The 72,089-nt window shown below is 33.7% G+C and overlaps 3 protein-coding genes across 3 annotated transcripts; all 3 read left to right on the top strand.

The window, feature by feature from the left end:
- The first annotated feature begins 37,563 nt into the window (after positions 1 to 37,563).
- On the top strand, positions 37,564 to 39,030 carry LOC139863140 (3-ketoacyl-CoA synthase 5-like). Its single transcript, XM_071851789.1, has one exon. It carries the CDS (start codon positions 37,564 to 37,566, stop codon positions 39,028 to 39,030), a length of 1,467 nt encoding a protein of 488 aa, XP_071707890.1.
- A 713-nt stretch (positions 39,031 to 39,743) lies between these two features.
- Positions 39,744 to 43,497, top strand: LOC139863139 (uncharacterized). Its single transcript, XM_071851788.1, has 4 exons — positions 39,744 to 39,753; positions 41,295 to 42,402; positions 42,550 to 42,865; positions 43,426 to 43,497. The coding sequence occupies exons 1-4, from the start codon at positions 39,744 to 39,746 to the stop codon at positions 43,495 to 43,497; spliced, it is 1,506 nt and encodes a 501-aa protein (XP_071707889.1).
- Positions 43,498 to 45,644: 2,147 nt separating this feature from the next.
- Positions 45,645 to 48,101, top strand: LOC139863138 (subtilisin-like protease SBT1.3). The gene has a single exon (XM_071851787.1). The coding sequence runs from the start codon at positions 45,645 to 45,647 to the stop codon at positions 47,988 to 47,990; it is 2,346 nt and encodes a 781-aa protein (XP_071707888.1). The 3' UTR covers positions 47,991 to 48,101.
- The last annotated feature ends 23,988 nt before the right edge of the window (positions 48,102 to 72,089 follow it).

Below are 72,089 nucleotides of genomic sequence, written 5' to 3'. Positions count from 1 at the left end.
TATATTACATCAAAAATAAGTTTCTTGAATGCAGTTTTTACATAATATCATACAAGCATGGACTCCAAATCTTATCCTTATTTTAGTATGCAACAGCGGAAGCTCTTAATAATCACCTGAGAATAAACATGCTTAAAACGTCAACAAAAATGTTGGTGAGTTATAGGTTTAACCTATATATTATTAAATCATAATAATAGACCACAAGATTTCATATTTCAATATACTTCCCATACATAGAGATAAAATAATTCATATGGTGAACACCTGGTAACCGACATTAACAAAATGCATATAAGAATATCCCCTATCATTCCGGGAAATCCTTCGGACATGATAAAAACGAATTCGAAGTACTAAAGCATCCGGTAGTTTGGATGGGGTTCGTTAGGCCCAATAGATCTATCTTTAGGATTCGCGTTAATTAGTAGATCGGTTTACTAATTCTTAGGCTACCAAGCAAAAGGGGCATATTCGGCTTCGATCATTCACTCATATAATGTAGTTTCATTTATTTGTGTCTATTTCGTAAAACATTTATAAAACTGCATGTATTCTCATCCCAAAATATTAGATTTTAAAAGTGGGACTATAACTCACTTTCAAAGATTTTTACTTCGTCGGGAGTAAGACTTGGCCACTGGTCGATTCACGAAGCTATAACAAATATATACACACACACACACACACACACACACACACACACACACACACACATATATATATATATATATATATATATATATATATATATATATATATATATATATATATATATATATATATATATATATATATATATATAATAAAGTATATTCAAAATATATTTACAACATTTTTAATACATTTTGATGTTTTAAGTTTATTAAGTCAGCTGTCCTCGTTAGTAACCTACAACTAGTTGTCCATAGTTAGATGTACAGAAATAAACTGATATATATTATCTTGAATCAATCCACGACGCAGTGTATACACATCTCAGGCTAGATCACAACTCAAAGTATATATATTTTTGGAATTAACCTCAACCCTGTATAGCTAACTCAAACATTACTGCATATAGAGTGTCTATGGTTGTTCCAAATAATATATATACATGGGTCGATATGATATGTCAAAACATTTGCATACGTGTCTATGGTATCCTAAGATTACATAATATATTATAATACATGTATAATACAATATAAGTTAGCTAGGATATGATTTGTATAGAATTGTTACAATATTTCCCGTAGCTACAACAATCAAAAAATATCCAATCTTGTTTTACCCATAACTTCTTCGTTTTAAATCCGTTTTGAGTGAATCAAATTGCTATGGTTACATATTGAACTCTATTTTATGAATATAAACAGAAAAAGTATAGGTTTATAGTCGGAAATATAAGTTACAAGTCGTTTTTGTAAGAGGTAGTCATTTCAGTCGAAAGAACGACGTCTTGATGACCATTTTGAAAAACATACTTTCACTTTGAGTTTAACCATGATTTTTGGATATAGTTTCATGTTCATGAGAGAAATAATTTTCCCAGAAGAACAACTTTTAAATCAAAGTTTATCATAGTTTTTAATTATCAAACCCAAAACAGCCCGCGGTGTTACTACGACGGCGTATGTCCGGTTTTACGGTGTTTTTCGTGTTTCCAGGTTTTAAATCATTAAGTTAGCATATCATATAGATATAGAACATGTGTTTAGTTGATTTTAAATGTCAAGTTAGAAGGATTAACTTTTGTTTGCGAACAAGTTTAGAATTAACTAAACTATGTTCTAGTGATTTCAAGTTTAAACCTTCGAATAAGATAGTTTTATATATATGAATCGAATGATGTTATGAACATCATTACTACCTCAGGTTTTGTGGATAAACATACTGGAAATGAGAAAAATAGATCTAGCTTCAAAGGATCCTTGGATGGCTTGAAAGTTCTTGAAGCAGAATCATGACACGAAAACAAGTTCAAGTAAGATTTCCAGTAGAAATAAGATTGTTATAGTTATAGAAATTGAATCAAAGTTTAAATATGAGTATTACCTTGTATTAGAAAGATATTATACTGTAAATAAGAAAGATTTCTTGAGGTTAGATGATCACTTTACAAGATTGGAAGTAAGCTAGCAAACTTAGAAATATTCTTGATTTTATGAAACTAGAACTTATAGAATTTATGAAGAACACTTAGAACTTGAAGATAGAACTAGAGAGAGATCAATTAGATGAAGAAAATTGAAGAATGAAAGTGCTTGTAGGTGTTTTTGTTCGTTGGTATATGGATTAGATATAAAGGATGTGTAATTTTGTTTACATGTAAATAAGTCATGAATGATTACTAATATTTTCGTAATTTTATGAGATATTTCATGCTAGTTGCCAAATGATGGTTCCCATAGGTGTTAGGTGACTCACATGGGCTGTTAAGAGCTAATAATTGGAGTGTATATACCAATAGTACATACATCTAAAAGCTGTGTATTGTACGAGTACGAATACGGGTGCATACGAGTAGAATTGTTGATGAAACTGAACGAGGATGTAATTGTAAGCATTTTTGTTAAGTAGAAGTATTTTGATAAGTGTCTTGAAGTCTTTCAAAAGTGTATGAATACATATTAAAACACTACATGTATATACATTTTAACTGAGTCGTTAAGTCATCGTTAGTCGTTACATGTAAATGTTGTTTTGAAACCTTTAGGTTAACGATCTTGTTAAATGTTGTTAACCCATTATTTATTATATCTAAAGAGATGTTAAATTATTACATTATCATGATATTATGATATATTAATATATCTTAGTATGATATATATATACAGTTAAATGTTGTTACAACGATAATCGTTACATATATGTCTCGTTTCGAAATCATTAAGTTAGTAGTCTTGTTTTTACATATGTAGTTCATTGTTAATACACTTAATGACATGTTTACTTATCATTTATCATGATTAAACATAGTGTAACAATATCTTAATATGATTCATATGTATTTAGTAAGACGTTGTTATAACGATAATCGTTATATATATATCGTTTCGAGTTTCTTAATTCAATAAACTCAATTTTATGTATATAACTCATTGTTAAAATACCTAATGAGATACTTACTTATCATAATATCATGTTAACTATATATATAATCATATATATGTCATCATATAGTTTTTACAAGTTTTAACGTTCGTGAATCACCGGTCAACTTGGGTGGTCAATTGTCTATATGAAACCTATTTCAATTAATCAAGTCTTAACAAGTTTGATTGCTTAACATGTTGGAAACACTTAATCATGTAAATAAAAATTTCATTTAATATATATAAACATGGAAAATTTCGGGTCACTACAGTACCTACCCGTTAAATAAATTTTGTCCCGAAATTTTAAGCAGTTGGAGGTGTTGACGTATCTTCTGGAAATAAGTGCGGGTATTTCTTCTTCATCTGATCTTCTCATTCCCAGATGAACTCGGGTCCTCTACGAGCATTCCATCGAACTTTAACAATTGGTATCTTGTTTTGCTTAAGTCTTTTAACCTCACGATCCATTATTTCGACGGGTTCTTCGACGAATTGAAGTTTTTCGTTGATTTGGATTTCGTCCAACGGAATAGTGAGATCTTCTTTAGGAAAACATTTCTTCAAATTTGAGACGTGGAAAGTGTTATGTACAGCCGCGAGTTGTTGTGGTAATTCAAGTCGGTAAGCTACTGGTCTGACACGATCAATAATCTTGAATGGTCCTATATACCTTGGATTTAATTTCCCTCGTTTACCAAATCGAACAATGCCTTTCCAAGGTGCAACCTTAAGCATGACCATCTCTCCAATTTTAAATTCTATATCTTTTCTTTTAATGTCGGCGTAGCTCTTTTGTCAACTTTGGGCGGTTTTCAACCGTTGTTGAATTTGGATGATCTTCTCGGTAGTTTCTTGTATTATCTCCGGACCCGTAATCTGTCTATCCCCCAATTCACTCCAACAAATCAGAGACCTGCACTTTCTACCATAAAGTGCTTCAAACGGAGCCATCTCAATGCTTGAATGGTAGCTGTTGTTGTAAGAAAATTCTGCTAACGGTAGACGTCGATCCCAACTGTTTCCGAAATCAATAACACATGCTCGTAGCATGTCTTCAAGCGTTTGTATCGTCCTTTCACTCTACCCATCAGTTTGTGGATGATAGGCAGTACTCATGTCTAGACGAGTTCCTAATGCTTGCTGTAATGTCTGCCAGAATCTTGAAATAAATCGGCCATCCCTATCAGAGATAATAGAGATTGGTATTCCATGTCTGAAGACGACTTCCTTCAAATACAGTCGTGCTAACTTCTCCATCTTGTCATCTTCTCTTATTGGCAGGAAGTGTGCTGATTTGGTGAGACGATCAACTATTACCCAAATAGTATCAAAACCACTTGCAGTCCTGGCAATTTAGTGATGAAATCCATGGTAATATTTTCCCATTTCCATTCCGGGATTTCGGGTTGTTGAAGTAGACCTGATGGTTTCTGATGCTCAGCTTTGACCTTAGAACACGTCAAACATTCTCCTACGTATTTAGCAACATCGGCTTTCATACCCGGCCACCAAAAATGTTTCTTGAGATCCTTGTACATCTTCCCCGTTCCAGGATGTATTGAGTATCTGGTTTTATGAGCTTCTTTAAGTACCATTTCTCTCATATCTCCAAATTTTGGTACCCAAATCCTTTCAGCCCTATACCGGGTTCCGTCTTCCCGAATATTAAGATGCTTCTCCGATCCTTTGGGTATTTCATCCTTTAAATTTCCCTCTTTTAAAACTCCTTGTTGCGCCTCTTTTATTTGAGTAGTAAGGTTAGTGTGAATCATTATATTCATAGCTTTTACTCGAATGGGTTCTCTGTCCTTTCTGCTCAAGGCGTCGGCTACCACATTTGCCTTCTCCGGGTGATAACGAATCTCAAAGTCGTAATCATTCAACAATTCAATCCATCTGCACTGTCTCATGTTCAGTTGTTTCTGATTAAATATGTGTTGAAGACTTTTGTGGTCGGTATATATAATACTTTTGACCCCATATAAGTAGTGCCTCCAAGTCTTTAATGCAAAAACAACCGCGCCTAATTCCAAATCATGCGTCGTATAATTCTTCTCGTGAATCTTCAATTGTCTAGACGCATAAGCAATTACTTTTGTTCGTTGCATTAATACACAACCGAGACCTTGCTTTGAGGCGTCACAATATATCACAAAATCATCATTCCCTTCAGGTAATGACAATATAGGTGCCGTAGTTAACTTTTTCTTCAACAATTGAAACGCTTTTTCTTGTTCATCCTTCCATTCAAATTTCCTCCCTTTATGCATTAATGCAGTCAAGGGTTTTGCTATTTTGGAAAAATCTTGGATGAATCTCCTGTAATAACCAGCTAGCCCTAAAAATTGGCGTATGTGTTTCGGAGTTTTCGGGGTTTCCCATTTTTCAACGGTTTCAATCTTTGCTGGATCAACCTGAATACCTTCTTTGTTCACTATATGATCGAGGAATTGAACTTCTTCTAACCAAAATGCACACTTTGAATACTTAGCATACAATTTTTCTTTTCTCAGCAACTCTAGCACTTTTCTCAAATGTTCTTCGTGCTCTTGATCATTCTTCGAGTAAATAAGTATGTCATCGATGAAAACAATGACAAACTTGTCAAGATATGGCCCTACACACTCGGTTCATGAGGTCCATGAACACAGCTAGTGCGTTAGTCAATCCAAACGGCATAACCATAAACTCGTAATGACCGTAACGTGTCCTAAAAGCAGTCTTCGGAATGTCATCCTCTTTCACCCGCATTTGGTGATATCCAGAACGTAAATCGATCTTCGAATAAACTGACGAGCCTTGTAGTTGATCAAATAAGTCATCGATTCTCGGTAATGGGTAACGTTTCTTGATGGTAAGTTTGTTCAACTCTCGGTAGTCGATACACAACTTGAATGTACAATCTTTATTCTTGACAAACAGAACAGGAGCTCCCCATGGTGATGTACTTGGTCGAATGAAACCACGCTCTAAAAGTTCCTGTAACTGACTTTGTAATTCTTTCATTTCGCTGGGTGCGAGTCTGTATGGAGCACGAGCTATTGGTGCAGCTCCTGGTACAAGGTTTATTTGAAATTCAACGGATCGATGTGGGGGTAATCCCGGTAATTCTTTTGGAAATACATCGGAAAATTCTTTTGCGACGGGAACATCACTGATGTTCTTTTCTTCAGGTTTAACTTCCTCGATGTGTGCTAGAATGACGTAACAACCTTTTCTTATTAGTTTTTGCTCCTTCAAACTACTAATAAGATTTAACTTCGCGTTGTTCTTTTCTCCGTACACCATTAAAGGTTTTCCTTTTTCACGTATAATGCGAATCGCATTTTTGTAACAAACGACCTCTGCTCTTACCTTCTTCAACTAGTCCATGCCAATTATTACATCAAAACTCCCTAACTCGACTGGTATTAAATCAATCTTAAACGTTTCATCACCCAGTTTAATTTCTCTATCCCGACATATATTATCTGCTGAAATTAATTTACCATTTGCTAATTCGATTAAAAATTTATTATCCAAAGGCGTCAATGGGCAACTTAATTTAGCACAAAATTCTCTACTCATATAGCTTCTATCCGCACCCGAATCAAATAAAACATAAGCAGATTTATCGTCAATAAGAAACATACCCGTAACAAGCTTCGAGTCTTCTTGTGCTTCTGCCGCATTAATATTGAAAAATCTTCTACGGCCCTGCCCATTAGTATTCCCCTGATTCGGGCAATTTCTAATAATGTGGCCTGGTTTTCCACATTTATAACAAACAGCGTTGGTATTACTTGCTCCGACACTATTCGTTCCGGCATTACTTGTTTCGACACTATTTGTTCCTTTAGTTCTGTTAAACTTTGGTCCGTAGACCTCAAACTTTATCGCGCTATGACCATTTCTTTTACACCTGTTGCAAAATGTCGTGCAAAACCCCTGATGATTTTCTTCACACCTATAACATGGCTGTTTTTGGTTTTTGTTGCCATTATTGTTATTGAGGTTGTTGTTGGGATTGTTATTATTGTTGAAACGGTTATTGTAGTTGTTGTTGTTGGGATGTTTGTTGTAGTTATTGTTAGGATTGCGGCTATTGTTGCGATTGTTGTTGCGGTTGTTGGGATAGTTGTTGCGATTGTGGTTGTAATTGTTATTGTTGTTGTACTGGTGACTCTTGTCACCGTTTTCCTCCCACTTCCTCTTGAGTTGTTTCGTGTTGGATTCTTCAGCCACCTGCTCTTTAATTCTTCCCTCAATCTGATTTATGAGTTTATGAGCCATTCGACTTGCCTTTTGTATGGAAGCGGGCTCGTGTGAACTCACATCTTCTTTAATCCTTACTGGTAACCCTTTTACAAATGCGTCGATCTTCTCTTCTTCATCTTCGAACGCTCCCGGACATAATAGGCACAACTCTGTGAATCATCGTTCATACGTGGTAATGTCGAACCCTTGTGTTCGTAACTCTCTAAGCTCTACCTTGAGCTTATTGACTTCGTTTCTAGGACGGTACTGCTCGTTCATCAATTACTTGAATGCCGACCACGGTAGTGCGTAAGCAGCATTTTGTCCTACCTGTTCAAGATAGGTGTTCCACCACGTTAACATAGTACCTATGAAGGTATGCGTAGCGTACTTAACTTTGTCCTCTTCAGTACACTTACTTATGGCAAACACCGATTCGACTTTCTCGGTCCACCGTTTCAATCCAATTGGTCCTTCTGTTCCATCAAATTCCAAAGGTTTGTAGGCAGTGAATTCTTTATAGGAGCATCCTACACGATTTCTTACGCCGTTAGCTGCATTGCTAGATTCAGAGTTATTGTTGGTATGTAGCGCAGCCTGTACTGCGGCTATGTTTGCAGCAAGAAAGGTACGAAATTCCTCTTCGCTCATATTCATGGTGTGTCGAGTAGTCGGTGCCATTTCCTTCAAAATAGCCAACTGAATCGAGTTAATCATACAGAATATTAAGAGTAGTCAATAGTATTTCGTAGCATAATATGAACTCATTTATAAAAGTTTTTTCTTCATATTAGCGTTTTATAAGTTTAAATTCGGGTACTACCTACCTGTTAAGTTCATACTTAGTAGCTAATATACAATTCAACTACTACAATTCTATATGAAAAACTGATTATAATAATATATCACATAAAAATATTCTTCAAACTTACAACATCGCTATATTACATATAACATGAAATATAGTACACTTTGATGCATGACAGTTTTGAAGATAAATCTAGTTAATACGTAAGTTGTTCAGCTAATGAAATAAAGACACGTAATTCATAAGTCCATAAACAAGTCATGCATTCTGGTTTTACTAAGACGACTTCCCATCCTTGGTCTTGTGGAAAATAACCGTTATGACCATTGGCTAGGCAACATGTTGTAATGTCGTCAAAAGGACGAGGGTTTCGTAATGTCCAACAGCCCCGTAATAATCTAAAAACCTTGTTTCTCACCCCAACTACTGAATCCGTCACTTGTGGGAAGGTTTTATTTAAAAGCTGCAATCTGATGTTCTTTTTCTCACTTTGATAAGAAGCGAACATCACTAACCCGTAAGCATAACATGCTTCTTTATGTTGCATGTTAGAAGCTCTTTCTAATTCACGAAATCCTATGTTGGGATATGTTGAGTCAAAATAGGTTCTTAACCCGTAGCGTAAAATTACATTTGGGTTCCCCGCATTTAACGCTTTAAAGAAAACACGGCGTAACTTACGGTCTCCCCAATGTGATATACCCCACCTATCAAAGGAAAGCCTTTTATAAACTAAGGCATTTCTGGAAAGTCTTTCAAATGTTTGACAAGTTAATTTTGCCATAATTAATTGAGCTGATGAATTCTGACCGACTCTAGACAAGATTTCCTCAATCATATCCTCTGGTAGATCTTCTAAAATATTCGATTGTCTACCCTTAACGTCCATTTTGTTTTTATACTGTAAAGTAGACAAGGATTAGATTCATAAAAGATAATTAACAAACAATACAAGCAATTTTTACATAGAACATAAAAGTACAAGCACACTACAATACATATAATACACAACATGATTACAACCCTCTAATCTGAATAACTGGTTTTTTCTTCTTCGGACTTGGTTCGTTTTCCTAATTTTCTAGGAATATATGGTGTTCCTCTAATACGAGCCGTCATTTTCCACAATGGTTTAGAAAAACCTGGTGGTTTAGAGGTTCCCGGGTCATTGTTACATTTTAGAAAATACGGATGTTGCCGATACATATAAAGTTCATCGGGGTTGGAATCGGGTTTCTCTATTTTTATACATTTTCCCTTATTATTTTCTTTCGCTTTATTAAATTGGGTCGAGGTAATTTCTATAACATCATCGGGATCCGATTTATCGGAAAATTGGTAATCTTCCCAATATTTTGCTTCCTCGGCGGAAACACCATTGACCTTTATTAACTTTGGTCCGTTGGTTGAGGATTTTCTTTTATTTAATCGATTTACTATAGGTATCAATATTTCTTCTTTCGGAACCTCTTTTTCTTTCGGTTCCTCCTCTTCCGGTTCCTCCTCTTCCGGTTCCTTCTCTTCCGGTTCCTCTTCTTCCGGTTCCTCTTCGGGAATTTGTGAATCTTCCCAAATTATATTCGACTCTTCATTATTATTAGGTGAGTCAATGGGATTTGTACTAGTGGTAGACATCTATCACACAATATCAAACACATTAAGAGGTTAATATATCACATAATATTTACATGTTAATAATATATAGTTCCCAACAAAAGTGTTAAGCAATCATTTTTAAAGAAAACACGGTCGAAGTCCAGACTCACTAATGTATCCTAACAAACTCGATAAGACACACTAATGCAAATTTCTGGTTCTCTAAGACCAACGCTCGGATACCAACTGAAATTCAGTTGGGGACACCCACCGTCCCACCCAGTGCCTTCCCAGCTAACCGCCTGGTGACCACTGAGTGTACCTCAGATACTGATTTTAGGGCCTGCCTCTCGGCTACTGCCAACCCTCGTAAGGGATCGCAAGGAGTAAGAGCCAATGCTTCGTCACAGGTAACACTGTGAGAACCTCCTTTACGACTAACCCGCCACACATGGACGGCGTTATACCAGCTCTGATGCCAACTGAAATGTCCCGTTCATATTGATTATAAACGTTCCATATTAATTGATTTTGTCGCGAGGTTTTGACCTCTATATGAGATGTTTTTCAAAGACTGCATTCATTTTTAAAACAACCATAACCTTTATTTTATCTATAAAGGTTTAAAAAGCATTAAGTAGATTATCAAATAATGATAATCTAAAATATACCGTTTACATACGACCATTACATAATGGTTTACAATAAGAATATATTACATCAAAAATAAGTTTCTTGAATGCAGTTTTTACATAATATCATACAAGCATGGACTCCAAATCTTGTCCTTATTTTAGTATGCAATAGCAGAAGCTCTTAATAATCACCTGAGAATAAACATGCTTAAAACATCAATAAAAATGTTGGTGAGTTATAGGTTTAACCTATATATTATTAAATAATAATAATAGACCACAAGATTTCATATTTCAATATACATCACATACATAGAGATAAAAATCATTCATATGGTGAACACCTGGTAACCGACATTAACAAGATGCATATAAGAATATCCCCTATCATTCCGGGAAATCCTTCGGACATGATAAAAACGAATTAGAAGTACTAAAGTATCCGGTACTTTGGATGGGGTTCGTTAGGCCCAATAGATCTATTTTTAGGATTCGCATCAATTAGTAGACCGGTTAACTAATTCTTAGGCTACCAACAAAAGGGGCATATTCGGCTTCGATCATTCACCCATATAATGTAGTTTCATTTACTTGTGTCTATTTCATAAAACATTTATAAAACTGCATGTATTCTCATCTCAAAATATTAGATTTTAAAAGTGGGACTATAACTCACTTTCACAGATTTTTACTTCGTCGGGAGTAAGACTTGGCCACTGATCGATTCACGAACCTATAACAATATATATATATATATATATATATATATATATATATATATATATATATATATATATATATATATATATATATATATCAAAGTATGTTCAAAATATATTTACAACATTTTTAATACATTTTAATGTTTTAAGTTTATTAAGTCAGCTGTCCTTGTTAGTAACCTACAACTAGTTGTCCCTAGTTAGATGTACAGAAATAAATTGATATATATTATCTTGAATCAATCCACGACCCAGTGTATACACGTCTCAGGCTAGATCACAACTCAAAGTATATATATTTTTGGAATCAGCCTCAACCCTGTATAGCTAACTCAAACATTACTGCATATAGAGTGTCTATGGTTGTTCCAAATAATATATATACATGGGTCGATATGATATGTCAAAACATTTGCATACGTGTCTATGGTATCCCAAGATTACATAATATATTAGAATACATGTATAATACAATATAAGTTAGCTAGGATATGATTTGTATAGAATTGTTACAATATTTTCCGTAGCTACAACAATCAAAAAATATCCAATCTTGTTTTACCCATAACTTCTTCATTTTAAATCCGTTTTGAGTGAATCAAATTGCTATGGTTTCATATTGAACTCTATTTTATGAATCTAAACATAAAAAGTATAGTTTTATAGTCAGAAATATAAGTTACAAGTCATTTTTGTAAGAGGTAGTCATTTCAGTCGAAAGAACGACGTCTTGATGACCATTTTGAAAAACATACTTCCACTTTGAGTTTAACCATGATTTTTGGATATAGTTTCATGTTCATAAGAAAAATAATTTTCCCAGAATAACAACTTTTAAATCAAAGTTTATCATAGTTTTTAATTATCAAACCCAAAACAGCCCGCGGTGTTACTACGACTGTATATGTCCGGTTTTACGGTGTTTTTCGTGTTTCCAGGTTTTAAATCATTAAGTTAGCATATCATATAGATATAGAACATGTGTTTAGTTGATTTTAAAATTCAAGTTAGAAGGATTAACTTTTGTTTGCGAACAAGTTTAGAATTAACTAAACTATGTTCTAGTGATTTCAAGTTTAAACCTTCGAATAAGGTAGTTTTATATATATGAATCAAATGATGTTATGAACATCATTACTACCTCAAGTTTTGTGGATAAACCTACTGTAAAAGAGAAAAATAGATCTAGCTTCAAAGGATCCTTGAAAGGCTTGAAAGTTCTTGAAGCAGAATCATGACACGAAAATAAGTTCAAGTAAGATTTCCACTCGAAATAAGATTGTTATAGTTATAGAAATTGAATCAAAGTTTGAATATGAGTATTACCTTATATTATAAAGATATCTTACTGTAAATAAGAAAGATTTCTTGAGGTTGGATGATCACTTTACAAGACTGGAAGTAAGCTAGCAAACTTGGAAGTATTCTTGATTTTATGAAACTAGAACTTATAGAATTTATGAAGAACACTTAGAACTTGGAGATAGAACTTGAGAGAGATCAATTAGATGAAGAAAATTAAAGAATGAAAGTGTTTGTAGGTGTTTTTGGTCGTTGGTATATGGATTAGATATAAAGGATGTGTAATTTTATTTACATGTAAATAAGTCATGAATGATTACTAATATTTTTGTAATTTTATGAGATATTTCATGCTAGTTGCCAAATGATGGTTTCCACATGTGTTAGGTGACTCACATGGGCTGCTAAGAGCTGATCATTGGAGTGTATATACCAATAGTACATACATCTAAAAGCTGTGTATTGTACGAGTACGAATACGGGTGCATACGAGTAGAATTGTTGATGAAACTGAACGAGGATGTAATTGTAAGCATTTTTGTTAAGTAGAAGTATTTTGATAAGTGTCTTGAAGTCTTTCAAAAGTGTATGAATACATATTAAAACACTACATGTATATACATTTTAACTGAGTCGTTAAGTCATCGTTAGTCGTTACATGTAAATGTTGTTTTGAAACCTTTAGGTTAACGATCTTGTTAAATGTTGTTAACCCATTGTTTATTATATCTAAAGAGATATTAAATTATTACATTATAATGATATTATGATATATTAATATATCTTAGTATGATATATATACAGTTAAATGTTGTTACAACGATAATCGTTACATATATGTCTCGTTTCGAAATCATTAAGTTAGTAGTCTTGTTTTTACATATGTAGTTCATTGCTAATACACTTAATGACATGTTTACTTATTATTTATGATGATTAAATATAGTGTAACAATATCTTAATATGATTCATATGTATTTAGTAAGACGTTGTTATAACGATAATCGTTATATATATCGTTTCGAGTTTCTTAATTCAATAAACTCAATTTTATGTATATAACTCATTGTTTAAATACCTAATGAGATACTTAATTATCATAATATCATGTTAACTATATATATAATCATATATATGTCATCATATAGTTTTTACAAGTTTTAACGTTAGTGAATCACCGGTCAACTTGGGTGGTCAATTGTCTATATGAAACCTATTTCAATTAATCAAGTCTTAACAAGTTTAATTGCTTAACATGTTGGAAATATTTAATCATGTAAATAACAATTTCATTTAATATATATAAACATGGAAAAGTTCGGGTCATTACAACCAACACCAAATCCCGATCCTGAATCACCAAATTCCGATCTCGAATCACCAAATCCTAATCCCGAATCACCAAATCCTTGTCCCGAATCACCTAACATTGAACCAAATGAAGTCTCCTCGAGTAATGAGGTTCAAGAGGAACAAAACAGTCAAACTCAAGATATACCACTTGACAACTATTCCACTTCTGCTAAAACCACAGAAAGATATGTTCTACCATGAAGATCCAACAGAGGAGTACCACTGATGTCAAAGCAGAGGGGTATAAAATACTATTAAATTTTAGCAGGAAAATACTATTAAATACGATACAATTTTACACAAGATATTTATTTATTTATAGAATGGATATACTTAAACCTTGCTACAACACTTATAGGCAGTGTACCTAATCGTACAGTAGTGTAGTTTTTAGTAAGTCCGGTTCGTTCCACAGGGAGATCTTTAAGCAAAGCTCAACGCTATATTAGTTTACTTTTATAAAAATACAAATATATATATAAGTAATATTATTATTATAAAGAGGGGTTTTTACCGTTTAATGACCGGTTTGTCGATTTTAAAACTTTAGTCGCAGTTAAAACCTAATGTAAAATATAAAATAAATACAAGACTTTAAATTAAAGCGTAAAGTAAATAACGATAATGAAATTGCGAATAATAAAAATGCGATAAAAATTAAATTGCGATAATTAAAAAGTACGATAATTAAAAGTGCGATAAAATGAAATAACAATAAATAAAAGTGCGATAATTAGAAGTGCAATTAAATATAAAATAAAGGAAATAAAATATGATATAAAAGAATTATGCTTATTTAAACTTCCGTAATCATGATGTTTGACGTGTTGGTTTTAGTTTTATGCCCATGGGTTAATTGTCCTTTGTCCTGGATTATTCAATATGTCCGTCTGGTTTTTGTCCATAACAGTCCATCAGTCATAAATATAAATTGCAAGTGTCCTTGTCAAATTATTATTATACCCGAAGATAAATATTCCAACTAATTGGGGATTCGAATTGTAACAAGGTTTTAATACTTTGTTTAATGAATACACCAGGCTATCGACTGCGTGTAAACCAAGGTTTTACTACTTTGTTAACAATTACACCAATTACCCTTGAATGTAATTTCACCCCTGTTTTAATTATTCTAATGGCTATTAATCCATTCCCGTGTCCGGTTAAATGAACGATTATTCGTACATATAAATACCCCGCCCATCGTGTCCGATCGAGTGTATATGGTAATTTATAGGGACGCCCAATTGTAAATCTTTATATTAACATTAACAAACTTTCATTTAGTTAAACAAATATAAAGCCCATTAATAGCCCATAGTCTAGTTTCCACAAGTGTCGTTCTTTTGTCCAAACCCCAATTATGGTACAAAGCCCAATTACCCAATTTTAGTAATTAGCCCAACATCATGATTACTTCGTTTTAAATAAGCATAATAATAACTTAGCTACGAGACATTAATATAAAAAGGTTGAACATAACTTACAATGATTAAAAATAGCGTAGCGTTACACGGACAGAATTTCGACTTACACCCTTACAACATTCGCTAACATACCCTTATTATTAGAATTAAAATTAAAATATAAATTATAAATATAAATATATATTACTTCGTATGAATGAGAAGAAAAAATATGTGATAAATTCGATCAGAATTCGGTTGGCTTTATAGCCAGAAGTGAAATTTGGGGCTCCGCGACTCGCGGCAAAAAGCCCTTCAAACTCCGCGAGTCGCGGAGAGGTATTTTCAATTCACACCCTTGGAGTTTCTGGCTGCCGACAGTTTTTAATATATATATATAATATATATATAATTAATATAATTAATTATATATTATATTATATTTATATACATAGTTAACTTGTAATTTTTAGTCCGTTGCGTCGAGCGTTAAGAGTTGACTCTAGTCCCGGTTCCGGATTTTCGAACGTCCTCGCGTACAATTTAATATCTTGTACTTTGCGTTTTGAATCTTGTACTCTTGTGATTTCGAGACGTTTCTTATCAATAATTGGAACCTTTTTGATTGTCTTTTGTTCTTTTGAGCTTTTTGGTCGTTTGCGTCTTCAAATCGTCGAATCTGTCTTTTGTCTTCACCTTTTATTATTTAAACGAATATCACTTGTAAATAGAACAATTGCAACTAAAAGCTTGTCTTTCTTAAGGAATAATGCTATGAAATATATGTTCGTTTTTAGCATTATCAAATATTCCCACACTTGAGCGTTGCTTGTCCTCAAGCAATATCGTCTTGAAATACTAGAATCACTTTTTTATTCTTCACACTTTGTACATCAGTGATTTCTATACGGCGGTATAAACAATGGTAGTAACGATATGGTTTACAGTCCCACATGACTATAAAAATTTAGATCCATTAAGGAAATTGGATCTTTATGAAAACATTTGATCTTTTGAAAATTAAATCTAGTTTTTACCCTAGATAAATTTTCCGGAATAACCCTTTACCGGTGTTTGCAAAATATTTTTGTGGGTTTGGTGGGTTTCAGATTTGAAAATTTTAGCTCAAAACTTGCGGTTTTGTGTCACCCACTTGCTAACCTTGTATTTGGAAAGCAACACGTCCAGTTTACTTGTTCCGTATATTACCTTTCGGCAAACTACCGTCCGGTTGTAAAGGAAAGCGTTGAACAAGCAACTGTTAAGGCAATGTCCCGTGACATGCTTTTGATTGTGGTCTATAACGTGTCGGACGCAATTACTATCCTTGGTAGGAGCAATAGTAAAAGCTCACCCTTATAATTTTTCGATCTGGCACAAGGTCCTGTCTTTGACCATGCTATGCAACCACCGTTCTTACGGTTGACACCCGATTTGGTTCAGGTGACCTAATGAATTCTAGGTGAATTCCTAGGATTTTACGTTCAATGGTAATGAACGCATTGAAAATAGGGTTTTCAGAAAACAAATCGGTTTGTATTTTTGATCAAAATATTTTCTCGTTTAAGCTCGAGTTTAGATATCATTGAATTCCATGAGTTTGTAATTCTCAATCTTTAAGGTCAATCTCAAGGATTGAGTAATATCAGGCTTAAAAGCTGATTTTTAATCTTTAAGGAGATTATCCTTTCTGGGGATCTGATTCATTAGTCTTATCCAGCTAATTTGCATAGTGCCCCCCCATTGTACGAGATAAATCCTTCTCATGGTTAGGATAAATCTGACCACTTGACGACCCTGTTTAATGCTGAGGTCCGTGGATTTCCTGCTGATTTTAGAGATGACTTTTCTAGATTTTTCGTCAACCTACAGCTGGTCTGGACGACAACTTCTTGACCTAAATCAAGAAGCGCGTGTCTTTTTCGGAAGACTTTACTTCCTTTTAATGATGGAATTGATTCATCGTGTAGATCCATCTCTTCTTTTCTTTCATTGGGTAAAACAGTTTAGTTTAGTCCAAAGCAAAAGTATTTTCAGTTATTTGTTACAAATATATGTGGCATATGTTTAAAATAACTTGGTAAATTTTCCCACACTTGGCTTTTTATTTTTCTTTTTATCGTCCTCTATTCCATTTTAAATGAATTTTAACATTTTAGTTTGTTTCTCAATTTATGTCCTTTCCGAGGTAACAATAATTTCGGTGTTAAAACCTAGTTTTACCGTTCATAAATATGTATAAACATGATTTGAATTCATTTAATTGCAAATTTTGAAAAATTTTACTAGAATTGGGTAGTCAGTATATAAGACTAGGGCTGTTCTTTTTTATCAGAGAGCACTAGATTCTAATACAACTACTGCTTTACCAGTATTTTTAATGGTAACCAAGTGTTTAATATAAAAATGTTAAAATCCGAAAGAATTTAATCCCTTCCCACACTTAAGATCTTGCAATGCCCTCATTTGCAAGAAATCAGTAACAATTTAAATTATTGAGGGTGATTTGTGTGAAAATGATTAAATTTTTACCAAAGTTTCCAAATATATTGGCGTTTGTTTGCTGAATGATAAATGGTGCACGTCATTTGTTCATTCCGTCTTGTTGTTATTTCACATATATTTTGCATCATTGTCGTCAAAATTACTTGCTTTTGCTGAACTTAATGCCAGTCTTTGAAAACGCGTTGTTTTACCCTGTTGTGTACATAAGATAAACTGCAAACATATATACATATTTTTGAAGTTTGGTTTATTACCCCACATTCAAAAATTATTAAAATCTAAGAATAAAAGTTAGATAATTATAAAAATGATTACAATATTAACAAAAATATTAAATACATCAATAATTACAAATTACATAATAATAAAAAAAATAAGTAAACTAAGGATGATATTGGTACCAATAGGGGTTCCACGCATAACCATAAGTGCTATAGAATGCTTCGGCAGGGTCATACGTAGGATATGGTGGCTGCATCTCTATTGACCAAGGAGGGAAGACGGGCTTCGGTGTAGGAATATAGTTTCTACCTATATGTTGGCAATGCGCTATGATCTGGTTCTGATGAACTTGCCAATCTTCAAATGCTCTCTGTCTAGCATTTTCGTATTCCTGAGAAGCTATAAACCTATGCATCTCATTCCCCCCTCCTACATTACCTTGTTCCTGGTTTCTCTCTACCTGTGGATGTCTACCATTGTATCGTACTGCGGCGTTATTTCGCCGCTTCAACACTTTCGCTCCATGGTATACATTTAAACCTATAGTGTCGCGGGGTTCCGGCTCTTCTACTAATAATCCCCCCCGACTTATATCCACACCGAGATATTCACCAATCAAAGTAATAAAAATACCACCTCCTATTATGCTATGTGGACGCATCCCTCGAACCATAGCTGATAAATAATAACCCACACAATATGGTATACTTACAGCGCTGTGTGGGTCTCGAATACACATATGGTAAAACAAATCTTGTTCATTTACCTTTTCTTTGTTTTTACCCCTTTGTGTAATCGAATTAGCTAAAAACCTATGTATTACTCTTAATTCGGCTCTATCTATATCCAAATAAGAGTAGTTTCCCCCTTTAAAACGGTGATGGCTTGTCATTTGACTCCACACACCGTGTGTATCAAAATTCTCATCTATTTTCCTACCGTTTAGTATCAATCCTCTACAATCGGCAGACGCTAATTCCTCAGGCGTATATATACGTAAAGCCTGAGCCATGTCCAGTAAAGACATGTGGCGCATCGAACCGCCTAACAAAAATCTAATAAAAGAACGATCGGTTAAACTAGCTACCCGATCATTCAACTCTATACTACATAACAACTCTTCACACCATACTTTATATACAGGTCTGCGTATGGTGAATAAACATATCCAGTCATTAAAAGAAGAATTACCATACCTCTGTACCAGTAATTCCCTAATTGGCCCGGCCAATTCTACAGCTTCTAAGGGTCCCCATTCTATGACCCTCGGTACCTCAACAACCTTGGAATGAAGAGTATGCAAACCCCGTTGATATTTTGGATAATCTATCCAAAGTCTGTCAAATCGCAGGTTCGGGTGCAACTGTTCCAAGTGCATATCTGAAAAGGTCATGACTGGATGAGGTACATCCTGCTTGTAGTAGTTATCTACCTCCTGTTGTTCCAAGTTCTCGGCAGGAGCATGGCGGGCTTGGGATGAAGATTCACCCCTTTCATTCTGCAAAACACATCAAACACAAATTTTGTGCATCCAAATATGCATTAGTGTCAGCAAAATCATCAATCAAAATAATTACAATGACATTATCAATTTATATCAAACTTAAGCTTATTTTCACATTTTTATCAAATCTACACTTTTTCAAATAAGCATATATGAAAATTTTCGCCAAGTTCATAAGCATTCAACTCAAATAACATGTCAAAATAATCATTACTAGCAAATAAACAAGTCTCAAATGGCATTATCTTTCAAAAATCAAGTTCATGAATTTTGGACTTGAAAAAGTCCACTTTAATTCTCAAAATCATGTTTAGGCTCAAAGTTTGGATCATTTAACTACCTAGACATGTTACACTACTCAATTTAGTAACAATTCATGACAAAAATCGGCCATAACCTGTTTATATCAAAAAGCCCCAAATTGCTCAAGAACACAAACCCTAGATTATTCAAAATTTGAAGTTTAAGGCTTCTAATCATGTTAATCAGCATCAATCTAGGTTATACAAGCATAATACATAAACAATTTAAGTCTAATTACACTAAAAAGCATCAAAATCAAATTGGGTAAAAATTAGCTCAAGAACACTAAAATTCGAATTAAATGGTGTTTAGGTGTAGAAATTTACCGTTTTTCTTGAGTAGTTCCTAGATATCATCCTTCTCAACATGATTTTAGCAAAAAATTTGGTGATTAACGGTTAAAAATTGAGATTTTTGGGGTGTTTTTGGGTGTATTTTCGGGTTCTTTTTCGCAGTTTGTTCGGGTTGTTTTTGTGTGGGGGAGGTAAACTGATCGAGCAGCTCTTTTATTTTTTTTCTGGGTTTTGTACCCTCCGCGAGTCGCGGAGGTTTGCACTGAAAACTCCGCGAGTCGCGGAGTTTACCTTTTTTTTTTTTTTTTTTTTTTTTTTTTTATAATCTTTAACTTATAAAACAATTAAGAAATTAATTTTAAAATTTTGTTTCCCTTGTTATTTAGGACGAGGTCGTTTCGGATCGATGTCCTAGTCCGTCCCTCGACAAAATTTTAAAATTTGTCTTTTTGTAGCGATTGTTTTAAAAGCTAAGATTTTTGGGTTTTTTAATGTTTTTGGCATACTTTAAATCAACAAGATTAAAAATATTGATAATAAAAGTTCTCGTCCCTCCCTCGGGTAAAGCAATTTCGGTTCAAAGACCTAGTCTTCAACTTACGACGAATTTTAAAAATCATATTTTTAACTTAATGAGATAAAGTAAATTTTTGTTTTTAAATTCACACAACTTAAATATAAAATTCAAAATTAATATTAAAAATTCACACCAAACTCAAAATTTAAAATGCATAAAATTAAAAATTAATATTTTAAAAATTAAAAATTCACACCAAACTTAATTTAAAAATTTATAAATTCATACCAAACTTATATTAATTTTTCAAATATTTACAATTTTAAAAATATTGTTTTTACAAAGTTTACAATATTAATTTAAGATTTAAATATTAAGATTAAAAACATAATAAAATTAAAAATCTTTTTGTCTTTTTATCCCACTTTAATCAATCAAATATTATCAAAAATATGCGCCCCTCTTTTCGGTAAAGTAATTTCGGTTTCAAGACCTAATTTAACTCATGACGAATTTTTGAAATATTTTGGTTTGATTGTTTAAAGATATTTATACCTTAAGAATAAACGTTAAATTTCGCAGTGATGTAATAAATTTTTTGAACGATATCAATAATTTCGGTCGCCAAACCTAATTTTATTTAATACCAATTTAATACTTTTTAGCGAACAAATTAGCGTTTATTATCAAAAGGTTAAAAATAAAAATAAAAATAAAAACTGTACAGACATACCTGTGAAATAGATTTCTTAGTTATATGATCTATTATATTCATAAGATAGTCGATTTAATTGGTTTTCCATGGCTGCATAGGCGTAACCTCGAGCATTCATTGTCTTTTCTTCTAAACATATGAACGGTCCGTCTCTGCATAAAGTAACAAATTCGGTATTTGAATAGGTTTGATTATTTGAACATTTACCTCCATGTGACCATTTTCCGCATTTGTGACATTTTTCTAGGTGTCGTGCTCTTCTTTTCGCTGCGGATTTTGATTTTCCTTTACCAAATTGTAACTTATTATCTTCGCATCTGGATCCTTTTCTAACTCCGTCCATTCTTTCTCTGATTACTGATACTATTTCACTCGGGAGTATGTCATTATTACGTTTAGTGATCAAAGCGTGTAGCATTAGACCATGGTTTAGTTCACAGGCAGTCTTCATTTCGTAAAAACCTAAAAAAAATAAAAATTCAGAATGGGGGGAGAAGACTAGTTCTTTAGGGTCTGCTAGGGAAAGACCATACGTGTTCCATTTTCGAGAACTACACGAAAACAGACAATCTAACTCTAACAGAAATATATATTATCCTTTAAAGACTTGATTCTCCTCACACTTAGTTAGCTGTGGCATCGAAATTGTGATTAACTTCGTTGTCGACCTCCATCGGACCATGTATGTAATGTTTAACTCTGTGACCATTAACTTTAAATTCAATCCCATTTGAATTTATCAATTCTATCGTTCCGTATGGGAAAACTCTTTTGACTATGAATGGTCCAGACCATCTTGATTTCAATTTTCCAGGAAATAGCTTGAATCGTGAATTGAAAAGAAGAACTCTGTCTCCTTCTTTAAATTCTTTTGAACTTCTGATTCTTTTATCATGCCATTTCTTCGTTCTTTCTTTATAGATTAACGAATTCTCGTATGCTTCATGTCTTAATTCTTCTAATTCGTTTAGTTGACTTAATCGTAGACGTCCGGCTTCATGTAAATCAAGATTACATGTCTTCAAAGCCCAAAATGCTTTGTGTTCAATTTCTACTGGAAGATGACATGCTTTTCCATAAACAAGTCTAAAAGGTGTGGTTCCAATTGGAGTTTTGTAGGCTGTTCTAAAAGCCCAGAGTGCATCCTCCAATTTAATGGACCATTCCTTCGGATTTGATCCTACGGTTTTCTCTAGAATACGTTTTAAAGCTCGGTTGGTATTTTCAACTTGTCCACTTGTTTGTGGATGATATGCAGTGGAGATTTTATGAGTTACTCCATATCTTTTAAGAACTTTCTCAAGTTGATTATTACAGAAATGAGTACCCCGATCACTTATTAAAGCTTTCGGTGTTCCAAACCTTGCAAAAAGACGTTTTAAAAAGTTGACTACAACTCGTGCATCGTTAGTTGGGAGAGCTTGTGCTTCCGCCCATTTAGATACATAATCAATGGCTACGAGTATATACAGATTATTATGAGATTTTGGAAATGGACCCATAAAGTCAATACCCCAAATGTCAAATACTTCACATACTTGGATGACATTTTGTGGCATTTCATCACGTTGACTTATTTTTCCGGCCCTTTGACATGCATCACAGGATTTGCAAAGAAGGTGTACGTCTTTGTAAATTGTAGGCCAATAGAATCCAGCTTCATAAACTTTTCTTGCTGTTAGTTGAGGCCCATAATGCCCTCCTGTTGGTCCTGTGTGACAATGGTTTAAAATTTTACTAGCTTCATCTCCAAATACACATCGGCGTATTATTCCATCGGGACAACTTTTAAACAGATGTGGATCTTCCCAGAAATAGTGTTTTATATCACTGAAGAATTTCTTTCGTCTTTGGTACGATAATCCTTTTTCAAGGAATCCACAAACTAAGTAGTTTGCATAGTCTGCAAACCATGGGATTTCTTTATAATCTATCTTCAATAGATATTCATCAGGAAAGTTGTCTTGTATGGCCGATTCATTCAGAACTTCTAATTCGGGATTTTCAAGACGAGAAAGATGATCAGCGGCGAGATTTTCTGCTCCTTTTTTATCTCGGATTTCAATATCAAACTCTTGTAAGAGTAAGATCCAACGGATTAATCTTGGTTTAGCATCTTGTTTTGAAAATAGGTATTTAAGAGCAGAATGGTCGGTATAGACCACCGTTTTTGCTAGAACGAGATATGATCGAAATTTGTCAAAAGCAAAGACAATAGCAAGGAGTTCTTTTTCGGTAGTTGTATAGTTCGTTTGTGCTCCTTGTAACGTCTTACTAGCATAATATATAGGTTGAAATCGTTTTTCAATCCTTTGTCCTAAAATGGCTCCCATTGCAAAATCACTTGCATCGCACATTAGTTCAAATGGTAGATTCCAATTTGGGGTTATCATGATCGGTGCATTAGTGAGTTTTTCTTTAAGAATATTAAAAGATTTGATACATTCATCTGAAAAGATGAATGGCGCATCCTTTTCTAGGAGTTTATTCATAGGAGTGGCAATTTTAGAAAAATCTTTTATGAAACATCGGTAAAAACCGGCATGCCCTAGAAAACTCCTAACTCCTCTAACATTTGTGGGATGTGGAAGTTTAGCAATTACATCTACTTTAGCTCTATCCACTTCAATTCCATCTTTTGAAATTTTATGTCCAAGAACGATGCCTTCTTTAACCATGAAATGGCATTTCTCCCAATTAAGTACTAGATTTGATTTTTCGCATCTAATTAGCATTCGTTCCAGATTAACTAGACATGATTTAAATGTATCCCCGAAGACTGAAAAGTCATCCATGAATACTTCCATGCATTCTTCTATCATGTCGTGAAAAATCGCCATCATACACCTTTGAAAGGTTGCAGGGGCGTTGCAAAGTCCAAATGGCATTCTTTTGTAAGCAAAAGTACCATAAGGGCACGTGAATGTGGTTTTCTCTTGGTCCTCGGGTGCTATTGGAATTTGAAAATATCCGGAAAATCCATCTAGAAAACAATAGTAACTATTTCCGGCTAATCTTTCCAACATTTGATCTATGAAAGGTAAGGGAAAGTGATCTTTTCTGGTGGCGTCATTTAATTTTCTATAATCAATACATACACGCCATCCTGTTACAGTCCTAGTAGGAATAAGCTCATTTTTCTCATTTGTAATAACAGTCATGCCACCCTTCTTCGGCACGCATTGAACTGGGCTTACCCATGGGCTATCAGAAATTGGATATATCAAACCTGCATCTAGCAGTTTAATAATCTCTTTCTTAACTACATCTTGCATATTAGGATTTAGTCTTCGTTGGCGTTGCACATACGTTTTATGACCTTCTTCCATAAGGATTTTATGTGTGCAATACGAAGGACTTATTCCTTTAATATCATGAATCTTCCATGCAATGGCTGGTTTATGAGCTTTCAACACAGAAATGAGTTGTGATTTTTCATTTTCAGTAAGAGAAGACGATATTATTACAGGTAATTCAGATTCACCATGTAAATAAGCGTATTCCAAATGGTTTGGAAGTGGCTTTAACTCTAATTTCGGAGGTTCTTCTATCGATGATTTATATCGATATCTGTCTTCTTCTTTTAGCATTTGAATTTCTTCTGTTGTTGGTTCATATCCATTAGCTATAAGTGTAGCTAACATTTCAGCTTCATCAATTGGTTCATTTCCTTCTCCTAAGGAACATTCTCCTGTTCCTTGTAATTCTGGAAATTCTTCTAATAATTCTGCATGTGCATCTATAGTTTGAATATAATAACATGTATCATCTGCAGATTGTGGTTGTTGCATTGCTCTATCAACTGAAAAGGTAACACTCTCATCCTCTATACTTAGGGTCAGTTTCTTACCGAACACGTCTATCATTGCTTTAGCCGTGTTTAAGAATGGTCTTCCTAATATAAGAGGAACTTGAGAATCTTCTTCCATGTCCAAAACAACAAAATCTACTGGAAATACTAAAGTACCAACTTTAACTAGCATGTTCTCCATTATCCCTCTAGGATATTTTATTGATCTATCGGCTAGTTGTATGCTTATTCTGGTTGGTTTCAATTCTCCAAGGTCTAGTTTAGCGTATAGTGAATACGGCATTAGATTTATACTAGCACCTAAGTCTGCCAATGCTTCTATTGAACTAAGACTACCCAGAAAACATGGAATTGTGAAACTTCCTGGATCAGATAGTTTTTCTGGTATCTTATTCAACAGCACTGCTGAACAATTTGCATTCATAGTTACAGCCGAGAGTTCTTCCATTTTCTTTCTATTCGTGATTAGATCTTTCAAGAATTTAGCATACCTTGGCATTCCTGAAATCACATCAATGAAAGGAAGATTTACATTTATCTGTTTAAACATATCCAAGAATTTGGATTGCTCGGCTTCAAGTTTTTCTTTCTTCATTTTACTCGGGTAAGGAAGTGGTGGTTGGTATGGTTTAACATAAGGTTTATCCTTAACTGTGTTATCTTCATTAACCTTTTCAACTACCGGTTCTTTTTTCTTATCTTGATCAGGTTGTGGTTCTTGTGGAGTAGGAATAGTTTCATCAGAAGTTACAGGTATTTCAGGTGGTTTAAGTGTTGTACCACTTCTTGTGGTAATAGCTTTAGCTGTTTCATTCCGGGGGTTAGCATTTGTATCGCTAGGTAGACTTCCCGGTTTTCTTTCACCTATTAACCTTGCTAGGTTACTTACTTCTTGTTCCAGATTTTGAATAGAAGCTTGTTGATTTCTAAATGCTTGAGCATTTTGTTCATTGGTTTGTTTTTGAGATGTGAAAAACTGCGTTTGAGTTTCAACTAGCTTCGTCATCATATCTTCTAAATTTGGCTTTTTATCATCGGTTTGTTGTGGTGGTTTGTTTTGAAAATTCGGTCTTTGCTGATTGTAAGTATTATTGGATACTTGTTGATTGCTAGGACCTTGTTGGTTGTTGTATGGAATATTTCGGTTATAATTCTGGTTTTGATTGTAAATCGGTCTTGGCGGTTGATAATTATTCTGATAATTATTTCCAGGCCTTTGGTTGATGTATGAAATATTCTCTCTTTGTTCCATTGTTAATTCAATACTGAGACAATCTTTTGTCAAATGTGGTCCTCCACACTGCTCACAACTAAATCGTATAGCATGAATATCCTTAGTCATCTTTTCCATTCGTCTCTCGAAAGCATCTATCTTTGCGGAAATAGAATCTAAGTCATGGCTAGAATCGGCTCTAGCTGCTTTAGATGATCTAATGATATCTTTTTCTTGGTGCCACTCATGTGAGTGGGAAGCAGTGTTATCAATAATTTTGTAAGCATCAGTTTCGGTTTTCTTCATAATAGAACCACCAGCTGCTATATCTATGTCTTTTCTTGTAGTGATGTCGCATCCTTGGTAGAATATTTGTACTATTTGACAGGTGTCTAAACCATGTTGCGGACATCCTCTTAATAACTTCCCATATCTTGTCCATGCCTCATATAGAGTTTCATTTGGTTTCTGTGTGAACGTAACAATTTCTGCTTGAAGTCTTACGGCTTTAGATGCGGGAAAGAATTGTTTAAGAAATTTGTCAATTAAAACATCCCATGTATCGATCGCCCCTTCAGGTAACGATTCCAACCAATCTTTGGCTTCTCCCTTTAAAGTCCAGGGAAATAACATGAGATATATCTGTTCATCCTCCACTTCTCGGATTTTAAATAGTGTGCAGATCCTATTAAAGGTACGTAGATGTTCATTTGGATCTTCCTTTGGCGCACCACTAAATTGGCATTGATTAGTCACCATGTGTAGAATTTGTCCTTTGATTTCATAATCTGGCGCATTAATGTCTGGATGAGTAATTGCGTGACCTTGGCCAGTGCGTTTAGCTCTCATTCGGTCTTCCATACTTAAAGGTTCCAGATTCTCCATAATTGAATTTGTTGAATCGGTATCACTAGATGATTCTGATTTAATAGTTCGTTCCTCAACAATCTCTGTTTGAATGATTGGTGGTTCCGGAGGAAAGTTTAATGGTTCAGGATCTACGAACCGTTCCTGAATATTTTCTGGATTCTCAATTGTGAGGTCGGGTTCAAAAAATGGATTATCGGAAATTTGAACTGAAGTACTTGGTCGACTGGATGACGATTCTAAAGAAAAATCAACGGCGGTTATATTTGTTAAACGATGTCTTGATCGAGTTACAGGTGGTGAACGTACAAAAGGTGATGAACGTCTTGCTCGGTGCATTCACTGAATATCCTATTAGTTTTTAAAAGGAAAGAAAAATTATAATAAGTTATCCAATCAATAGACTTTTCTGATTTTGCCCACGTTTCGAATAGCCAAAAGATGCAGCAGATGGGCAGGATTCGTTTGGTCTCAATATAATTGAGGACTGTTTGGCTCCAATAACCCGGTCCACGTACAAATCCAACTATTACTACGAACCAGAAAATTTTGATGTCTATTAATTTAACCACTTAAAATAAATTTTCGTAATTTTAAGAAATTTAGATAAGAAGTAGAATAAATTCTAAGTCCTAAAAACTAGAATGGCGAGAAATAAGAAAGAAAAAGAGTTCGTCGCAAAAGGTCGAAAAAGAAAAAAATGGTTGAAAAATAAAAGGTGACGGAAAAATAAAAGAAACTTATAACAACTTAAAAATACTTAACTAATTTAACCTTATTACTACAACTAACTTAAAATTATAATCGCAAATTGAAATTACTAATTGGAATGATAATTGATACATAGTAAAAGGTGTCTAAAAATATTAAAGCTTACAGGAAAAACTAAATCCCAAATGGAAATAACTTAAAAAGAAACTAAAACTTAAAAAGGCGTCGCAAAATTCTAAAGCACCTAAATCTTAGTCTAAAGAAAAAGCACTTAAGGAATTCTACGGCAAAGCCTAAAAATATAGGAGTAAAAATAACTATCGCAAAAACTAAGTTTAAAATTAATTATGAGCTAAAAAATACAAAAGTTACGCTACAACGATTAAAAAGGGACAAAATTATAAAAATATACAAAAAGTTGTAAAAAGTACAATTTTTATAAAAATATTATTTTTATATTATTTATTTAATTAAAACTACTAATTTTACAATTTTAATAAAACTAATTAAACAAAATACATAAATATAAAGTAAAAAGTAAAAATAAAACTAAAATTAATAATAATAATAATAATAATTAAGTTAAATAATAATAATAATAATTAAAACCCCGTAATCAATGCTTGATTAGGGTTTTGTCCGTGTGTCAGAAACCCTCCGCGAGTCGCGGCAATTAAAGAGGAAAACCCCGCGAGTCGCGGGGTTCAGAAAAACAGTTGACAGGTTTCACTTTTTACGCGTTTTTCTTTATTTTTTTTTTTTTTATTTTATTTTCTTTTTTCTGTTTTTAGTTTAAATAAACGATTTTTAATAAAATTTATATTTTTATAAATTAAAATAAAGATAAAGAAACTTATAAAACTTAAATATTTAACAAAATCCTAAAAATACTTATATTTTTGTTTTTCTTTTTATATTTTTGAATAATTAAAACGTAATTTTTACAAAAACGACTTTTAATAAAAGTAGATAAAAATCTTTTTTTTTTTTTTTTATATTAGCGTTGCGCTTGCGGCTTTTAAGATAGCTCCCCGGCAGCGGCGCCAAAAATACTTGATGTCAAAGCAGAGGGGTATAAAATACTATTAAATTTTAGCAGGAAAATACTATTAAATACGATACAATTTTACACAAGATATTTATTTATTTATAGAATGGATATACTTAAACCTTGCTACAACACTTATAGGCAGTGTACCTAATCGTACAGTAGTGTAGTTTTTAGTAAGTCCGGTTCGTTCCACAGGGAGATCTTTAAGCAAAGCTCAACGCTATATTAGTTTACTTTTATAAAAATACAAATATATATATAAGTAATATTATTATTATAAAGAGGGGTTTTTACCGTTTAATGACCGGTTTGTCGATTTTAAAACTTTAGTCGCAGTTAAAACCTAATGTAAAATATAAAATAAATACAAGACTTTAAATTAAAGCGTAAAGTAAATAACGATAATGAAATTGCGAATAATAAAAATGCGATAAAAATTAAATTGCGATAATTAAAAAGTACGATAATTAAAAGTGCGATAAAATGAAATAACAATAAATAAAAGTGCGATAATTAGAAGTGCAATTAAATATAAAATAAAGGAAATAAAATATGATATAAAAGAATTATGCTTATTTAAACTTCCGTAATCATGATGTTTGACGTGTTGGTTTTAGTTTTATGCCCATGGGTTAATTGTCCTTTGTCCTGGATTATTCAATATGTCCGTCTGGTTTTTGTCCATAACAGTCCATCAGTCATAAATATAAATTGCAAGTGTCCTTGTCAAATTATTATTATACCCGAAGATAAATATTCCAACTAATTGGGGATTCGAATTGTAACAAGGTTTTAATACTTTGTTTAATGAATACACCAGGCTATCGACTGCGTGTAAACCAAGGTTTTACTACTTTGTTAACAATTACACCAATTACCCTTGAATGTAATTTCACCCCTGTTTTAATTATTCTAATGGCTATTAATCCATTCCCGTGTCCGGTTAAATGAACGATTATTCGTACATATAAATACCCCGCCCATCGTGTCCGATCGAGTGTATATGGTAATTTATAGGGACGCCCAATTGTAAATCTTTATATTAACATTAACAAACTTTCATTTAGTTAAACAAATATAAAGCCCATTAATAGCCCATAGTCTAGTTTCCACAAGTGTCGTTCTTTTGTCCAAACCCCAATTATGGTACAAAGCCCAATTACCCAATTTTAGTAATTAGCCCAACATCATGATTACTTCGTTTTAAATAAGCATAATAATAACTTAGCTACGAGACATTAATATAAAAAGGTTGAACATAACTTACAATGATTAAAAATAGCGTAGCGTTACACGGACAGAATTTCGACTTACACCCTTACAACATTCGCTAACATACCCTTATTATTAGAATTAAAATTAAAATATAAATTATAAATATAAATATATATTACTTCGTATGAATGAGAAGAAAAAATATGTGATAAATTCGATCAGAATTCGGTTGGCTTTATAGCCAGAAGTGAAATTTGGGGCTCCGCGACTCGCGGCAAAAAGCCCTTCAAACTCCGCGAGTCGCGGAGAGGTATTTTCAATTCACACCCTTGGAGTTTCTGGCTGCCGACAGTTTTTAATATATATATATAATATATATATAATTAATATAATTAATTATATATTATATTATATTTATATACATAGTTAACTTGTAATTTTTAGTCCGTTGCGTCGAGCGTTAAGAGTTGACTCTAGTCCCGGTTCCGGATTTTCGAACGTCCTCGCGTACAATTTAATATCTTGTACTTTGCGTTTTGAATCTTGTACTCTTGTGATTTCGAGACGTTTCTTATCAATAATTGGAACCTTTTTGATTGTCTTTTGTTCTTTTGAGCTTTTTGGTCGTTTGCGTCTTCAAATCGTCGAATCTGTCTTTTGTCTTCACCTTTTATTATTTAAACGAATATCACTTGTAAATAGAACAATTGCAACTAAAAGCTTGTCTTTCTTAAGGAATAATGCTATGAAATATATGTTCGTTTTTAGCATTATCAACCACCAAAGAGATACTCTCCAGAAAAAGAACCTCAAAGATCCAGATATCCTATGGCTAATATAGCACAGGGAAATCTGTCAAAAGAAGCTCATAAATTTAACTCCGAAATCTACTCCGAAAATATTCCAACCTCCGTTGAACAAGCTCTAAAATCAAAAAACTGGAAAAACGCAATGGAGGTGGAAATGAAAGCTTTGAATGATAATAACACGTGGGAAAAATGTGTCATGCCTCATGGAAAGAAACCAGTGGGATGTCGATGGGTATTTACGATAAAATAAAAACCAGATGGAACTATTGAAAGACACAAAGCTAGACTGGTTGCAAAAGGGGACACTCAGACATACGGGATTGATTACTCCGAAACCTTCTCACCAGTTGCAAAGATTGATACTATTAGAGTTCTCTACTCTATCGCTGCAAACGAAGATTGGCCACTTCATCAATTTGATGTGAAGAATGCTTTTCTCCATGGCGAATTAAAAGAGGAAGTCTATATGGAAGCACCACCTGGATTCACCGACAACTTTAAAAACATGGAAGTTTGTTGACTTAAAAAGGCTTTATATGGGCTAAAACAATCGCCACGGGCTTGGTTTGGGAGATTTACACTATTTATGAAAAAAATATGATTTTAAACAAAGCAACTCAGATCATACTCTCTTTTTTAAATGGAAGGAAATTTAATTACATGCTTAATCATTTATGTTGATGATATGATAATAACAGGAAATGATAAAGAGGAAATTTCTAACTTAAAAATGAACTTATTTAAAGACTTTGAAATGAAAGATTTGGGTAGACTTAAGTATTTTTTGGGGATTGCGGTATTACGATCCCAACAGGGAATATTTATCTGTTAAAAGAAGTATGTTCTTGATTTTCTTGCAAAAACAGGTATGATTGATTGCAAACCAGCTGATACTCCAATGATTCCAAACCAGAAGCTATATATGGAAGATGAAGCTGATCTTGCTGATAAAGGGCAATACCAAAGGATGGTGGGAAAACTCATTTATCTTGCTCACACTCGACCCGATATAGCACATGCAGTTGGAGTTGTGAGTCAATTCATGCATCAACCACAAGTTCACCATATGGAAGCTGTCATGAGAATCATCAGATACTTGAAGAAGACAGCAGATCATGGAGTTGTTTTTAAAAGACATGGACACCTAAAGACTCAAATATATACCAATGCAAGTTGGGCTGGAGAAAAAGGGGATAGAAAATCTACATCCGGATTCTTCACACTTGTTGGAGGTAATCTGGTGGCATGGAAAAGTAAGAAACAAAAAGTTGTATCTCTTTCAAGTGCCAAGTATGAATTTAGGAGAATAGCAAAAGGGTTGTTGAAGCGCTATAGATCAAGAAATTATTGACAGAAATTGGTTTTTCGCCACATGAAGCCATTCAAATCTTTTGCGATAATGAAGCAGCAATAGCCATCTCAGAAAATCCTGTTCAAGAATTTATTGACAGAAATTGGTTTTCCGCCACATGAGTCCGTCGGGTCATGGACCGGGTATGGGGATGGTTACAAACAACTTTCCGGGTTCGGGTTCGGGTTCGGGTATGGTTTTGGATACAAACCCGTTTACCCGACCTGTATACCCGACCCGCATACCCGTATACCCAACCCGAGGAATTTTAATAATAATTTATATGTAAAATTTTAGTGTTAGTATTACACTGTTATTGTATGAAAGATTTCTCTTATTTATTTTGAACAAGTATAATTTTATTCAATATATTGAGATGTGATATTTTATATACTTTGTGTATTTGAGTATTTTAGAAACTTTTCAATCAACTTCTTGTATGTGATATTTTATAATACTTTAAACATGAAGTAGTTAAGTTATTTTTTCGATATTTTGATTTAGTAACTTATTGAAAAATAGATATATAATGACTAATCGGGTATACCCGTTTACCCGTGGGGAAACCCGAAACCCGATAGTATGTAAGTAAATGAGGACCCGACTAGTTTCGGGCTGGATTTGGAGCGGGGTTTCTTAAACGGGTTCGGGTCTGGGATTACCTAAACCCGACCCAAACCCGACCCGATGACATCCCTAAATATTGGAAACCCCACTATTCAACTTGAGGGGGAGTGTTAAAAGAATGCATAAACTAACCCGGACTTGGAAGTATTCCTTTTTGAGTATGTTGACTCTAGGATCAGAGAAATAATTCTCATCCTTTCCCTTTAGAGTTATCACAAGCTGTCAAGTCCAAGTCAGCCATAAAGACAACAAAACGGTTCCAAGTCTGGATATTGCCATTTCCATAAGACCATTCGTAACGGGGGTAATGAAATGTCCCGTTCATATCGATTATAAACGTTTCATATTAATTGATTTCGTTGCGAGGTTTTGACCTCTATATGAGACGTTTTTCAAAGACTGCATTCGATTTTAAAAACAAACCATAACCTTTATTTTGTCGATAAAGGTTTAAAAACATAACGTAGATTATCAAGTAATGATAATCTAAAATATAACGTTTTACACACGACCATTACATAATGGTTTACAATAATATTACACATCGATTTAATTCTCCGAATGCAGTTTTTAACAATAATATACAAGCATGCAGACTCCAATTCTTATCTTTATTTAGCATGCAACAGCGGAAGCTCTTAACAATCACCTGAGAATAAACATGCTTAAAACGTCAACAAAAAATGTTGGTGAGTTATAGTTTTAATCTATATATTTATCAAATCGTAATAATAGACCACAAGATTTCATATTTCCATTTCTCATAAACAACATGCATGCATATAGCAATCTGCATAAAAATCATTCATATGGTGAACACCTGGTAAGCGACATTAACAAGATGCATATAGAATATCCTCATCATTCCGGGACATCCTTCGGACATGATAATTTTGAAGTACTAAAGGATCTGCAACAATGGATAGGGCTTGTTGGGCCCAACAGATCTATCTTTAGGATTCGCGTCAATTAGGGGCCAGTTCCCTAATTCTTAGGCTACCAAGCAAAAAAGGGGCATATTCGATTTCGATCATTCAACCATAGAATGTAGTTTCGCGTACTTGTGTCTATTTTGAAAAACATTTATAAAACTGCATGTATTCTCATCCCAAAAATATTAGATTTTAAAAAAATGGGACTATAACTCACTTTTACGGATTTTCACTTTGTCGGAAAAATAAGACTTGGCCACGGGTCGATTCACGAACATATAACAAATATATATATATATATATATATATATATATATATATATATATATATATATATATATATATATATATATATATATATATATCAAAGTATGATCGAAATATATTTACAACATATTTTATTACGTTTTAACGATTTAAGTTTGTTAAGTTAACAGTCCAACGTTAGTAGTCCACAATTAATTGTCCACAGTTAGTAGTACAGAAATAAATCAATATATAATATCTCGAATCAATCCACGATCCAGTGTATGCAAGTCTCAGACTCGATCACAACTTAAAGTTTATATATTATTTTGGAATCAACCTCAACCATGTATAGCTAACTCGAGCATTACCGCATATAGAGTGTCTATGGTTATTCCAAATAATATATATAGATGACGTCGATATGATATGTCATAACATTGCATACATGTCTATGGTCTATCAAGATTACGTAATATATGTTAGAATACATGTATAATACAATATAAGTTAGTTAAGTTATGGTTAATATAGATTTGTTACAAAGTTTCACGTAGCTAAAACAAACAAAAATATCCAATTTTGTTTTACCCATAATTTCTTCGTTTCAAATCCGTTTTGAGTGAATCAAGTTGCTATGGTTTCATAATGAACTGAAATTTATGAAACTAAACAAAAAAAAGTATAAGTTTATAGTCGGAAATACAAGTTACAAGTCATTTTTTTAGGAGGTAGTCATTTCAGTCGAAAGAACGACGTCTAGATGACTATTTTGAAAAACATACTTTTTCTTTGAGTTTAACCATGATTTTTGGATATAGTTACATGTTCATATGAAATATCATTTTCTCAGAAGTACAACTTTTAAATCAAAGGTTATCATAGTTTTTAATTATTCAACCCAAAACAGCCCCCGGTTTCACTACAACAACGTATGTCCGGTTTTACGGTGTTCTTCGTGTTTCCAATTTTTAAATCATTAAGTTAGCATATCATATAGATATAGAACATGTGTTTATTTGATTTTAAAAGTTAAGTTAGAAGGATTAACTTTGTTTGCGAACAAGTTTAGAATTAACTAAACTATGTTCTAGTGATTACATGTTTAAATCTTCGAATAAGATAGTTATATATATGAATCGAATGATGTTATGAACATCATCATTACCTCAAGTATAGTAGGTAAACCTACTGGAAATGACAAGAAATGATCTAGAGCTTCAAAGGATCTTTGATGGCTTGGAAGTTCTTGAAGCAGAATCATGACACGAAAACAATTTCAAGTAAGATTATTACTCGAATTAAGATAGTTTATAGTTATAGAAATCGAATCGAAGTTTGAATATGAATATTACCTCGAATAAGAAAGATAACCTACTGTAAATAACAAAGATTTATTGACCTTAGATGATTACTTGGAATGGATTAGAAAGCTTGAAAGTAGACTCTCAAACTTGAAAGTATTCTTGAAGTTTTCTTGAGTAGTTGTTTTGTATGTTGATCTAAGTTAGAATTTATGAGCTAGATTGAGCTAGATTTTGATGAAGATGATGAAGAACACTTAGAACACCAAGAGAAAACTTGAGAGAGAGTAATTTGATGCAAGAAAATTGAAATGAGAATGTGTTTGTGGTGATGCCCATTCACGTGAATTTCAAGTCTCCATATAGGCTCCATTAGTTTGTAATTTTGTGAGATATTTCATGTAGTTGTCAAATGATGGTTCCCACATATTTGATGACTCATTAAGGGCTGCTAAGAGCTGATCATTGAAGTGTATATACCAATAGTATGTACATTTAGGAGCTAGGTATTGTACGAATACGAATACGGTTGCATACGAGTAGAATTGTCGATGAAAATGAATGAGAATGTAATTGTAAGCATTTTTGTTAAGTAGAAGTACTTTGATATGTGTCCTTAAGGCTTTCAAAAGTATACCAATACATATTAATACAATACATATATATACATTTTAACTGAGTCGTTAAGTCATCGTTAATCATTACATGTACATGTTGTTTCGGAACCTTAAAGTTAACGATTTCGTTAAATGTAATTAATCCCATTGTTATTATATCTAATGAGATGTTAAATTGTTACATTATCATGATAACATGATGTACTAATATATCTTAATATGATATATAAATATTAAGACGTTATTACAACGATAATCGTTATGTATAAATATCGTTTTGAATTTCTTAAGTTAGTAGTCTTGTTTTATGTATAAAGTTCATTGTTAAGATACATAATGAGATACTTAATTATCATTTCATCATGTTAAACATATATATATATATATGTTCATATATATAATATCATATCATATACAAGTTATAACGTTTGTGAATCATCGGACAAACTGGGTGGTCAAACGTTAACACTAAATCCGTTTCAGTTAATCAAGTCTTAACAAGTTTGATGGCTTAACATGTTGAAAACATTTAATCATGTAAATATAGTTTTCATTTAATATATAAACATGGAAATGTTCGGGTCACTACAGGTAAGTGACCCCGTTACTTTCTGCCAAGTCACCAACAAATGCCATTTTTGGCCCGTATCCATGCGTTACTCCACCCCGTCACTTTGGCATTTGTTGGAAAGAAACACCAAAAGAAACACCCGTTTCTTGCTATTTATTATTTTTTATTATTTTAAAAATATTATTTATATCTCTATTTAATACTTAACCCAATTATATTTTAACACATTATCACAATACTCCTAACTAACACCAAAAAGTAACACCACCAATACTTCATTCAACAAAGAAACACGTCATACTCATCCAAAAAGTACAAAAAGGCAAGTGACACCACAAGTGACACCGCTAACCATTACAAATGGTCTAAAGGTGGTTCCAAAATAACTTATGGAGCCTAACCGTATATAGAAGTAGCTGTTAGCTCAAGATTGTATAAGTAGAACACTTAGCTTTTTTGTAATTCATTCAATTCAATTGTATCAAACATTTATTCATATTCAATATAAGATCAAAATCATTACTTTTAATATTGAAAACAAATGCATCATTTGAACTAAATATTTTTTTGGATTTCAAATTGAATTCTTCATTGAAAGATGCTGTAATACGTGTTGGAAATATGAAAACAAAAGAAAATGCAGAAACAGAGAAGCCCAATTACCCAGATCGTTTAAATCTTCATGAATGAATGCTGCTACACAGTTTGACTTCACCTCATGCATTTATTAATGTAAGAAGCTACCAACTTTCTTTGATTTGCAGACATACTATTTTTTAATGCATGTTATTGTTATCTAGTCACCCTTTTCCCATTTTCAGCGTTAATTTTTTTTTTTTTTTTTGCAACGTTTTCAAAATTCTTTTCCAATACACTACTAGAATCGTCTTTTAACTTAAACCAGTATCCAACCCATACATTAACATCTTTATTTACCCCATGTCAATTTCACACAAGTATTAGTCTATATAATTTGACTTCAACTCATCATCATCATCATCATCATCTTCACTATCTCTTCATTTTTTGTCTCACAGACAAATGGAACATCTTGTCAAGTTTAACCATGCCACCTTTACTTCAACTTTTATCAAACTTAGATTCCCAAAACATTTTCAAATAAGCCTATCTCCTTCTTTAAAGATTTTGTCTTGCATCATTCTCAGTTTAATCTCATATTTTTTCCTCAAACAAAAACAAGAACATACCTTTTTAGCCCTATCGGTTATAATATTCTCATATACCATCTACAAAACATACTCCATATCTTCTTCTTCATCAATCTATCTTGTAGACTACTCATGTCTAAAACCACCAAATTGGTGGCGGGTACCATTTTCGTCTTTCCTCGAACATTCACGCATCGTCCACAATCTCGATCAACAAAGCGTCGATTTCATGTCAAAAGTCTTGGTTTCATCAGGTCAAAGTCAAAGGACATGCATACCTCCACCTCTTCATTACATCCCACCAAGATCAACTCATGAAGAAGCTATTGAAGAAGCTAAACTAGTTCTCTTCCCAGTTTTCGAAGACCTTTTATCCAAAACCAAAATCTCACCACTTGAAATCGACATAATCATCGTTAATTGCAGCGGATCTTGCCCGTCCCCTTCGTTATCATCAATCATAATAAACCATTACTCCATGCGTGAAGACATAAAGAGTTATAATATTAGTGGTATGGGGTGTAGCGCAAGTGCATTAGCAGTAATAATGGCGCAAGACCTCTTAAAAGTTTATAAAAACTCAAACGTTGTAATTCTTAGCACTGAAATTTTATCGAACGGTTGGTACGCAGGGAAAAACAGGTCAATGATGGTACTTAACTGCCTTTTTAGAGCAGGTGGTGCAGCCATTTTAATCAGTAACAAAACATCAATTAAAAAAAATTCAAAATATCGATTACTTTACGCTGTGAGGACCCAAGGTGCGTACGACGATATAGCGTATAATTCCGCTATTCGTGAAGAAGATTCAGAAGGAAACATGGGGGTTACTCTTAAAAAAGATGTACTACATGTAGCTGGAGAATTATTAAGATCAAATTTTCATGTTCTTGGTTCGTTTGTTCTTCCGTTAGAAGAGAAACTACGATACGGTTATTCGATAATGAATAAGAAATGGTTCGATAAATCGAAGGAAGTTTACGTACCGAACTTTAGGAAAGTGATTCAGCATTACTGTTTGCCAACATCCGGGAAACAAGTGATTAATGAAATTGGGGGGAAGATGAAGTTAAAAGATGAAGAAATAGAGGCTGCATTGATGACGTTGCATAGGTTTGGGAATCAGTCATCTTCTTCATTGTGGTATGAGTTGGCTTACATGGAAGGTAAGGAAAGAGTGAAACAAGGTGAAAGAGTATTGCAGTTGGGAATGGGGAGTGGGCCCAAATGCAATAGTTTGGTATGGGAGTGTAATAGGCCCATTGTCGGTGAAGCCCAAAAGGGCCCATGGGCTGATTGTATTCATGAATATCCTGTTTATAGTCACAAGGATAAATAAAATATGAATTGGTTGAGACATGTGGTCATGAAGAAGCATTTATTGTGAATGGATGGAATGTTGGTTTTATTTATTAAACTTTTTTTCCTCGGTATGGTCATTACTCATTACTTGGCAAGTTGGCATCAATTATATACTAATGTGATCATGATGCACGATAAGCTTACATATATGTACAATTTTAGGAGACATTTGAGGGCCATATATACCTGCCCAAAGACCGGAGTGTATCAACTAATCCACCATAACTTGGGTCTAGCAGCTATTACAAGAACTGTTTTGAGTTTTCTTACCCCTAATTATAAAGTATAAATGTGAGGAAACTTTTCTTTCGATACTTTCTGGAATCAATCTCGACATAGATGTTCATCTGCAAAGTTTTACGTATGTTGAATCATAATGCTCATAGCTACTAAATATAACCACAAATTCGTCTATAACCTTGTTATATTAAGATAGATGGGGTAGTAATTGATCATCTGTAACACTTGTACAAATCCGTTTTCTTTTCGAAAACGTTTTCCGTTCTATAAGAGTTTATGTTATTTTTGAAAGAAAAAAAAAGTACGGAGTAATTCTTAAGGCTTCAATGCATATTGTGAGGCAATCAAAAATGGGTCTCGATTGGAGCTACAATTGGGTTAAAACTTGAAAGGTACTACTAATAGTAGATTGATAAAACTTGCAGATTATAAGACCAGAACTTCCAAAACATGAGCAGAGGTAACATCAAGAAAAGCATTTACTATGGCCCATTACACTTATGGAGAGGTCATGTCATGTTACCAGTTTCTTTTGAGTTTTGACCATTTAGAAGCAAGTTAAAATTGGAAACATAGTACTCATTTGCTCCTTGCTTAAATTTCGATACCTCCCTTTCAATTTATTACCTACTTCAATAAAAAGAAACACCATATCATCATGTATTCATCTCTTAACCTTTTAAGCTGACATTACTTGTTTATTACATATAGATTTAGTCACAATGACTACATAGGTACAAAATGAAATATATGTTAGAGCTAATCGGTTAACTGTGTCACACATCAGAAAATGAAATAAGCAAATGTATGTTAATATATGTCTAGGGGAACCTCTCTCTATCAGCAATTAGTTTTAGAGTATTTTTGAACTTATATTATATGCAAAACATGTTGTTAGACCTATGACGATAAGTTGTTTTTTTTTTTTTTTTTTTTTTTTTTGAAAAGCAGAAATATTATAGAAAATAAGTAATATGTACAGAGAAGCATTGGGAAGCAATGGGCTGTAAACAGGCTTACGAGTCCACGACTATATACAATCTAATATGATAATATGAGCCTAGAGTATACAGGCTTTATGATGTATAAATACTCGAACTATCCAGGGTCAAAACACGTATTACTTCGAGCTGCCGAAATTTGCGGATTCAATAACCATTCATGCCAGCTGAGGTTGCATCTCTTCGAGCGGTTATTAACCCATTCGTAAGATTTCACTTGAATTTTGTTTATTATCTTTGAAGCACCCCACGATTCATTAGAGAAGACCTTTTGATTTCTATTCTTCCAAATTAAATACCCCGCAACCCAAATAATCGAATTCCAGATTTCCTTTTGCATACCCGAAAATCCAGAAACAAAGTCGCCAGAAAATAAGGTTTTTTTTCAAAGTTTTTTTGTAATCTAACTAGAATTTTATAACGAAGAACACCAATTTTTGTTATACGAGTGGCTTTAACTGCCGATGGTAGAAATTGTTGTGGCATTGCAAGTAGTTATGAGTAGGGAATGCAATTGCACCAAATGCCCAAACACGGTAAATCATTTATCACTGCTGCAGTTACTGCTGTTCAATACTAACCGTTGGAAATTAAAACTGGTAGGTGGCAGTGGGCCTTCTTACACTTGTCCTTAATACACACAATTTGAAAAATATTACCATTAATATGTACTATGTTACTGTATTTACAACTTGAATTTTGTACCTATTTTTACTTTCTTTCTTACACTCGATTCCTTGATTTTATATGTATTTTTAATTTTGAAAGTGAAAAATAAAATTGAGACATAAAATAAACGTATGTCTTATTGAAACAAAGGGAGAAATTATTATGAATATAAATAACTACTTTTAATTTTTAAAGATTACAAGTTCATAACATGAAACTTGTACTTATTCATTTTTTTTTTTACTTGTACTGGGTCACCTTTTTAGTGAATAAAGTAATATAGATCCTACGCGTACTTATGGTCACTTGAGGTCATGTTCTCCTAATTTAGGGGCGGGTAGGCCTAGAGGGGTTAGAGGTGGTTGTAGGGTAGCCACCCTTGGTAGGATTAGAGTGGGTAGCTGGAATATAGGAACCTTGACTGGTAAGAGGATTGAGCTCGTTGATACCTTTCGTAAGAGTAATGTAGACATTGTGTGTGTTCAAGAGACTAGATGGAAGGGTGAAGAGGCGATAGAGATTGAGGACTATAAGTTGTGGTACTCGGGTTCTAGGATAGCACGGAACGGGGTAGGTATCTTTTTAGGTAAACTACATATAGATAACGTCGTTGACGTGGGCAGGTTTAGCGATAGGATTATGTCGGTTAGTTTAATTATTAAGGAGGAGACTTTCACGGTCATTAGTGCATACGCACCTCATGCGGGTTTAGGTGATGCCGAAAAGAAGAGTTTCTGGGAATTGTTAGATGAGGTGGTGAGGGGGTGCCCAGCGGACCATCGACTGATTATAGGTGGTGATCTGAATGGACATATAGGAGCGGAGACAGAAGGTTATGAGGGAGCCCATGGGGGCTTTGGGTTTGGTCCTAGAAATGAAGAGGGGCGCTCAATTCTTGAGTTTGCCATTGCCCACGAGTTGGTGGTAGCAAACTCTTTCTTCAAGAAGAAGGATGCTCAGTTAGCCACTTTCCATAGCGGGGATCGTAGCACCCAGATTGACTTTTTGCTTCTTCGTAAAGGGGAACTTAGGACCTGTAGGGACTGTAAGGTCCTTCCAGCTTTGACGTGCTCCTCCCAGCACAGATTGTTGGTCATGGACCTAGTCACTAAGGGAAGAGTTGGCAGGAGGGCTAGGATTGTACAACCTAGAATCCTTTGGAAGAACCTCTATGGAGCGAATGCGGAGACTTTTAGAGCGAATGTTGTTGAGAGATTGAGTGTAGAAGGGGATAACGTTGCCCCTACAAAAGCAGACCAGTTATGGAATCGCATGGCGTCCACTATCAGAGATGTGGCAAAAGAGACCTTAGGAATGGCTACAGGGACATCGAGAGCCCATAAGAGTAGAAGAGAGTCGTGGTGGCTTAGTGACGATGTCCAAACGAAAGTCGCTTTAAAGCAGGCGAGGTTTAGGGAGCTCATTACTCTTGGAGAAGGGTCACATGAAGAGAGAACTAGGGTAGAAGAAAGATATAAAGAAGCTAAAAGAGAAGCAAAGAAGGCCGTAGCAATTGCAAAAGACAAAGCATACGAAGATTTATATAGGAAACTAGACTCTAAAGAGGGAGCTAATGACGTATATAGGATAGCCAAAGCTAGGGAGCGAAGAAACAGGGACTTAGGTAACATCAAATATATCAAGGATGTAGCGGGTCAAAGTATAGTAAGAGAAGATCTTATTAGGAAAAGATGGGAAGATTATTTTGCATCTCTTTTCGGTAGGGGAAGACCAGAGCGGAACGGTGAATCCCACGAGGTTCGGGAGTTTCAAAACAACTGTTTCTGCACGATGATTAACGAGGAGGAAGTTAGATTGGCCCTACGAAAGATGGGGAGAAACAAAGCAGTAGGACCGGACCAAATTCCGATTGAGGCGTGGAAGTGCCTAGGAGGCGATGGGGTTAGATTGTTGACAAACCTTTTCAACACGACGTTTAGAAGCGCAAATATGCCTATGGAATGGAGACTCAGTGAGGTTATTCCTATTTACAAGAACAAGGGAGATGCGCAAATATGTAGTAATTATAGAGGCATAAAGTTACTTAGTCATACTATGAAGCTTTGGGAAAGAGTGATGGAGACGAGGCTCCGACGCGAGACAAAGGTTTCAGAGAACCAATTCGGTTTCATGCCAGGTCGCTCGTCGATGGAAGCGATTCACATAGTTAGAAGCCTTATGGAGAAGTGTAGGGAAAAACAAAAGAACCTACACATGGCATTCTTAGACTTGGAAAAAGCTTATGATTGTGTCCCGCGTGAGCTGATTTGGAAGACGCTTAATGTTAGGGGTGTCCCAAGTAGATATATAAGATCTATTAGAGATATGTACGAGGGGGCGAAGACTCGTGTAAGCACGGCGGTAGGAAACACAGAGTTTTTCCCTGTTGAGGTAGGTCTACATCAAGGATCTGCCCTTAGCCCTTATCTTTTTGCTTTGATCCTAGACGAGTTGACTCATAGGATACAAGACAACATCCCATGGTGCCTGATTTTCGCCGACGATATTGTATTAGTTTCGGATTCCCAGGATGAGCTTAATAGAAGGCTTGAGCAATGGAGGATCGCCTTAGAATCAAATGGCCTACGGATTAGCAGACTTAAATCGGAGTACCTTAGATGTGATTTCAAGAAGAGTGAAGAGGAACACGACGATATAGTGGATATCCGAATTGGGGATCAGATTTTACCCCCGCAAGGGTCCTTTAGATATTTAGGCTCGATGCTTCACAATTCGGGAAGGATAGATGAGGACGTGACGCATCGTATACGTGTAGGATGGTTGAAGTGGAGGGCTGCGAAAGGGGTGTTGTGCGACAAGAAGGTGCCCCTTAAGCTGAAAGGGAAATTCTTCAAGGTGGCAATCAGACCAGCCATGTTGTACGGATCAGAGTGTTGGCCAATGACGAAGGCCCAAGAGAGGAGAATGGAGGTGGCAGAAATGAGGATGCTTAGATGGACGTGTGGTAAGACCATGCTAGATATGATACCAAATGGAGTTTTTAGGGAGAAATTGGAAGTTGGGAACATCATCAACAAACTTAGGGAAGGACGACTTAGATGGTTTGGGCATGTCAGGACGCGCCCAATTTTAGCCCCGGTTAGGAGAGTCGAGACCCTCGCCGTTGGCGGCGTAAGGAGAAGGGGTAGACCTAGACGTAGGATGGAGGATAGATTGAAGCTGGACATGAAAGAGCTTATACTGACGGAGGACATGACTTTTGATAGGAGCCTGTGGAGGAGTAGAATTAGGATAATTGAGTAAGTTGTTTTTTTTTTTTTTTTTTTTTTTTTTTTCAATGTTTTTATTACATTTATTGTACAACTACATACATAACTATAACTAGTTATTCTATAGTTACACTATATATACCCCTCCACATAGTATATATGCACCTGTATCTATTTATATGTATTTAGGCTATATACATGTACCGTTGCATATGTGTGTATCTATATATGTATCTATGTATCTAAGTAACATGTATTGGTGTATGTATGATTGTCTGTCTTGTTTCTGTACCTAGGTATATATATCTACGAATTTATCTATATGTATATATGTTTAAGCATGGGTTTTTATCCATGCTTATGTGTGGTGCGTGTATATATATATATATATATATTTTTTGTTTGTCTGTATGTCTACTTGATTTTAAATGGTTTTGTGCTCTATATGATTCATGCTATTTGCCCTACTGTTGTGCAATACTGCTATTTGTGTTCCCTTTTTGGTTACTGTGTTTGGTTGCATCTTGCTAGGCGCACATAACCCTTACAGGTACGTATCTTTTGCCCTATCTATTTCGTTTTTATGAGCACATCTGGCCGGAGGTCCTTTTTGGAAGCAATCTCTTTTGCTCTAGAGTAGAGGGAGGGACGACCTTATCTAGGCGCGGGTTCTATACTCGCGGGTGGAGTAGCGACTTCCTTCTAATCTAGGGTACGAGGAATGATTGTCTACACCCACCTCTCCCATACCCCACTTTTGTGGGATTGGGTATTGTTGTTGTTGTTGTTCATAACATGAAACCTTCGACACTTGATATGTATATATGTCAAATACAACTTGTGTATGTGTTACGGTAATAATACGTCTTTACATAATTATATATTTTTATTAAAAAAAAGTCACACTTTTCGTACATTGTTGTAGGTGAAAACAAAATAATTTGCATGTCATATGACCATGTATGACCTTATTAAGTGCATGACAAAAAAGATCATGGGTAGGGTCCCAAAAGTTAATGTTCAGACCAGCGGTCCAACCCATTGCAACCACTTCACGATTGGTTCAGTTTTTAAACACTAGCTAAGCTTAACACACTATTTAGCCATGGACTCCTAATTGAACCCAAACAAGCAGTGCAGGACCATCAGATACACTTAAAAAGGATTAATCCATGAAATGGTCCTTTACTCATTTAATTCCTTGTTCACCACCAGTCAAGACTAAAACCATGTCTCAAAACTAAAATATCAACCGCCATTATTATACAACCACCACTTATATTACCTGCACAAGATGACACAACCCTTAATTCTTGATTACAACACCACACACACACATGACACACCGCCTCTAATAAAAACGCTATATTTGCCTTTGTTCTTCACTCATATAATTCAATAATCACCTTCATCCCAACACCACTATTTTCAAAATTTGAATTTCACAAAAAATGGTTACTAGTGGGATTTCAGTCAAATGGTGGGTATGCATATATCTATATCTATTAACCTATCTTACACTCACTGTTGCTGTTACATACAGCAACAATGGTGTATCAAAGAAAACATACATTGTCCATATGGACAATTCAGCTATTCCTACAACCTTTACTGACCATATTGACTGGTATTCGTCACTAGTAAAATCAGTATCAGTTTCACCTGAGGAAATTAATGGAGAAGAACAGGGGCTTCTCTACACGTACGAGTCAGCTTTTCATGGTATGGCAGCACGGTTAACCGAAGAAGAAGCTGAAAAGCTCGAGGAACAGACCGGAGTTGTTGGCGTACTCCCCGAGGTACAATATGAATTGCATACGACACGAAGTCCTATGTTTCTAGGACTTCAGCCGCATGAAACAACGAGTGTCTGGTCGGACAAATTGACCGACCAAGACGTTGTGGTCGGCGTGTTGGACACCGGGATCTGGCCCGAGAGTCCTAGTTTTAACGACACCGGGTTTACCCCGGTGCCAACTAACTGGAAAGGCGCGTGTGAAGTGGGGCGTGGGTTTGAAAAAAGACACTGTAATAGAAAGATAGTTGGAGCCAGAGCGTTTTACCGTGGATACGAAGCGGCAACAGGGAGTATTAATGAGGCAAAAGAGTATAAATCTCCTAGAGATCAAGATGGACACGGGACCCACACGGCGGCCACGGTGGCAGGGTCACCGGTGCATGGGGCTAATCTTTTGGGGTATGCTTATGGTACAGCACGAGGGATGTCACCCGGTGCGAGAATTGCAGCTTATAAAGTGTGTTGGACGGGTGGTTGTTTTAGCTCGGATATATTATCTGCTGTTGATAAGGCGGTTTCGGATGGAGTTAATATTATGTCGATTTCTTTAGGCGGGGGAGTTTCATCGTACCATCGTGATAGTTTGTCGATAGCTGCGTTTGGTGCTATGGAGAAAGGGGTTTTTATTTCGTGTTCTGCGGGTAATGGTGGGCCCGACCCGGTTACTTTGACTAATGTGTCTCCGTGGATTACTACAGTTGGAGCGAGCACTATGGACCGTGATTTTCCGGGTTCTGTGAAGTTAGGATCTGGGGTGATGCTGAAAGGAGTTTCGCTTTATAAAGGGAGAAGGAATTTGTTACCGAATATGATGTATCCGATTGTTTACACGGGTAGTAATTCAAGTAGTCCTGACCCGGGGTCTTTGTGTTTAGAGGGAACATTGGACCCGCACGTTGTGTCTGGAAAGATTGTGGTATGTGACCGTGGTATTAGTCCTCGGGTTCAAAAAGGTCAAGTGGTAAAACAAGCGGGAGGAATTGGGATGATTTTGGCCAACACTGCCGCCAATGGGGAGGAGCTCGTGGCGGATTGCCACCTTCTTCCGGCGGTAGCGGTTGGTGAAAAAGAGGGAAAAGCAATCAAGCAGTATGCTATGAGGGACCCACACCCGACCGGAAACCTTGCATTTTACGGGACCAAAGTTGGTATCAGACCGTCTCCGGTAGTGGCAGCATTTTCATCCAGAGGACCGAATTTCATCTCGCTTGAAATTTTGAAACCGGATTTGGTGGCGCCAGGTGTCAACATACTAGCGGCTTGGACCGGTGACATGGGTCCATCGAGCCTGGAGACCGATCGTAGACGAGTCGCCTTCAATATACTTTCGGGAACTTCGATGTCGTGCCCTCATGTAAGTGGGGTCGCTGCGTTGCTTAAAGCAAGGCACCCGGATTGGAGCCCGGCTGCAATAAAATCAGCATTGATGACGACCGCGTATATACATGATAATTCATATAAACCTTTAAGAGATTCGTCTACTGGTGGACCATCCAGCCCATACGACCATGGGGCGGGTCACATCAACCCATCTAGAGCTGTTGACCCTGGTCTGATTTACGATATTAGTGCACAAGATTACTTTGACTTTCTTTGCACACAGGGTTTGACTACCACACAGCTAGTGGTTTTTGCTAAATTCTCAAATCGAACATGTATGCACAGTCTTTCTGGCCCGGGTGATTTGAACTACCCGGCTCTATCAGCTGTGTTTCCAGAAGATAGAAGAGTTGCGTCTGTGACCATTCACCGAACAGTCACTAACGTTGGAGCTCCTACTTCGAAGTACCATGTTGTTGTTTCGCAGTTTAAAGGTGTGGAAGTCAAAGTAGAGCCATCAATCTTAAACTTTACAAAGAAAAACCAGAAACTGTCGTACAAGGCTACCTTTATAACGAAGATCAGACAAACAGCACCAGAGTCGGGAGCTTTGGTATGGAAGGATGGTGTACACAAAGTAAGAAGCCCAGTTGTTATAACATGGCTGTCACGACTATAAGACCACGATACGGTGCAACAATAAACTAGACTTCTCAGATAGAGCAGTTTTAAGTGTTTGATTTGTTTTTAGATAATGTAATTCTCTTTTTTTTGCTTTTGATTAAACTATTTGGCAATGATATTCTCTTAGTGTTTTTATCTTAACAAAATACTTGTGATTAATGTGCAACAGACAGCAATGAAACAATCATGTCTGCACATTACAAAAATCATGCCAGGTTAATGCTCTTTACACAATTTGCAGGACTTTTTTTTATTTAAGTTAAACTTAGATCCAAACAGTAAAAAGGAAAAGGTCACAACAAAGACTTCCTACCGTCATGTTTTACTAGTTCATAATATAACAGCATTCAAACACACATGAAATTACCCTGATTGTTACATATCTATGAAAAATATCCACTTAATGCAGCTAAATTTTGGATGACAGAATAATAATATATTCACCTTGCTGATCAAAGTTTCAATAACTTTGTAGTTTCATTGAGCTATTCAAGTAATTTATTACAGTACTATATATACTAATTAGTGTAAAAAATCACTCAATTCATTGGTCCACATCACAACCTTCTCCATATTTTACTTTTAACCCTTTAACTTTTTAGTTTTTCAATATTGATTTTTTGTCTTTTATCCTTTAACTTTATAATCTTCCAATATGCCCCCTAAAATTCTTTCTTCAATTTAATATTTTAAAAAGACATACTAAATATTTGTTATTTTCATAATTATTCTCTTAACTTTTTTACAATCTAGAAAAACAAAAAGACATACTAAATATTTGTTATTTTCATAATTATTCTCTTACCTTTTTTACAATCTTAAAAAAAAAAAAAAAAATCCTAACTTTCTTTAGAAAAATAATGTAGACGTGTTCGGTCCGTTAAATCGACTTTTGTTTTTTGGTTTATGTATGACTTATTAGCGTCAAATTATTTCACTCGAAAACATATTGTAATGTACAACAAAATTCTTCTCAACCGCAGTGAAGCGCTTGACTAAAACTTGATATAGAAACTTAGACCTACATAAGTGGATTGAACTTCTCCTTGAAATAATAAATTCTCCTGTTGAGCTCTACTATACCAAAAGTCAAATGCAATATTTATACATTTACTATTTTTTCAATACAAGAGAGTGCAGATGGAATTTTTCAATAAGCCAAATCGTTCAAACATATCACCATTCAAGTAAGGTTTCTACAGCTTTAGAATCATTCATTTCCCTAAAACATAAGCACAGCACTTTGAGGCATAATCACTTTCACATGTTCACGTATAATCCGACACATATAATCCCTATTAACACAATACTAACGACATTCTACACGCCCTTCACACCAAAAAATATAGAAAAACTGAATGAACTTGCATCCTATGTATCTAGTCTAGAGTTAAAGCTAAAACATAAATATTTAGAACAATCGCAATAGAGATTAATCATACAGTATATAGGTACATACACAGAGAGGTAAAAAAAAAAAAAACACTCAAGAATGCTAAAGCATTTATCAGATCATTACAAAATAAAACAATTGAAGTACCATAATATAAATGTGGCAGGATCAAGAGGGAAGTAACCATTCGGGGGGAAGCGGGGGGAAGCAAAAACTTTTTTTTTTTCGTTTTTTGAAAAAACTTTGTTCACGAACATTATAGATGAGATGAAAATATGAACATTTAGTAGGGACACTTTGTGATAAATGTTTTTATTTTGGCGGGAAAACGCTCGAAGAAGTAATATATAACAATTATCGTGTTTTTCGAGCGTATTTTGAGATTTTAGCTATTGGGGTTTAGATATTAAGGTTTAGATATTAGGGTTTATAGGGTTTAGATATTAGGGTTTAGAAATTTAGGGTTTAGGGTTTAGATTTAGGGTTTAGATTTAGGATTTAGATTGAGTTTTTAACACGAACGGTTTAGAGTTTAGGGTTTAGGGTTTAGGGTTTATGGAATAAATCCAAAACACCAAACCCTAAACCCTAAACCCTAAACCCTAAACTCTAAACCCTAAACTCTAAATCGGGCTAAATTTAACTTCACAAAACATGAAAAAAAAAAAAAAAAAAAAAACGTTCATATTCTCCACGAACAATATTATCTTGAATGTTATTTTTGTCGATCGTTTTCCCGCCTAAATAATAACATTCATCACGAAGTGTCTCTTCTAAATGTTCATATTTTCGTGTGATCTTGATGCCGGAAAAAAAAATTTCAAAAAAAAACGAAAAATTTTTTTTGCTTCCCCCCTCTTCCCCCCGATTGGTTACTTCCCCATTGATCCTGCCCCTAATATAAATAATGTAAAATACAGATCAAACTATAACAAGAAACACGTGCTAGGGTTAGAATCACGAGATCTGTGATAAACACTGATTGACGTACCAGTGGTGTGAGGTGCTTAGAGATCGCCGCCGAGATTTGACTAAGCCGGAAAGGCGGCGAAAGGATCGCAGAAGACATAAGGTACCAGGTTACTCAAACTCAACTTAACAGTCTCGATGAAAAGTTCATTTCGAGAATAAAGATGGATTAACAAAAAAGGTGATGAATTATCAAACATACAGGTTGAAGGTTACCAAAAGAAAAACAGACATAAGCTACCATGTTTAAAATTAAAAAATGAGGGTTCAACAGACAGCAATGAAGACGAAAAAGCATACGAAGGTTTACACAAGCATATGAAAGTTTTACACAGTATATGATGGAAAACCGTGTGTACTTTTCATCAGATTAACGCAGCGGATAGTCAAAATAAACATATTTTGCATTACAAAACATGCACACGATTGACGGTTCCAACAAGATCCAATTACACCACTAATAATTGTCAAAATATATAAATTCACAAAGTGAGTAAACGATATACCTTTCTTGAAGAAATGAATTGATGGAGAGAAACTCACGATCAAAAGTATGACCGTCTCTTTGGATAGTCCACACAATGATCGTCAATGGATGCTAGTCCAAACTCCAAGTAACGTATTAATATAATCAAATTATATTAATACAACAAAATTAATACTCTCGTATATGTATTTCTCTTATGGAAAACAAAAGAAACAAAAACAATTGTAGTTTGTTTTCAAAGAAAAAAAAAAGAACTTTGATTGATTAGAAAACAAACAGAGAACTTTGATTGAATTGGTATGTACGTACACCTTCAAACTAGAGTTTCTTTTGAGTTTTATTTTGCAGTACCTCTTAGCCCACCATCTCTTACTTGTGTATATAATATTTTGTTTATTATAAATAAAACTTAAAAGTTAGCTGTCAACTCCAATAGTTAGTAGCATATTTAGTAGCCAAAGACATATTGCCAAATTAATAATGTTTTCAATTCTATTTTTCTTCTTCTAGTGGTTATCAAATAATTGACATTTGTTTGATTAATTTTGTTAGTTAATTAATTAAACAATTAATTCATTCATTCATTTAACTTAATATTTTATTACTTGAGTAATATATATACATCATATATATATTTCTTTTGATGTCTAGGTGTATATGTGTGTGACCCCGAAGGCTCAAATGAATTTAGCCATATAGTTGTATATTGTACCTTGCACACAAATCCTACAAACTCCCACTTGTGCATGGTACAACACCAAGTAACTATACAAGCAATGGATAGCGTCTAGCAACACGCCATTGTTCCTAAATTCACGTGAGGGTAGTTTCTCAGAACTGCTTATAGTAAGTGTTAAATGTCATTCATCCTTTTGTTTCAGATACTTTAGTTAAACTTGAGATATGGATCATCGGTCATTCTCATTTGTTTAACAATTTTATTTCTCGATCTTAGAACTGAATTAGATCACCAAATTAATTAAGTATCATCTTAATTACATCTGGGTGCGGCCACACAAATATCTTATTCATTCATCGAGGAGCTCAAAAGTATCTAACTCCAAACATTTTGGAGGAACAAATCCTATATTGCATACACGTGTCTCTCACGAGCTTTACATTATACCCAATAATGGCCTTTATTACAGCCTTATTCAGGACAACATTTAACCATATCAAAGTATAATATTCCACACATCGAAACTGGCGTGCATCTCAAGTCTAAGGACATAAAGACATAATCACTAAAAGATTCACTACTGACAACGATCCATGTAGTGATATCTTGGTTGGGTTATTCCAATATCTATCATCAATGTATACATATGAATTTGATCTCTACAAGTTAACTACTTATCATCAATAAATATAACCAACATTCATATTAATCTTAATTCATGTTATTCCCATAACATGATTGATCATGGAGATTTTGAATAATCAACAATCACTCATGGATTAAATATGCTAATATAGAACACAGTGATATAAATGAAAATGATCATACCATCAATATATCAATTCATTATGATAATACTGTTTAATGTTCCAAAAATATCCAAATACTAAATTACAAATTAAAAAGATCAGCAGCATAACGAAGTCCAATACTACTAGCATGATCATCATGCTTGTTGTGTGTCATAGGCTTTGTGAACGGGTCAGCCACATTATCATCTGTATGAACCTTAAGAATACTAATATCATTCCTCTCAACGACTTCTTGAATGTAGTTAAACTTTCGAAGAATGTGTCTGCTACCTTTACGTACACGTGATTCTTTCGCAAGTATAATAGCACTTGAATTATCACAGTACATTTTCATAGGGAATTCAATGCAGGGAACTACTCCGAGTTCAGCAATAAACTTCTTAATTCAGACAGCTTCTTGAGCAGCTTCTGAGGTACAATGTATTCTTCCGTTGTAGACTATACAACAGTGCTCTGCTTTGAGCTTCTCCAATCAACTGTATGACAACCCGGAAATTTCCGACTAAATTTAAACCTAACTTTTATATGACTCCGACGATTCACGAACAATTTTTTTGTAAATAATTAAGCATTAATTTGATATATTAATATTATTATTATTAATATCCTTTTTAAAACAATATATCAATAATTAATATCATTATTATTAGTATTGTCAAACAATATTATTATTATTATCAAAATTATTATTATTTATTATTTATTATGATTAATATGATTAGTAATATCATTAACATAATTTATATCATTAACATTATTATTGGTATTATCATTTAAGTATTATTGTTATTGTTACTAATATCATTATTAGTTATCATTTTTAATATTATTATTAGTATTAATGATATTAAAAGCATTATTATTCTTATTGTTAAAATTATTATTATTGATATCATTTTATCTTGCTTATTATTTTTATCAAATAATATTATCAATATTATTATTATTAATATTATTAATTTTAGTATTATTTTGATTAGTATTTTTATTAATCTTAATAATATTAAAAGTATTATTGTTATTATTAATATAATTATTATTATTAGTATTATTATTAATATTAATTACTAATATCAATTAAAAATAAAAAGTCAAAAATCATGTACTAACATCTTTTGATTTTTTTTAAACTAAATCTGCATTATTGATCTAAAATCTACTTTTAAATTTTTTATAAACCATCATTATATTTTTTTTATCGTGATTTATTTTTATTTATCTCTGATATATTTTTATTTATTCATACTGGCCACAAAATTGTTTTTTTTTTAGCAATAATAACTACATAAACAACTTGATCAACTATATGAATTACAACTCATTCAATTACTCAAGCAAACCCATTACTCACTACAATTCAAAAATTAAAACAGAAAATAAAGAAGTCGATGCTTTGTATTGTTTCATTTTTCAAAAACCTCATAAACGAATCCCATTTCAAAAAGTGTAAATGTAGTCTTGTTAGTAATCGATTACTCAAGCTATCTGTAACTATTCAAATCTCAATTTGTAGTATTGATTGGGAATTTTGGAGTCAAACTTTTAATTTAAAAAGTCAACCATATTGTTCTTGATGAAATTAGAGTCCAAGGTAATGTTTCTGGTTCAATTGATAGTTTAGAAAGTGTATAGGATGGATTTCCAACCTAATTCATGTAGAAAACGAGATCTAAAACAGCCTTAAATTCAAAATCCAACTTTGAGTTCATATTTTTTCTCGCGTATTCAGAACCTGCTTTAATTTGATTTTTGTTCTGTTAAAATCGTCCCAAAAAACAATTAGTGGTTTCTGTTTCGTTTGAAATTCTAAAACCAAAAAACTTAGACCACTAGATCGAGTATTATACCTCTGGTCGATTGCAATTCTAAGGAAGAAGATGAAACTGTAATACGGGTTATAAATAATAAAAGGGAATTTAAATCGGAAAACAGTCACAGCAGAATGGTTAAGTGGTGTTCGAGTGAGCGAGAGGTCGCGGGTTCGAGTCCCGTCTTGGGCAAAAAAAAATTAGAAAAAGCTTGGAAGGTAGTTTCTCTTTTATTTATTATTATTATTATTATTATTATTATTATTATTATTATTATTATTATTATTATTGTTGTTGTTGTTGTTGTTGTTGTTGTTATTATTATAATAATTATTATTATTATTACTATTAACATCATTAAAAGTATTATTATTAATATCATAAAGAGTATTAGTATTATTACTAAATATCATTATTATTATCATTTTAAACATTATTATCATTATTATGAGTAGAATTATTATTATTATTATTATTTTGAAAACAATACAAATTATTATTATTATCAATGTTATTAGTATTAGTATCATTTTATATTAATAAGTATTATTATTAATGTTATCATTATTATGATTATCTTTATTAGTATTATTATTATTAAAAAGTATTATCGTTATTATCCTTTTTACAAAAATTTTCATTTTTGCTATCATCAAAACTATATTATTATTACTATTATTATCATTTTTACTACTAGTATTATTATTATCATTATTACTATTATTATTGTTATAAATTACTATCAGTATTTTTATTATTAATATTACCCTTATAATCAAATACAACTTTTGATTACAAATATTAATATTATTTTACTAAATAAATATTATGTATACAAAAATGTATTTATAAGTAATATTACATATAAGTATATATTAATCATATTAACAATTTTTATACGAATATTCATATATAACAAATTAGGTATTTTTAATATAATACCAATCAAACATATATATATATATATATATATATATATATATATATATATATATATATATATATATATATATATATATATATATATATATATATATATATATATATATATATATATATATATATATATAACTACAGAAATATATAACAATTGAAATAACATATATAAACTTATTCGATTACGAGTATATGTGTTAATATATATACTTGATATAGGTTCGTGAATCCGAGGACAACTCTGCACTTGTTCAGTGCCATCATACTCGTAAAATAAGAAATACAGTATTGTGAGTTTTCATAGCTTCCTTTTTATATATATTTTTGGGCTGAGAATACATGCGCAACTTTTATAACTGTTTTATACGTTAGACACAAGTACCAACTGTTAAACTACGATATATCTGGCTATGTCCTGCAAGTCCCCACTCAAACCGACAAGGACAGTACAACTTGTCACGGGGCAAACTTTGAAACTGTTTAGTCTAAATATCACGAACTGAAATAACTTTTTGGTCCCTGCGAGATCAACTTTACTTTTTGGTCCCTGTGAGATCAACTTTACTTTTTGATCCCTGTGAGATCAACTTTACTTTTTGGTCCCTGTGAGATCAACTTTACTTTTTGGTCCCTGTGAGATTAACTTTACTTTTTGGTCCCTGCGAGATCAACTTAACTTTTTGATCCCTGCGAGATCAACTTTATAAACTAAATCTTGTGGTCTATATCTACTACTGAAATCATTATTTATGACAAACCTATGAACTCACTCAACCTCGTGTTGACACTTTAAAGCATGTTTATTCTCAGGTCCTACATAATGCTTCCACTGTGTATTTGCTAATTGAAAGCAACATTTCAACAAGTCATTCATGGATAATTTGAAAGACTTACACTTGCTAAATTGATGATGATTGCTTGCTATGCTTGGAGTCTTCATTACATATCATATCAATTAAAGACATTTAATGCGTTGTTCATTATATACAATGTAACCTATTTATCTTCCGCTGCAAAACTCAATATAACATCTCATATAGAGTCGTTCTCGTTTATACAACTGTGATTTGATATAATTAGTCACAAATACCCCAGGCCCTATTTGGGTGTGTGACAGAGATTGGTATCAGAGCAGTTTGTTGTAGAGAACCAAGATTGCATTTTATGTATGCCTTATACAATTAGGTATCTTAGCAATGTAGGACTACAACTTTCCTTGACTATAGTGCCTTTAATTGTTGCCTTTAATTGTTAAATGCTACACTATACTTTAGAAACTTTACTTATCTTAGAATGCCGAGCCAACCTAAGAACGCTGCTTACTTTCCTAAGTACTATCCAATTACGCAACCGCATTTAAATGCAACACCATGATTTCAGACATTCTTGACATTCCTATGTCATTTATCATGGTTTTATGTATTACATATGTATTACATGAAACATTATCCATGATTTTTGAAACTCCTATAATTGTTACTATTCATACTCAAACGTATATAACTCCCTGTTATATATCACGTACATATATGCCTTATGCCTTTATGCATCGGTTTACGAACCGAAAAATGTCATTGGGTTATCACAGTATACGAATTGAAAGTCTTTAATTGAAAGATTATTAGATTACATACTTATCATTTTATGATCTCGACACATCATACTGCCATTATTGGAGTATAGACAAATCATATCTTATCATATCTGATCATATCTATCCCAATAGACTTTGTCTAACACTTTTCCTAAATTTCCTCCGTAAATTAAGGAAATCTTTTGCTATATATACATATTCAAGGAGACAAATATATCATTCAGTATTCAACAACTCATCTCATATCAAAACCCTTATCCGATCACATAATATGGATTTCTCATCTGATTCCTCGAGCTCCAATGGCAGCGTAACCGGAACAAATGAACCAATTAGCCATCATTTATTTTGGATGAATTGGGGGTGGGTTCGTAGTCGACTCAATCAATGGAGAAGTGAATAAGGTGATCCTTTTCACCCACCACATTGCCCTATTGGCGAAGAACCTGAAGCACTTACCGACGAACCGATCCGAAACACCATTTTCACCCTCATTTCCAGAACAGCTCACCACGATTATATAATATCTAGAATTCTAGATCTTATTCGTCCCCTTGTCTGAACCGCCAATCATCCCAGTATAATAGAAGAAGTTAATGAGCTTCGCGCTCGAGTGGTGGCTCTGGAGAATATGGTGCAATATCTACAAGCATCAGCAGCACCAGCAGCATAACCAGCACCACCAGTACCATCAGCATCATCACCAACAGCATCAGCTTCACCAACAACAACATCTGCATTCCACGCCTCAACATCACACTCGGTACCTCGGATATCAACATCATACACCCCTAGATATCAAGGAATATTAGTAATAATGAGTTAAGATGTATTGACTCATTCTTCCTGAAGAATTATATATGTATACTTTATATATATATATATATATATATATATATATATATATATATATATATATATATATATATATATATATATATATATATATATATATATATATATATTCCAAATCATATATATATATATATATATATATATATATATATATATATGATTTGGAACAATAATAAATCTTTTCGTACTAAGCTATTACGTGTGAATCTTAACTAGTATGTACTACTTGGTTAATTTATATCACTAATATGCTATGATGTACATCTTTTGTTAATAACTTAACAATCGTTAATCACTGCTTCAGCACAATAAACTCCATTTCATAATAAACCAAGTGTATTATTCAAATACATATTTGATTTTACACTTCTATTTTCGATATACTCGAAACTTTCTAGAAAACATTATTCGTGCCTTGTGAATTTCACAAGAATTTCACGAGCATCAACATCATATACCGAGGTATATCAATAACAATGAACAATGAAACATTGATTCATAACTTCATTAGCGAAATATTTCGCGACAATTATGAAATCTCTAAAGTTTTGAAGATTATTTATTCTCGTTCCAACCACAAATCAAATGAGTTTAATATTATATTAACTCATTAAATCTATATTATACCTGAAGAATACATATATGAACGTATATCTTCATAAAGATTGTAATTAAAAATTCTTTTGTACAAACTGTTAATTGTGAAAATATTTTAACGGGTAGGTAAAACCCGAGAAATATTTATATCTCACATTAATATGTTACATTGTACATTCTTCAATTCTGATTCAGTAGTCAGTAAATATACTACTTACAATCACAAGATATATGTATCCGTTCACTAAAGAACAACCATTTTTAATTACATATTCTGATTTTGATATATCAGAATCCAAGTAAAGCTTTAGCAGGTGTTATCTTCCTAAAGATCACTACATTCATGAATTATATTCATTCGTATTCTATGATGAATTATCACATCAAACCAACGAAATTATCATTCATTACTTTTGAAATCAACAACGCCTATTCGTCTACCATTAGATCCGTTGACGATTACAATCAACATTTAATCATCTAAAAATAAAATTTCTTGAAACCATCTCAGATTGATAATCAATGATTCAGATTCGTTAACCTTGAGAATGCTGATGAAGCAGCAAAAGCTATAGACGGTCTTAATGACCAAATATTTGATGATAAAGAATGACGTATTGGAAAAGCTCAGATTTGGAACTGAAAAACGGATTGAGCTAACTATGAAGGAGGTTGTGGACAAATCACAAGGACTAAACCTATACTCAAGGAATCCAGATGATTCGATTTCTGATGGAAATTACAGAAGACATATAATCTCCTTACGCATTCTAAATCCTTACAGGGGAATTTTCCTCATTATCATTTGATCTTAGAAAATTCTAAGATATCATAGTATCTTTTGTTATAAATATCCTCTATATTTCTGAAGATATCTTCATAATGATTCTTGTCCGCAATTAATTATCTCTTTTCGATATCTTTATTACATCATAAAGGAAACTGTTTTAGTTTCTATATTCTGTAACATACAAGTTTAAATTTTGAATGATTTGAAGTAGTGTTGGGAATTGAAACATGAGTTAGTATAATATAATGGCGTCAGGCCAACGTGATTATATTACAATAAGTCATGCTAAATTTTTAATGGAAGATGATGGTTCATAGACTTTATAATCATCATTTGTCATGTTACACGACTCTTACATTCTATTTAATCTCTGAACATATCAAGAAAATATATTCTTGATAGTTCTATCCTCAGTGATTCTGGTAACTTAACAAATCAAATCATGATATTGTATTCCTTTCTACTTAGAACATTATGATCATTCGAAACTTCATACCTACGAATTCTGGACCATTACTCGCTTTACTTAGAGTCGAGAAGAGAATAAAAAGGCAAAGAGCTTCGACATATAAGAGAAAATATAAAGTCCGATAACGACACCAAAATTACAAACCGTGTATATCAATGCGTATAGCAATATAAAGACACAGGAGAACTAAAAACACTATAAAATCAAGAGCATAGTAGAAGTAAACAGATTCCTCTGGTGATAAATGAAAAAGAAGAATGACTGCATATATGGTCAATATAATAACAAGTATCAATACGGGATTGAGCATATTAACAAATCTTTTGAAAGTATGAATTTAGGAAGAAAGTATAGAAGTGGTGAAGATAATGAAACAGGAGAAGCTAATTTATATCGAAATTCTAAACACAACAATCGAGGCAATTCACCGCATTTAATCAAAGAAAATCCCAATTTTCGTAAATACCAGAGAATCAAATCTTATAGATTACGAAGATTTCCTTTAATCCCTTGAATTCTGAAAATCAATCGTGACCACGTCAAAAGTTAAGGCAAACAGATATTTCCTTATTTCAATCTTTTATGATAGCTTCGTTTATACTCTTCCTGTAATCGAATCATTTCATCCATATTACCCAATATTGATAAAACTCTATTTGTCAACTCATATTCATCATTAAAATATTCTTGTTGTAAACAAGAACGATCTCTATCAAATTGCATGACCGTGATTTTCACAAACTCCTCTCTATTTTGTCTGCCCTAATATTGAGGCATAAACGCTCAAGGTTTAAATGAGCTCAATATTATTCATAACACATTTCATATATGCTGAAATACTTGTATAGCGTCATCATCTCTTCTGAGAAAACCTAATTAATGACACTCGTGTTATTCCTTTAGATAACCTCCGCATTAATGATAAAATGCACTTTATAGAAGAACCTGTAGAAATTATGGTTCGTATGATTTAAACTCTTGAAACAGAATAATATTCTATCCGTTGAAATTCACGAAAGGCCCCGAGTATACCTGGGAACGTGAAAACCAAATAAAACGTAAATATCCTCGTCTATGTACGAACAATGCCGATTGATGGCAACAACTAAATTTTGGGACGAAATTTCTTTTAACGGGTAGGTACTATGACAACCCGGAAATTTCTGACTAAATTTATACCTAACTTTTATATGATTCCGACGATTCACGAACAATTTTTTTGTAAATAATCACGCATTAATTTGGATATATTAATATTATTATTATTAATATCCTTTTTAAAACAATATATCAATAATTAATATCATTATTATTAGTATTGTCAAACAATATTATTATTATTATCAAAATTATTATTATTTATCATTTATTATGATTAATATGATTAGTAATACCATTAACATAATTTATATCATTAACATTATTATTGGTATTATCATTTAAGTATTATTGTTATTGTTACTAATATCATTATAAGTTATCATTTTTAATATTATTATTAGTATTAATGATATTAAAAGCATTATTATTCTTATTGTTAAAATTGTTATTATTGATATCATTTTATCTTGCTTATTATTTTTATCAAATAATATTATCAATATTATTATTATTAATATTATTAATTTTAGTATTATTTTGATTAGTATTTTTATTACTCTTAATAATATTAAAAGTATTATTGTTTTTATTAATATAATTATTATTATTATTAGTATTATTATTATTAATATTAATTACTAATATCAATTAAAAATAAAAAGTCAAAAATCATGTACTAACAGCTTTTGATTTTTTTAAAACTAAATCTGCATTATTGATCCAAAATCTACTTTTAAATTTTTTATAAACCATCATTATATTTTTATATTTTTTTTTTATCGTGATCCATTTTTATTTATCTCTGATATATTTTTTTTATTCATACTGGTCACGAAATTGTTTTTTTTATAGCAATAATCACTACATAAACAACTTGATCGACTATATGAATTACAACTCATTCAATTACTCAAACAAACCCATTACTCACTACAATTCAAAAATTAAAACAGAAAATAAAGAAGTCGATGCTCTGTATTGTTTCATTTTTCAAAAACTTCATAAACGAATCCCATTTCAAAAAGTGTAAATGCAGTCTTGTTAGTAATCGATAACTCAAGCTATCTGTAACTTTTCAAATCTCAATTTGTAGTATTGATTGGGAATTTTTGAGTCAAACTTTTAATTTAAAAAGTCAACCATATTGTTCTTGATGAAATTCGAGTCCAAGGTAATGTTTCTGGTTCAATTGATAGTTTAGAAAGTTTATAGGATGGATTTCCAACCTAATTCATGTAGAAAACGAGATCTAAAACATCTTTAAATTCAAAATACAACTTTGAGTTCATATTTTTTCTCGCGTATTCAGAACCTGCTTTAATTTGATTTTTGTTCTGTTAAAATCGTCCCAACAAACAATTAGTGGTTTCTGTTTCGTTTGAAATTCTAAAACCAAAACACTTAGACCACTAGATCGAGTATTATACCTCTGGTCGATTGAAATTCTAAGGAAGAAGATGAAACTGTAATACGGGTTATAAATAATAAAAGGGGATTTAAATCGGAAAAACAGTCACGGCAGAATGGTTAAGGGGTGTTCGAGTGAGCGAGAGGTCGCGGGTTCGAGTCCCGTCTTGGGTAAAAAAATTTTAGAAAAAGCTTGGAAGGTAGTTTCTCATTTTTTATTATTATTATTATTATTATTATTATTATTATTATTATTATTATTATTATTATTATTATTATTATTATTATTATTATTATTATTATTATTGTTGTTGTTGTTGTTGTTGTTGTTGTTGTTGTTGTTGTTGTTGTTGTTGTTGTTGTTATTATAATAATTATTATTATTATTACTATTAACATCATTAAAAGTATTATTATTAATATCATAAAGAGTATTAGTATTATTACTAACTATCATTATTATTATCATTTTAAACATTATTATCATTATTATGAGTAGAATTATTATTATTATTATTATTATTATTATTATTATTATTATTATTATTATTATTATTATTATTATTATTATTATTATTATTATTATTATTATTTTGAAAACAATACAAATTATTATTATTATTATCAATGTTATAAGTATTAGTATCATTTTATATTAATAAGTATTATTATTAATGTTATCATTATTATGATTATCTTTATTAGTATTATTATTATTAAAAAGTATTATCGTTATTATCCTTTTTATAAAAATTATCATTTTTGCTATCATCAAAACTATATTATTATTACTATTATTATCATTTTTACTACTAGTATTATTATTATTATTGATGTGTTAAGACGTAACCTTTAAAATGTAGACAATATGCTCAATAATTAACACATAATACAGGCAACTAAACCCGATCATGCAGTAACTAGCAAGTAAATTGATCAGTTCGATCCACAGGGAAAAGTTTGTTTTAAGGACTTTATAACGATTAATTATTCTAAAGGGGGATTTGTGTTTGAAGTTGTATTTTTGTTTAACGAAACAGTAAATAAATGTAGTAATTAACAAGAATGAGAATGCGGTGTTTACTTCTTTGCTTGATAAATGACAGGGATTGTTCTTTTATAATTAAAACCGTTATGTTATAGTTACAATAGAGCAGTTTATATCAATTTCACAATTTCTATAAACTCTTTTGCTATGTTTAATTAACAGGATTCTTTCGTGGTTGAATTCACATAAAACCTAGTTTACTAAGATCACTCTAAGTAAACTACATGATTGTATATCCTAAATATCGTTCAATTAACATCCTATACTCACATATAGGTGGCTAGATCACTAGGTGTTGAAGTATAAGCTATAGTCTTTGATAAATTCACATAAATCAAGTCATAACTTACATAATTGAACTAGGATACAAGGATGATTACAACTATGGATCTTTTGAAAGAACATGGTGATTTAGATTGATTAACTACCTACATTCAACCCGGTTAAACTTACGTGAAACCTAAATTAAAACAATCACTTGAGGTAACTTCATAACTATGTTGCTTTGGAACTTATTCAATTACCGAAATAAACACATAACAAAATCACTTAAGTGTATGTATCTAGTCGTCTAGATTACTAGATGTATTGAAGTATAGATTGTTTTCCTAGTTAACTCACATTAATAGGTTTGCAATCTATATAATTGAAGTAATGATCTAAACAAGCATAACAATGGTTCTTACGGTTGAACTAGATAATTAAATCAATCAAACATATGTATAACTAGCATAACATCAAAGTATAGAACAATCCCAAGCCATAAATCTTACATTGAAGCAAACACACAAGGCTTTTAGCCTAACATAATCATAGTAGAACTAATGAAAAAGTAAATACAAGTTGAATTCATGTTAAAAAGATATAGAACAATAGAACCAATTGCGATAAACGATCCTAGCTTAATCTTGATGTTGAAAGAGTGGAGATTGACATGCAGCCTTCCTTGGACCTTGAAAATCATCTTAGAACTCAGGGAGAACGTAGTAGTGAAGGTCCCTTAAGTAAGTAACCAAAGGCTTCATTAAATAGCCTCAAAAGTTAGGTATTTTGGCCAGAAAGTGACCAGATGCGCCGCATTTCTTTGGGATGCGCCGCATCTCTTTACGTTTAGTAGATTCTAGCTCGATTCTGCACTCAGGACTGTCGGCAGGGGGTTAGATGCGCCGCATCTAGGACAGATGTGCTGCATCTGGCTTGGATGCGCCGCATCCATCTCAGATGCGCCGCATCTGTTGCTATTTTGGCCCAGAAGTCTTCATGCTCCGCATCTGAAACTGTCGGGAGTTATTTGGTGCATAGATGCGCCGCATCTAAGAGAGATGCGTCGCATTTGGACCTGTTTCAGTAGTTTCGGACTGTTTTACGCATTCGATCTTCGTTTTAACTCTGTTTTCGCTGTTGGTCTTCATTTATTCATTCACAATGGACTTTTTACAAATATACATGAATTACAATACATACGTACAAAAATTACATACAAATGGAACAACATTGGATCGAAATAACAACAATAAACATGTATAATTTTGGCGTTATCAAAATCCCCACACTTAAACCTTGCTTGTCCTCAAGCAAGACTTACAAGAAATCGAAATTTACTATAGTAAACACACTTGTTTAATTGAGAACATAAAAATGGGAATCACTCACTTGATATAGTACACAAGATACACAAGTTATTTAGTAACACAATAACTCACGCTATATGGAAATCACACTTGGGTCACAATATATACACACTCACACTTTTATTTATTTCACAATGTAATACACACACTTTGAGTACACACACGAAATGAAATCACGCCAAAGTCGAAAGGTGGGTTTTAAAGTCCACATTTCTTAAAAATTTGGATCCTTAGGGAAATTGGGACCTTTGTGAAAAACCTTTTATATTTTGAAAATTAGACATGTTAGTTTTTACACTAACAAGTTTTCCGGTTTTAACCTCAAAGTCCGGTTGAGGGTAACTGAAAACCGAAGCCTCAGTCAGTGCTTAGCAAGCTACTCGCCCCCATGATTGAAGTATCATGGAACTTGAAACCGGATGTCCTAAAAAATGGTTTTACGCAATATAGTTCATAAAATAGCATAAGTTTTAGAAGAAACTATATCGTGTCCAAATATCATCGGTGAACCATGAGTTTGCACACCTCAATTTGTTATGGCATATGTATGTTGGCCGCAGTCAACACAGATGCGGTTGATCTTTACGAAGATCATCCATCTGGAGATTAGATTCATTAGTCTTAAAAGCTAATTTGCAATGTGCCCCCCCCATTGTACGAGACAGATCCATCTCATGGTTAGGATAAGTCTGACCACCAAAAACCCTGTTTGATGCTGAGGTGAGGTGGATTTCCAGCCGATGATAGAGATGACTTTTCAAGATTTTTCATCAACCTACAGCTGTTCTGGACTACGACTTCTAACATAAGTTAGCAAGTGTGTCATATTGGAAGACTTGACTTCCTTCACAATCATTACATAAATGAGCATTGGATTAGATTGTTAGAACAACAAATTACTTGATGATTTTCATTTCATCCAGAATGTGGTATAGCATGATGATTATATCTTTTATATGACTACTAGTTTTATGATTTTTTTTAAAAAGAATAAACTCAATCATTTGGTTGTTTCTTAATTTGTTTTGTGATAATAATTTCGGGGTATACACCTAGTTTTAAAATCTACAAATTTTAAACAAAATTTGAATTTATGAAGATAAAAGTTTAAAAATTTTCACCATTTTAAGCCTTTTTAACCAAAATCAAAAACCCGAAAGAATTTATAACTTCCTCCCCACACTTGAGTTCATGTATTGCCCTCGTTACATGAAATCAGAAAAATTTAAATTCAAGAGGGTTAAAGAGTGTAAGAGAGTTTATTACTTTCAAGGTTTAAAACCGAAGTTCACGGGATGATGGCGCTGAACTGAATGCCAGCATAAGAACATCATCCGCTTCTTGCAACCACAAAACAATCACCAATCAAGAATGTGCTGAACTTACTGCCAGTCTTTGTAAAAATGCAGCATATAGCACAATGCTCACCTGTAGCAATTCAAACAAAGGAACCATACGATTCACACAAATAAATGGGGGTGTACTCCATGTACTAAAAACCCCACTTTTAATTATCTAAATTATTCAAATTACAATTATCCAAAATATTATCTAGTTATTACACACCAAACTTGAAAAGAAATTGTTTTTGAAACAAACCAACATCAACCAAACCTGTCACACATCAGGAAAAATCACGTCATCTACAGAAAAATCCCCAAAATGAGTTACTTGGGCCAGCTCCACCTTCGCTTTGGTTTCCTGCGTCGTCGTCCTGAAATATTGAGGGGTTGTACCCCTGATAAGTTCCTTGAGCAGAGACGACAACAGTGTCTTCAGTAGGCGGGTTAGGAGGAGGAGGATAAGGCACAGGATATGGATCACCCATTCGAACCCAAGGTTCGTATGCAGGCCAAGGAGAGGGGGTATAGTTAGCGGGATCTGCAGCGTATGACACTGTCTATTCATGTATCCAATTAAGCTGATTTTGCTGCCCTGCTTGAGTGTACCATTTTCGGTCATTTCCTACATCAATTTAATGTTACATCTCCCTGTTACCTGCATCGTAGTGATCAATTACCTTTTGGGTGTTTCGATCACTATGGAGTCGCATATCTAAAAACTGGCGTGCCATGTAAGCCTCCCAATCATTTCCCGGACCCAAACTACTTCCAACATTCGGCTGTGGATCTGGTTGCTGTTGGGGTTGTTCTGGTTGCCTGTTCACGGGATCCTCATACCTAGTTAGAAGGCCGTTCGGCCCACTAGTCAAAATGTTAGCCCTTGTATAGCTTACTCTATCAAATGCAATCATATGTTTCTCCTCTAACCCGCTTGTATTGATACGAAAATGTTCGGCAATCCTGGTTACAAAATGGCCGCCCATGATTGGTGTAATCTTTTTCCTTTCTTCGAGAAGGAAAGTGAGAATCATTCATGGAATATGAACATGGGAGTGATCCATTATCGCGTGAATATACCAGATATTCAAGTTGGTAACTTTTTCGCTACTGTCTTTTCGACAGTTTATGGTACTTGAAATGAATCTTTAGATGCATCGATGCTCGTAGGAACGTAGCTTGCTACAAGTCTGCTTGCTTGCACTATATGCACTATTGCTCATGTCCACCCATGCTGCTGAATGATTAAAAGAAGAAACATAGTATATACATTGATTAAAGTAATTTTGCATCAGTTGATGTGGCAACCCTTCATAAATATCCAACACCTTAACAAATTGTAGCAGTGTTAATGTTCGGTCATGTCCTCCAAGACGAAATCTCATAAAGGTACCGGATGTTGGTGACGTGTAATCAACCCTAAGTGAACCAACGAATTCTTTGACTAAAAGTGGGTAAACTCTTTCTTGCATTCTGAAAAGGTTTTCCCATGCATATATTCGATGGCCTTGATACGTTACTCGGAAAAGGTTGCGAAAATTTTGATATTCGCCGGCTTCTTCTAATGGTGTCCAATCGATATATTTCCCCGGATATACGTCTTTGTGTAGAAGTGGCTTCATCCGTTCATGGTATTCCGGATGCCTCAATACTGCATTGATCCATGGATTCGGAGTGGTTAATCCACGGACATTTAACTGCCGGTTGTCAATATCCATTTCTTCCTCTTCAGCAGTATGTTCTTCTTCACTTGTATCCTCATCTACAATTGCCGGGGCTTTTTGCTTCTTTGATTTTGGGTTTGATGATGATGCTCTAGTCTACAAAAACACAACAAAACCAAACAAACAAAATAACAAACCAAGTTGATTAGCATTAAAGAAATTCAAAACATCTTTCATATTGCACTTAGCGAAAACCATGTAGATATGTTAAGTTCCAATTAAATCTCAATGTTTATGTTAACCAATATCTTAACACGGTATGAACTATTTTCACTCTTAACAAACATGTACTAGTATGCCAATTGATTCAAATCACTTTACAAGTATAATCATACATAGCATGCTTCATTTCACCAAACCTTGCAATGTCATAACATATGGAACCATAGGCATTAATCAAAAAGCATGTTAAACATATGCAATCAATGGTTTTCATACATTTAGAACATTAAATTCATCTCAAGTCAACAACTTCATCAAAATGCTTAAGCATATAATCCTTAACTTATATAATAATTACTTTCAAATCGAAATAACACCAAGTTAAGGTTCACTTGTGTTTAGCATAAGTAATGATTTGCATAACTTCAACTTAGAACACTTACTAGTTAACAAAAGTCAAAATCCCTAATTCAAGAACCCTAAAATTCAATAATTTGTGTAATCGTGTAATTCAACAAAGGTTCATGCGATTTTGTTAATGTATACTAGTAATCAAACTTCAAAATATCTCAATTGAATAAATTAATGGCCAACATTCCGAAACCCCTAAATTCATGAAGAACCCTAATTTCCAAAGTAAAGATTTTAGTAAATAATCATGAAATTAGAGCTTGAATAAGGATTAGTAGCAACAATTTAAGCATATAATGACCAAAACATGAACATTCAAACATCCTCACACTAAGAACAAGCTAAATCCAATTTTTAGATTGAAGAACACAAGAATCATGAAGTGTTTAGGATTAATCTTACCTTTCTCATGTTGATATTCGGATTTGATGCTCAAAGATGGGATTAATCGGTTCAATTAGTGATTAGAGATTGAAATTTTGAGAGAGAATGAGATGGGATTCGGAGTAGTTGGTGAAAAAATTAGAAAAAATGATAAACTCCCGTATTTGTGCCAAAAAATAGGGCAGAATCCAACATACAGACACAGATGCGGCGCATCTACAGCAGATGCGGCGCATCTGGATCAGATGCGGCGCATCTGAAGCAGATGCGGCGCATCAGATGGTCCAAATGCGACGCATGACCCATTCTCGGCGCATTCAAAACTCTCGGGATTTTTCTTGCCTGCAGATGCGGCGCATCCATCATAGATGCGGCGCATCTGGCCCTGTTGCACCAGCTTTTGATGTTTTTTTTCGCGTTTTTAGCATTTCAGAAGGTTCCTAAACAACTTGGTTTGTATAATAACTTAGAAATCACTCAAAAACACTCAAATTTATTAAAATATGTACACGAGTGGGACTATATACATGTTGTGAAGTTTAACGAGTCGTTCACGCGACTCCGTCCCAAGCTAATTAGCCTTGGGGAATAGGGTGATGTCATCTCAAACCGTGGTGTCCACTCCATCGAAATAGAGTTTCAAGCAATGACCATTCACCTTAAAGGTATTTCCGTTTCCAAACAACTCAACGTACCCTGACGGGAATGCTTGTTTCACTGAATAAGGTCCCGTCCATCGGGACTTCAACTTTCCGGGAGAAAATTTATACCGTGAGTTAAAAACCAAAACTTTATCACCGGTTTTAAACTCTTTTACTTCCTTCAATCGGGCATCATGCCATATTTTCGTTTTCTCCTTATACGAGCTCGAATTCTCGTATGCTTCTAACCTTAACTCTTCCAATTCATGCATTTGCATGAATCGGTTTTCACCAGCCTTTTCCATGTCTAAATTACAAAGCTTCAATGCCAGTACGCTCTATGTTCCACTTCAATCGGAAGATGGCATGCTTTACCGTATATAAGTCTAAATGGTGTGGTACCGATTGGTGTTTTAAAAGCAGTCCTAAAGGCCCACAATGCGTCATCTAACTTGCGTTGCCAAATCTTAGGGTTGTTATCAACCGTCTTCTCAAGTATGCATTTCAAAGCACGATTTGTGTTCTCCACTTGACCACTCGTTTGCGGGTGGTACGAAGTAGAGAAACGATGAGTTACGCCATACTTCTTCAACACCTTTTCAAGAAGGTTGTTGGCAAAATGAGTTCCTCGATCGGATATGAGCGCCATTGGGATTCCAAAGCACGAGAAGAGATTTTTCAAGAAGTTCACCACCACCCTAGCATTATTCGTAGGTAAAGCTTTCGCTTCAGCCCACTTGGATACATAGTCAACGGCTACTAGGATGTATTTGCACTTATGGGAACTTGGAAATGGTCCCATGAAATAGATTCCCCAAATATCAACGATTTCACAAACTTGGATGCCGGTTTGAGGCATCTCATCCTTTTTCGTAATGTTACCCGTTCGTTGGCATGCATTACAAGTCCTAACGAAATTATGGGCATCTTTAAAGATCGTGGGCCAATAAAAGCCCGAGTTAAGGATTTTTATTGCGGTGTGGTTTGGTCCGAAATGACCGCCAGTGGGCCCTTGATGGCAATGCTCAAGAATTTGTTGAGCCTCTTTTCCGTACACACAACTGCGAATCATTTGATCCGCACCAACACGAAATAGGTCTGGGTGTTCCCAGAAATAGGATTTCAAATCCGCAAAGAATTTCTTCTTTTGTTGATAAGAAACTCCTTTTTGAAGAATGCCTGAAGCAAGATAGTTATCATCAAGTTTTTCTAATTCGGGAATTTCAAGTCGGGATAAATGGTCGGCGTCTAGATTCTCGGCTCCTTTCTTATCACGTATCTCAATGTCAAACTCTTAAAGTAGAAGAACCCAACGTATGAGACGATGCTTTGCATCTAGTTTCGAGAATAAGTACCTAAGGGCTGAATGGTCTGTGTAAATAATGGTCGTGGACAACACCAAATATGACCGAAATTTATCAAACGCATAAACAACCGCTAGGAGCACCTTTACCGTGGTGGTGTAGTTAATTTGAGCTCCCGTTAGCGTTTTTCTTACATAATAAATTGGACGAAAATGATTATCGGGTCGTTGTCCTAAGACAGCACCTAAGGCATAGTCGCTCGCGTCACACATTAACTCAAAAGGCATATTCCAATCCGGAGACACGATAATGGGAGCTTGTGTGAGTTTTGACTTTAGAATGGAGAATGCATTCTCACAATTGGAATCGAAGTAAAATGGAGCATCCTTTTCAAGAAGTTTGGTCATTGGACGGGCAATTTTAGAGAAATCTTTGATAAATCGCCTATAAAATCCCGCGTGACCAAGAAAGCTTCTAATTGCCTTGACATTCGTCGGTATAAGTAGCTTAGAGATAACTTCAATTTTAGCTTTATCTACCTCTATTCCCGCACGAGATATCTTGTGACCAAGTACAATGCCCTCCTTCACCATGAAGTAGCATTTTTCCCAATTCAGGACCAAATTTGCTTTCTCACATCGGATAAGCATACGTTCAAGGTTAAAAAGACACGATTCAAAGGAGTCTCCAAACACGGAAAAGTCATCCATGAAGACTTCCATACAATCCTCTACCATATCATCAAAAATTGCCATCATGCACCTTTGAAAGGTTCCGGGTGCATTGCATAAACCAAATGGCATGCGGCGATAGGCAAAGGTCCCAAAAGGACAAGTGAATGTGGTCTTTTCTTGGTCGTTGGGATCAATTGGAATTTGGAAGTAACCGGAGAAACCATCTAGAAAGCAATAGTATTCTTTCCCCGCTAATCGTTCAATCATTTGATCAATAAAAGGCAACGGGAAATGATCTTTTCTAGTGGCATCATTGAGACGCCTGTAATCAATACAGACTCTCCAGCCGGTAACCGTTCTAGTTGGAACGAGTTCGTCTTTTTCATTTACAATAACGGTTGTACCCCCCTTTTTGGGTACTACTTATACTGGACTAACCCAAGGACTATCGGAGATGGGGTAGATTAACCCGGCGTCAAGAAGCTTGACTACCTCCTTTTTAACAACCTCTTTCATGTTGGGATTTAGCCTGCGTTGTCTTTGTACTACTGGTTTGAAGTCATTCTCAAGGAGAATTTTATGTGTACAATAAGACAGGTTTATCCCTGGAATGTCGGTCGTTTTCCAGGCTATAGCCTTTTTATGGGTTTTCAAAACAGAGATTAACCTTTCCTTCTCGTTACCGGAAAGATGTGAAGCAATAATTACCGGTAATTGAGATGTACCTTCGAGGTAAGCATACTCCAAGTGTTTGGGTAGCTCCTTAAGCTCTAGTACGGGTGGTTCTTCCAAGGAATTCTTTATTCGGAATCTATCTTTATTTCTGATATCTTCAAATGATTCTTCTTCCTTAGGAATTTTTTCTTTCATGGTCTCAT

This window comes from Rutidosis leptorrhynchoides, chromosome 8 (assembly GCF_046630445.1).
Source record: "Rutidosis leptorrhynchoides isolate AG116_Rl617_1_P2 chromosome 8, CSIRO_AGI_Rlap_v1, whole genome shotgun sequence".
NCBI classification, from domain to species: Eukaryota; Viridiplantae; Streptophyta; class Magnoliopsida; order Asterales; family Asteraceae; genus Rutidosis; species Rutidosis leptorrhynchoides.
The sequence above is the reverse complement of the archived record's forward strand: the minus strand, read 5'-3'. Positions and strand labels throughout refer to the sequence as shown.

What these genes read in the sequence shown, in the direction of transcription:
- LOC139863140 (XM_071851789.1), top strand. Translation starts at nt 37,564, where the DNA reads ATGGAACATCTTGTCAAGTTTAACCATGCCACCTTTACTTCAACTTTT.
- LOC139863139 (XM_071851788.1), top strand. An exon ending in CTCATTACTCTTGGAGAAGG is followed by an intron (nt 42,403 to 42,549) that starts GTCACATGAAGA and finishes TGACGTATATAG; the next exon opens with GATAGCCAAAGCTAGGGAGC. An exon ending in AGTGCCTAGGAGGCGATGGG is followed by an intron (nt 42,866 to 43,425) that starts GTTAGATTGTTG and finishes GTTGACTCATAG; the next exon opens with GATACAAGACAACATCCCAT.
- LOC139863138 (XM_071851787.1), top strand. Translation starts at nt 45,645, where the DNA reads ATGGTTACTAGTGGGATTTCAGTCAAATGGTGGGTATGCATATATCTA.